The 72,089-nt window shown below is 41.7% G+C and overlaps 1 protein-coding gene and 1 pseudogene across 1 annotated transcript; one reads left to right on the top strand and one right to left on the bottom strand.

Annotated features, from left to right (window-relative positions):
- Positions 1-388: 388 nt before the first annotated feature.
- On the bottom strand, positions 389-37,504 carry LOC147821247 (adhesion G protein-coupled receptor V1-like). Its single transcript, XM_087201151.1, has 8 exons — positions 37,286-37,504; positions 34,369-34,401; positions 32,585-32,711; positions 32,313-32,498; positions 29,822-30,057; positions 23,877-24,011; positions 20,084-20,287; positions 389-2,060 (listed from the first exon to the last, which is right to left on the bottom strand). The coding sequence occupies exons 1-4, from the start codon at positions 37,315-37,317 to the stop codon at positions 32,466-32,468; spliced, it is 225 nt and encodes a 74-aa protein (XP_087057277.1). The 5' UTR covers positions 37,318-37,504; the 3' UTR covers positions 389-2,060; positions 20,084-20,287; positions 23,877-24,011; positions 29,822-30,057; positions 32,313-32,465.
- LOC147821248 (SERTA domain-containing protein 4 pseudogene) lies at positions 2,631-8,416 on the top strand (annotated as a pseudogene).
- Positions 37,505-72,089: the final 34,585 nt, after the last annotated feature.

Consider the following 72,089-nt stretch of genomic DNA (forward strand, 5'->3'; position numbering starts at 1 on the left):
TGTTAGTGGATGGAGGCGGATGACTCACCCTCAAGGAGATAATGGTCTATCTATATGAGAAAGCCCAAAAGGGTGGTACCAATAATCTCAAACTTCTGTTCATCCCTTAGGGAAGTATGCAATCTGGCCACGGTGACTTTTAATCTTCTTCAAATGAACCTCCAGCCACAGCTTCAGTGTGTTCTCATCCTCTGCACTGACTTCTAGGGCCCAGCCCTGTCTGACTGACTAGAATATTTCTACCTAACTAGGATATCTATATCAATCTAAATAAGCAAACTAATCCAAATAATATAAGGCAATATTATAACCCCCAACCTGCTAGATTTTTGAAACACCAAGTTCACATTCTCTAAAATTGAAGAATGAATTCCAGGAACAACAGAGGTTAAGAGCAGGAAAAATTTATTGAGAGAAAGATAGCTTCTGTCTAAGAGAGACAGAAGGGGGCCTGGAAAATGAGTTTCCCACTTACTCTGTTTCTCAAAGGCATTTTATTGAGCAAAGCCATGAGGTGAGACAGGTACAAGGTGGGACAAAACTATAGTCAACTAATATGATCCAATGGGAAATCACAAGATGGGCCCCTAAGGTGGGACAAAACCCAATCAACCAATAAGATTACAAGTACAGTCACCCAGATAATATTCATTAAATGGGGATCAAATGAGGAAACAAGCTATGTAGCAAGCATATATGGAATGAACAAGGAATTTCCAGAAAGAAAATGAGCTAGGGAGCTTCTGGTCCCCACTTAAGGGGATTGATATCTATTTGCAATATCAATCATTGCTAATCATCCCTAGGGGAAGTGAGTGTAGCACTTTTTCTGTTTTTATATAATGTTGAACTTCAGTGGATATGTCTCAATTGTCTTTCATATTGACTCCTCAAGAGCTGACCCTGTCTAATTGTGTACAAGATATCTAATTTACTTAGCTGTCTACAATATTTACCCCTCTGAAGAAGTATCCCTAACTGTGGTTAGGGGAGAAAAGGGTATAATTTCTATCTAACTGCTTCAAGCTGAGAAGGATTAATGTGAGGGAGACTGCAGTCAGAGGCCCTCTCCAGAGAGCTAATCTCATGGTAGAAGTCATGCTACAGTTTACCAGTTACGAACTTTCCATATAAGGTTGATCTGCTGGATCCCAGTAAAAGGAATCTAGCACATTTGTTGTTTGTTACTTCTGTGTGATCACCCAGAGTTTGGCAGCTTCTAGGCAGGAATAAACAAAAATTTCAAGAAATTAGAACATATATAATCTAAGCATGAGCACTAGAATGGAAAGGCAGGTTGGGGAAAAGGCCACATTTAGGAACTGAATTAGTGATTGTAACCCACTGGCTCTTAGACTCTTTTACTGATGGAGGTTATCTGTAAGTCTGATATTTTGTCTTAAGTCTCTCTCGTTTACACTGTAAGAAGATAGAGACAATTTGAAGGACAATTTTACCTAAGAAATTTAGAAACTCTTAATGAACTCATATACATTTTACCACGGTTTTCTTAATGACCCACAACAGTGCTCAGCTATCAGTGTAGCTAGAAACTGCCAGAAATGATTAGCACTTGGAGCCCCTTTTTATATCTAGCTGTATTATTATGGTCTTGATTTAATATCTTCACTTATACTTTTCTACTTGGGCATTTAAGACTAAGTTATAGTGAGACCTGTGTCAATCAAAATTAACCTCTTGCTATCTATCAAGGTCAATTAAGTCTCCTCAAGCATTACTTTGGATCATGTATAGAGCCTCTTAGCTCTTCTGTCAGTGTCAGGCATCAGGATGGGTCATGGTCTTGCTTGACCGTGTTGCTTTTGGTGAAAGCGTGGGAGACTTTCCCTCTTGATGATCCTCATTTGGCATACTATTCTTGATTCTGTCCTCGGGCACGAGACAATCTTCCTGCTTGGGAGGTTGGGTGACTCACCAAAGTTGTAAGATCCTGTAGAAAGGTTCCCTCTTGTCCTGGCTCCTCACTGATCTTGAAGGGCCAGGGCCAAAATATTGGCTGTCTTTTTAGCCCAGTTACTTTTCTAGTTCTGGTCTCTAAACTTCAGTTGTTGAACACCCAAAAGAGAAGATCAGTGAGAGCAGCATTTTAGTAGGAGCAGTGAGCTTAACTTATAATTTTACCTGAATATCAAGAACTTTGAAATATAAAATATAGTTAGAGAACTGTTATTTTTTATTAACTATGGTTGTTCTAGTAGTTGAATCCCTGCAGAATGTTAACAGACAGCAGTTATATAGTTTTATAGAGAAGACGAGATCAAGAGCCACACATAGTATTTTATCATGACAATCATGATGATATTATTGTTACACACTTAAATGTCTATGTTACCACAGAATAGTTTTTTTCGTCAAATACTTCCATCTGATCATAAGGCATTAAAGGACACAAAGAAGACTCTCACCTAATTTGTTATTCTTTAATAGGATACCATCTAAAGAGAATGTACATACCAGCCTATAAGTGTACCTTAAAAGTTTATCATGTCTAGCCTCTAATTTTAATGTGTGACTTTGTCTGGACAGTTTGGTGCCTGAGCATCCATCCCTAAGTGTGCTAACACGTATAAAAAACGCATCGCATATGTTCTTAAGAAAATTACTGACTGGTTATTTCATGTAAACTTGACATGTACCTCTTCTCACAAGTACCTGGGGTGCATGAGAAAGGCAGATACCTGAGTCAAAGAAAGGTTATTACCATAAACAATACTTTGAAAGCCTGTACACCCAGAAGGCATGAATACATTTACCACACCATGAAATTAGCAACAATGAGTACCACAGCTATATTAAACACTTTGTTCCTTTAATTTAGTTTTATACCAAGAGCATCTTTTAATAAAATCTTATTATTTGCTAACAGAAAACTTAGCCTTTTGATGATAACCAATGTGAACATATCACAATAACATGTTTAGCAATGTTTATTGGTGTATGTTTTGCCTGAGGCTATGGAAATTATTGGGGTCCCCTTTGTGAACAAAGGCTGGAGAATATTTCCAGGCAGTTGCTCCCTTATTCACCAAGGGGAGTCCTGTCTAGCGGGTTTTTGAGCCTAAGGGTCCCCATTTAATTATGCCAACAAATTTTTAGATGACCTATGAGAATCAAATTGTAACAATTAACATATTACTTTGACCAATGAAAGATTTCCAAGTTATTATACACCGAAAAAAATATATATTGCATTTATAAAACCAGCCTTGACATCATTTTGATCACCTGGCAACCTAAGGGGAAGCAGGTCTTTAACTCTAATGACATTTATGTATAAGTCAACTTAAGTTTTAGGCAATATTTTTAAAATCCGAAAAGGCTAAAAAAGAAAAACATTTTTTAGCTCAAATGAAACAGCTGTATATATTGTAAAAAATTTGACAGACAGACACACATAAGACGACTTGCTTATAAACCAGAGAACACTGAGATATATTTGGCCAAGTTGAATTATAATAACTTTTATAATTTTTAGGTTTGTGACTATAAATAAAACTAGTCAGAACTTTTGTAGGTCAATTAACAGAGATCTCTTGCAATAAGAATCAGAAGGAATAAAAATCCTTTACACCTGTGAAAGCAAAGACAGCTTTTTTGGTACTAGGACTTGAACTCAGGACCTTGTGCATGCCAGATAGCACAGCACCACTGAGCTACATCCTCTGCCCCAGCAAAGTCAGGTTTTTTCCCCCATTAATTTTATTGGTACATTTTAGGTATACAATACAGTTACATTCATCATTGGTATCTTGTACCATTACATGAGTCTCTTGGTTCTTCCCCCCCCCCTCCCTTACCCTCCCTTCACGCCCTCCACCCTTCCCTATTTGCAAAGACCTTGTTTCCATTGTTTTCCTCTTCTCATATTTTTTCCTTTTCCTTTTTTCCCTTCCCCTACCCCTCCCAATTCCCTGGGTCTTTTAGACCTTTTGTTCCTGTTACACAATATCAATTATACATTTTTAAAATTACAATATTAAGATCTAGGAGACATTACCACAGATTTTACAGAATTTAAAAGGATGTAGAAAGCATATTACAAAAGTCTTTTTTGAAATAAATTTGACAACTTCTAAGAAGTAACTTAGAGGACAAAATAATGACACTAACTCAGGAGGAAATATAAAATTTGAATAGCACTTATTAAAGAAAGTATATTCCTAGCTTGAAAACCTACCTATATGACAACAGCAGGCTCATAAACATTTTAACTGATAAATTATATCAAACAATTAAAGCAGAAAAAAGGAACACTTCTCCCCTCATTTTAGGAACTCAACATTGTGCTAATCCTAAAATTGGATAAAGATAATAAAAGAAAAAAGTATGAACATAGATAGAAAATTGTTTAACAAAACAAACTATTAGAAGTTTTTTGTTTTTGTTTTTCTTTTATTAGTACATGTTTGAAGTACTGCTTCAATGAATGATGATTCCATTTGTCTTGGAAGTGGGTATGTGTACTCATGGAGGTTATTAGGTTCCTGTACACGGTGTATCTTAATTCTACTTACTTTCCCCTTTTCTTCCTCCTCTCCCCTAGCCCTTGGTCTCCTGGACTCATTCCTATTTCCAAGAAGTCTTGCCCCTTGTTTCCTTCTACCTGTTCTTTACTACTCTCTTTATTTGTTCTTTGCTTTACTCAGATGAGAGATACCATATGGTATTGAAGCTTGTGTGTCTGATTTATTCACAAAACATTATATTATCCAGGTCCATCCATTTTTCTAAAAATGTCTTGAATGTATCCTTCCTTACAATGAAGTAGTATTCTACTATGGGTAGTACCACGTTTGCTTTATCCATTTATCAGTTGATCAGCACACAGACTGTGTCCAGTTTTTAGGTATAATGGATTGTGCTGCTATAAACATGGGTGTGGATGCACGTATCATTGTAATATGATGTCTTTAGCTCTTTGGGGAAGATATCTAGAAGGGGAATAGCTGGGTCATACAGAATTTTTAGTTTTAGTTCTTTGAGAAATCTCCATACTGATTTCCATACTGGAGTACTAATTTGCATTTCCACCAACACTGTAGGAGGGTTCCTTTCTTTTTGTTTTATTTATTATTATTATTATTATTGTTTACCACAGCCAAGCCAGCATTTGTTATTCTCTGACTTCTTGATGATAGCATTCTTTATGGTGGAAGGTGGAATCTTACTGTTGTTTTATTTGTATTTCTCTAGTGGTCAGAGATGTTGAACATTTTTTCATACATTTGTTGACCATTTGTGCTTCTTCTGAGATGTATCTATAAATTACACTTGCCTATTTCTTGGCTGGGTCTTTAAATTTCTTTTCTTTTGAGTTCTTTATACATTCTAGATATTAGTCCTCTGTCTGATGAATAGTTAGAAAAAGTATTTTCCCATTCTGTAGGTTGTTTCTTCAGTTTACTAATTGATTCCTATCATGTGCAGAAGTTTTTTTTAATTTGGTCAATCCTTGTTATTCTTTCTTGTGCAATTGGGGTTATATTCCGGAGAAGCAACAGTGAGGGGCAATGAGAGAGGATCAGGATGAAAGAAGAGTACAACAGCAAAAATAAGACAAAGGAAAAAGTCGTGTGGTGGCTCATGCTTGTAATCTTGGCATTCAGGAAGCTGAGGCAGGAGGATTGTAATGAGTTGGCGATCAGCCTGGGGTATATAGTAAGTTCATGTCCAGTCTGAACTACATTGCAAGACCTCATCTCAAAGAAAGAAAGTGAGGGAGGGAGGGAGAGAGAGAGAGAGAGAGAGAGAGAGAGGGAGAAAGAGAAAGAGTAAAATACATGAGGGTGAGATGGGGAGCTGGCTAAAGTCTGTCATCAGTGCAGCTCATTTCCCTACCGGAGATGTCTTCAGAGTCCACAGCACCTGTCTTGGAAGTGTTAAGAAGGGGGACACACAAGAAGAACAAGCGATGTATCTGCACTGTTTCTCCCAGCACTTCTCTCCTATTGGTCAAAATCAAACCCATGTTGGAGTTAATTCTAACAGTAACTTTCAGGCTACAACACAGAAGCCATCCAAGCAGCCACCTGGGAAATGAGCACCCTGTGGAAAAACTGCTGAGATATGGCTGTGTCTGCACTGAATAGATAAGTGCAAGGGCGTCTCTGCAAGGAGTGGCTGCAGCAGCAATGTGGTGAGCTTCATTTCCACAGGAATACCGGGGGACAGGATGAGCCTGGCTGCAGACAGGATATTAGGTGTATGTGTGCTGTGCATAAGAATAGGGTGATGAGTGTGGAAAAGGAAATCGGTGAGTGTGAACATTTAGTTCATGATAGTCATTCTCACTTACACAATCGCAGCCTTCTATATGAAATTGACCGATACATAATGAAAACTTTGCTCTTTCCAAGAAAGGCCTATTCTTCTTTCTCACTGTCTGCACTTTATATCTGTTTCTCTTATATAAGCCCAATAGACATCCAGTGAACTTTTTCATGGGAAGAATCTTGGATACACAAGGAAGTGCTATCAACTTCCATAAGTAACTGAACCTGATGAATGAACATGTTCCATTCAATGAGACTGACGACACCTTGATGTCAAAGTTATATAATCATACCAAAGGAGACAAAAATTTTAAAAAATCCCTCAGGAATACTGAAGCAAGTAAAATACTAGCAAGCAGAATCCATCGATGTGTACCAAAGACTTTGCACCATGACAGTGTAGCACAGCTTTTAAAATGATGGGTAACTTTATTTGTCTACCCACTGCAATCACGCATCCCGGTTTCTGAGATAAACTGGCTAGGAATAATGTCCATATAAGTAGAGAGACACCTAAGAACTTTCTCTCCTCTTTCTTGCTGTCCCTTCTCCCCTTTTTAAAACTGAGTACACACAAAAAAGCTCCGTGAACATGTACTGAGCAACAGCCACCAAGAGAAGCAGCCCTAGATGAGATCTACCATGCAAGCACACAGATCCTGGACTTATAACATCCAAAACTGTGAGAAATGTCTTTTTATTGTTTCTGTGACATTTTGTTATAAAAGCCTAAGCAGATTAATATGAGGACAGAAAAAAAGTCTCAATATGCCTAACTTGATCTATAAATTCATTGATGTTTGACATAACAAAGAGAAAAACCATTTGCCACAGCTTGGGTATGACTTCAGTGGGTAGCACCCAAAGTTCATGTGTTGAAATTTAATCTTGTGAGGTAGTAAGAAGATGGAACTGAGGGCGCCCCACGGAGCGGCGGGCGGGCTGGGGCGCCAGAGGCACGGCGCGTCAGGTTCCTGGGCCCAGGGTGTCCCGCGGAGCTGCCCCTCAAAGCCCATGGGGAGATGGCAAACGCGACTGGCGGGCTCCTCGCGCGCCGTCTGCAGCGCGGGGGACCGGACCTCGGCCCCGCGGGACAGCGCGCCCAGAGCGGAGCCGGGAGCCCAGAGCCCAGCTGCGGTGGCCGCCAGCCGACCAGATCTGAGGCTGTCAGAGATGACTCTGGTTTTATCCCTGAATAGGTTCTGCCAGCCCATTGTCTCGGAAGGGGCTGCTGAACTTGCTGGGTACCAAGCACCATGGGAGGCTGACAGCTAGCGAGGTCTGAGGCCCCGGGGCCGGAAAGGCTCCCCTGCAGGGAGACCCGGGAGCCGGGCACCCCTGGCAGGGTCCCATTACAGGAGGATTTCAAATGCTGTAACACCCAAGATCACATACTCTAAGAGAAAGTATGTGGAAGAAGAGGATTTTCACCCACCACTCAGCAGCTGTAGCCATAGAACCATCTCGATTTTTGAGGAACGATCCTGAAGTGCACCTCCGAAGATTCGTTCTTATAAACAATTTGATGAAGAGGACCCATGGCGAAATCATCATGCAGAGTAACTGGTGCTTCCCGGCGGCCTCCCCCGTTGGCAGCGCCTCCGCCCAAGAGTGGTTCATGGCTCAAGACTGTCCTTACCGAAAATGACCGCGCATGACCAAAGAGCAGCGTAAAAAGTTCTATGCCTGCTGTTTTTACCAGGAGCGTGGGGCCACTACCTGAATCTATCCCTTCCAGTCCATGCGAGTGTCGGAAGCGCCTGCACCGCCTCCTCCGCCTCCGCCGCCTCCTTCTCTCCCCCTCTGCCTTTGCCCAGTTGTTCCCACCAGTTGAACTTCGATGTAGGCAGTGCAGCTATTTACAAGAGTGATGGCCAGACATCGGCCAGTGAAATCTTTGATACGAATGCCAGGTCTCTTGGTGTCCAGGAAAAGGCCAAATGAAACGATGAGAAGGCAAATGACATTCACAGAGGTGGTGACCCCTCAACCAGGACCCTCTGGGAAGTGACCTTGAGGTTGAGTGCAAAGGCCAATTTTATGATTTTTTTCCCCATTAACCTTATTGGTACATTTTCGGTATAAAATACAGTTACATTCATCATTGGGATCTTGCACCTTTACATGAGTCTCTTGGTTCTTTTTTTTTTTCCCCCTTCCCCTGCCCTCCCTTCACCCCCTCCACCCTATCCTATTTGCAAAGACCTTGTTTCCATTGTTTTCCTCTTCTCATATTTTTTCCTTTCCCTTTTGTCCCTTCCCCTACCCCTCCCAATTCCCCTGCTCTTTTAGACCTTTTCTTCCTGTTACACAATATCAGTTATACATTCTTAAAATTACAATATCAAGATCTAGGAGACATTACCACAGATTTTACAGAATTTAAAAGGATATAGAAAGCATATTACAAAAATATTTTTTGAAATAAATTTGACACCTTCTAAGAGTAACTTAGAAGACAAATTAATGAAACTAACTCTGGAGGAAATATAAAATTTGAATAGCACTTATTAAAGAAAGTATATTCCTAGCTTGAAAACCTACCTATATGACAACAGCAGGCTCATAAACATTTTAACTGATAAATTATATCAAACAATTAAAGCAGGAAAAAAAGAAGGAACACTTTTCCCCTCATTTTAGGAAATCAACATTGTGCTAATCCTAAAACTGGATAAATAGAAGAAAAAATAAGAAAATAGATAGAAATTTGTTTAACAAAACAAACTATTAGAAGTCAGATCTGGCAGGATGTAGAAAGTGGTTTTGTTATAGGGATGGCAGTGTTGGTTCAGCCTTGGAAGATCCACCCCCAAAAGTCATCCTTTTAACAGAGGAAAGGAAAAAGCCATATGATCCTGTCACTAGCTGGAGAAAAAGTATTGGACTAAATTCTACAGCTGTTCATGGTGAAAGCTATCAGGAGACTAGAAGTAGAACAGAACCTTCTCAACAGATTAAAGACATCCACTCCATACTTCCAGTGAGAATGCCTGGTATGAATGGAGAAGATATAATGCTTTCTCCTTAAGGTGGGGAACAAGGGCAGATATGCTTACTCTTTATCTGTCCATTAAACTTTGAAACCTAGTCCCCACCAAAATAGTCTGGCAATAAAATGACACAACTAGGATAGGACTGGCATGGCAGAAGCAAAATCTTTATATGTAGATGAAATGATCATCTACAGAGAAAATAAGAAATCTCTAGGAGACCCTAGAACTTGTACTTGAATTTAGCAGGATTAGAAAACACAAGGTATATAAAAAATTCAGGTCTGTGTATACTTGCTATAAATGAAGAACTGGATATTGAAATTTAAAAGTTATGTAGGAGGACAAAGGACCCAGAAAAGCCAAAAACAGTGTTGGAAGACATTTAGCACCCAATTTTAAGACTTCTTCTAAAGCTACAGTAATCAAGGCAGTGTTGATGTAAGGAAAGACATATAGATCATTTGAATAAAACAGAGAATCTAGAAATAGAACCACAGATATATGGTCCATTGAGTTTTGAAAGATTACTTAACATTAGCATTTTATAGACTATAAACTCGATTCAAGAGCCAAGGAAGAGAGAGTGTCTTCAGCAAATGGCACTAGAACACCTGGTATCCATATATAAAGAATTAACCTCAACCCTTTTTTTCCATGCATGAAAATAACCTGAAGGGATCTATGAACCTAAATAAGAAAGCCTAAAAGTATAAAACTTTAAGAAGAAATTATAAGGGAAAATATTTATGAATTCAGAGTAGGCAAGAACTACCTAGGATACAAAAGCCATGATGCATAAAAGAAAAAATTGATAAATGAGATTCCGTCAAAATTTAGAACTTTAAATGACATCATTGAAATGAAAAGTAGTCCTTAAACAGACCATAATTACAATGCATATAACCTATGAGCAGAATACATAAAGAATTCTTAGAGCTCATTAATAGACAACCCAATTAAAATGTAGACATAAGATGATAAATAGCCAGTATAGCACAAGGAATGGTGTGCAACTCTAGAATCAGAAAAATACTAATCAGTACAATAATAAGATTGAATTATACACTCATTAGGGAGATGAAGTCAAAAGTTTTTAAAGCCTTGTCATGAGTTTTTCTTTTTGTTGGATTCTCCCCCTTTGCATTTAATTTGTCACACCCAATGGATTCATTCTGCTGGGTTTCCTGGGGTTGTGATCCTCATTGTCTTTTCCTAGGGTATTGTCTAAAATTTTTTGGAGTGCCGGTGTGGTATTCATGAAGTTCCTGAGGTGCTCTTTATCATGAAAGAATCTTATTTCTCCACCAATTTTGAAAGATAGTTTTGCAGGGTACATCATTCTGGGTTGGAGGCTGTTTTCCTTTAGGGCTTGAAATACATCACTCCAAGCTCTTGTTGCCTTGAGGGTTTGCATTGAGAAGTCTGCTGTGATTCTGATGGGCTTTCCTTTGTATATGATTTGTTTTTCTTCTCTCAACTGCTTGTAGAATTTTGTTCTTCTGTTGGATTTCTGGAATCCTAACTATTATATGCCTATGTGTACATTATTTTGATCAAGGCTAGCTGGAGTTCTATACGCCTCACTTATCTGTATGTCAAGTTCTTTTCCCCTCCTTGGGAAGTTTTCTGCCATCACTTCTGTGAACTGTTTTTTGATGTCATCTGCACTCTCTCCTGTTTCTTCATTGACTCCAATCAGTCTTATGTTATTCTTCTTTGCATCGTCTAGCAGCTGCTGGATTGATTCCTCATGTTCCCTTACAATTTTAAAGCAATTTTTCTTTTCCTGGTCACTCATTGCAATCTTATCTTCTATATCTGAAATTCTATCCTCACATTGCTTCATTCTGCTGCGCAGACTTTCCGTGGAGTTTGTAATCTCCTGGAAATCTGTTTGCATCTATATTATGGATTCCATTTGTTTCCTATGTTGGGGATTCCATCATGTTCCTTAGCTCCTCTATTTTTTATCTGTATCCTCTCTAGATTTATTAATCATGTCTTGCACTATGAGTACAATCTTTGCTGTTATCTGAGTAATTATTTCTGATTTCATTTTTCCCAGATCCTCTTTTGTTGCCAGTTCAGAGTCCAGGTGGTTCAGTATCACATTGTTCCATCTCGTTTCCCTTTGGGGTTTCTGTAGGTGATCTGGAAGTCTGTTTTTGAGGCTTGTTTGCATGTCTTCTTATTTCCACGGTGTGGGGGAGTTTCTTCTGGCGCCCACAGGGCTCACCTTCTCTGCTCTAGGATCATGGAATGGCAGCAGGGGAGCTTCCTTATGGGTGCTGGGACTCGCTCAGCTTCTCTCTTCCCCTATCCTTCTACCTACCTATCCATCCCTCCCCAACTCCTTCTAACTCCCTATTTATCCCTCCATTTACTCCAAAAGGTAAAGTTGCCATACTGAAGAGTTTATTCACTATAAACATATGTTGGGCTGGCCCTTGTCTTTGATTTAATTCACACAGTTAAAGGCGACAGATTAATAACTACCACAAATTGTCATTTTCTAAGAGGTACTCGATGCTATTGTGTTGCTGATTGTATCACTTGGGCTAAGGTATCGTGATTGATCTAATCAGTTGTCCTTCCTGGTACAATGAAAATGAGACAGCCTCAGCACCATTACAGATTCAAAATCTTAAGGCTAGCTATATCTGGAAGACACCTCTGAGAAGCAATCATTCCAGAAGGGTTCTAAATACATCAACAAAGATACTTACAATAAGCAACTTCAAAGTATTAACCCAGGAACTAAACCAAAGACAGTACCAAAAATAAAAATGAGAAGACATTTAAGTAAGGTGACTTCCACCTCACAAAAGTCAAATACTGGGGGAAATGAGGTGGAAAAGTCTGATAATCAACCACCTGGACACCATGAACTGATAGCACAGGAAGTAACAAAACAGATGCATGAGGCTCTAGAAAAATTCAAAACAGAAATAATCTCCAAGATAACTACAGAGATGGTGAGCAGAGTGAAAGACATGATTAGAGGCTCTAAAACAGAAACAGATAAAAATAGATGACCTCAAAAATATGCTGGAAGCCACAAATGCCCAGCATAAGAAAGAAATGGAAACCATGATTGTCAAACATAAGAAAGAAATGGAATCCATGAAACAGATTCAGACAAATATTCAGGAAATTAAAAACTCCACTGAAGGCATACAGAACAGATTAAAGGAATCTGAAGATAGAATATCAGATATAGAAGACAGGATTGCGGTGAAGAACCACAAAAACAGAGATTTCTTAAATATAGTAAGGGACCACAAGAAATCAAGCCAGCAGCTGCTAAACGATGCAAAGAAAAACAACATAAAACTGACAGGAGTCCACAAAAAGACAGGAGAAAGTATAATTGACATAAAAAAAAAAAACCTGTTCACAGAAGTAATAGTAGAAAACTTCCTGGACAGAGGTGGAGAATTGGACATACAGATAAGTGAGGCATATAGAACTCCAACTAGCCATTATCAAAAATATCTACACCTAGACATATAATAGGCAAGATCCCAGAAACCCAACAGAAGACCAAAATCCCACAGGCAGTTAGAGAAAAGAAACCAATCACCTATAAAGGAGAGCCCATTAGAATCACAGCAGACTTCTCAACACAAACCCTCAAATCAAGGAGAGCCTGGAGTGAAGTATTTCAAGCCCTAAAAGAAAGTAACTTCCAACCTAGACTGTTGTATCCTGCAAAATTACCTTTCAAAATCGATGGGGAAAGTAGATACTTCCATGACAAGGAAAACATGAGAAATTTCATGAACACCAAACCAGCAGTCCAAACAATTCTAAGCAACATCCTAGAAAAAGATAATGAAGGTCACAACTCCATGAGACCCAACAGAGGGAAGCCACCAGGCAAGGTAAGACACTAAAGGGGAAGGGGGAAAAATGAAATAAAAGAGCCAACAACAGCAAAACACCATGACAAGGATGAGTCAATATCTATCAATTTTAACTATCAATATTAATGGCCCCAATTCACCAAGCAAAAGAAATAGACTGGCAGAATGGATTTAGAAGCGAAATCCAGCAATATGCTGTATACAAGAAACACATCTAACTCAAAAGGAAATTTATAGACAAAGTACAAGGATGGAAAACAGTTCTCCAGGAGACAGGAACACAGAAAAAAATCAGGTGTAGCAATCTTATTTGCAGACAAAGTAGATTTCAAATCAAAACTAATTCAGAGAGGCAAAGATGGTCACCACATCCTTGTGAAAGGAACAATCCAAGAGGAAGAGATGACAATCCTAAACATATATGCACTAAATAGAAATTCACCCAACTATACAAAACAAATATTAATGGACATGAAAAACCAAATAACCACTAATACAATTATAGTGGGAGACCTCAATACCCCACTCTCACAAATAGACCATCTAGACAAAAAATTAAAAACAAAATTCTAGAACTGAACCGAACTATTGAACAAATGGACTTAATAGATGTTTACACAGTGTTCCACTCCACAGAATCAGAATACACATTCTTTTCAGCTGCACATGGGTCATTCTCCAAAACACACAAGCTAGTTCACAGGACATGTCTAACTAAACGTAAAAGAATTGACGTCATCCCCTGTATACTGTCAGATCATAGGGCAATAAAATTGGAGATCAATAACATAAGAATCTGCAAAACACCCACAAACACATGGAAATTGAATAACACCCTCCTGAACAACCCATGGGTCACAGAAGAAATTAAAGAAGAAATTAGACAGTTTCTACAAGTAAATGATAATGCCAGTACAACATGTAAGATTCTACGGGACACACTGAAAGCAGTTCTATGGGGGAAATTAATAGCAGTCAATGCCCATATTAGGAAAACAGAGAGAACTCAAGTTATATAACCTAATGCAGAACCTCAAGCTCCTAGAAAAAGAAGAGCATAACAAACTCAAAGCTCATACAAGAAAGGAAATTATAAAGATCTGAGCAGAAATCAATGCAATGGACACTAAGAGAATGGTACAAAACATTAATGAACCAAAGAGTTGGTTTTTTGGAAGAATAAATAAAATTGATAAACCTTTAGCCAACCTTATCAAAACAAATGGAAAGAAAAGGCTCAAATCCATGCAATTAAGAATGAAAAAGGTGAAGTCACGACAGACCCACCAGAAATCCAGAGGATCATCAATCCTACTTTGAGAACCTGTACTCTACTAAAATGGAAAACACAGAAGAAATGGACAGATTTCTAGATACATGCGAATTACCAAAGTTAAATGAAGAAGATATAGAAATTCTAACCAACCCAACTACAACGAGTGAAATTGAAAATGTAATAAAAAATTTACCAACAAAGAAAAGCCAATGTCCTGATGGCTTCACTGCTGAATTCTGCAAGACATTTAAAGAAGAACTATCACCATTACTCTTTAAACTCATCAAGGAAATTGAAAGGGAAGCAAGGCTTCCAAATTCATTCCTGAAAGCAAGTGTTACTTTGATCCCCAAACCAGGGAAAGACCCAACTCAAAAAGAGAACTACAGGCCAATCTCCCTAATGAACATAGATGCAAAACATCCTCAACAAGATACAGGTAAACAGAATACAGAGGGTAATCAAGAAGATCATACACCCTGACCAAGTTGGATTTATCCCAGGGATGCAAGGATGGTTCAACATTCATAAATCGATAAATGTAATACACTACATTACCAGAGTCAAGGACAAAAACCATATGATCATCTCAATAGATGCAGAAAAGGTATTTGACAAAATTTAACACCCATTCATGATAAAAACCCTACAGAAAATTGGAATACAAGGTCTTTATCTCAACCTGATTAAGGCTATTCATGAAAAAACAATAGCCAACATCATATTAAATGGTCAAAAACTGAAAACTTTCACATTAAAATCAGGAACAAGACCATGATCCTCACTATCACCACTCCTGTTCAATACAGTTCTGGAAACATTAGCCACAGCCATTAGAAAAGAGAAAGAAATAAAAGGAATAAAGACAGGAAAGGAAGACTTTAAATGGTCATTATCTGCTGATGATATGATACTTTACATAGAAGATCCAAAAATCTTGGTCAAAAGTCTTCTAGACCTAATTGACAGATTCAGTAGAGTAGATGGATATAAGGTCAAAACTCAAAAAAAACAATAGCCTTCTTATACACAAACAGCAGATTCACTGAGAGAGAAATTCAAGAAACAATTCCTTTTACAGTAACATCCAAAAAAAAAGAAATATCTAGGAATCAACCTGAAAAAGGAAGCAAGAAACTTCTACACTGAAAACTATAGCACTCTGAAAAAGGAGATCAAGGAGGATGTAAGAAAATGGAAAGACATCCCTTTCTCCTGGGTAGGAAGAACCAATATGGTGAAAATGGCCATACTTCCAAAACTACTATATAGATTTCATGCAATGCCAATTGAAATTCAAACAATATACTTCACAGAACTACAGAAAATCCAAAAATTCATTTGGAACCAGAAGAGACCTGAAAGAGCAAAAGCAATTCTAGGCAACAGAGACATGCCTGGGGGTATCACAATCCCCAACTTGAAACTATACTACAAAACTACTGTGATACAAACAGCATGGCACTGGCAAAGAAACAGACCTGAGGATCAGTGGAATACATAAGAAGATGCAGAAACAACTCCAGACACACTCAGCCACCTCATCTTTGATAAAGGAGGCAACCACCCTCACCAGAGGAAAGATAGCCTCTTTAATAAACGGTGTGGGAAAAACTGGATTTCAGCCTGCCACAGATTAAAACTAGACCCATACCTATCACCATGCACTAAACTAAGATGGAAGTAGATTAAAGATCGAAATATTAGGACAAAAACACTAAACTTGCTGGAAGATAAGTTAGGTAGAACTCTTGATGACATTGGCATAGGAAAAGACTTTATGAACAAATCTTCAGTAGCACGAGAGCTAGCACAAAGAATCAACACCTGGGATCTCATCATATCAAAAAGCTTCTGCACTGCAAGAGAAACTACCAACAGAGCTAAGAGACAACCTACAATGTGGGAAGAAATATTTAGCAGCTGTAGCTCAGACAAAGGTCTACTACCAAGCATATACAAAGAACTGGAAAAAAAAAAGACCTCCCAAATTCAAAGACCCAATTCAAAAATGGGCATCTGAAATGAACAGATATTTCTCAGACAATGAAGTAAAAGCACCAAATGAATATATGAAAAAATGTTCAACATCACTGGTCATTCAAGAGATGCAGATGAAAACAACACTGAGATTCCATCTCACCCCACAAAGAATGGCTGCTATCAAGAAATCAACCAATAACAAATGCTGGTGAGGGTGTGGAAAGGAACCCTTCTCCAATGTTGCTGGGAGGGCAGACTGGTGCAACCACTGTGGAAATCAGTATGGAGATACCTCAAAGAACTAGGGCTAGAGGTCCCATTTGACCCAGCTATTCCCCTGCTGGGGATCTTCCCCAAAGAATTAAAAGAATCATACCACAGCGATATATGTGCACCCATGTTTATCACGGCACAGTTTGTAATAGCTAAAACTTGGAAACAGCCCAAATGAACATCAACTGGAAACTGGATAAAGATGTGGTTGTTTTTATAAAATGGAGTACTACTCAGCCATGAAGAATGAGAAACTAGAGACATTTATAGCTAAATGGATGCATCTTGGGCCATACGCCTAAGTGAAATAAATAGGACACATATGTGTAAATATCAAATAATTTCTCTAGTGTGAGAAATTGAAAGTATAAACAAAGATTAAAATGAATAATTGATAACTTGAAATAGAAAAAGGTCCAAAGGTGTAGGGGTGGTGGGAGGGGAAGGGGAAAGGGAAGAAGGGAAAGGAAAAAGTATGAGAAAAGAAAAAAAATGGAAACAAAATTTATGTAAATACGGAAGGGTGGAGGGGATGAAGAGTGCACAGGCAATGGGGAAAAAATCAGAAGGAAGATACATCATATACGGGTACAAGCACCTGATGATAAATGTAAACATATTGGATACCTAAAATGCACCAATCAAAAAACAAAAAAAACACACCACTGTTCCTATGGAGGTTCTGTTTCTTTTCTTCAATTAATGTTCACTGGGTTGTTGTAAGCTTTGGGTTTATTTCTAGTTTTGAAAGTATTGATTTCGATAATTTTCCAAGTATCCTCTCCTCACTGTCATGCAGAAATGAATTATTTAACTATTCAAGAATTTCTGCCTCCTCCCAAGACTTTGTAACAGTATTTCCTCAGGTTGTCCCAAGTCATTTTAAAACCATCAACTTTAATCTTAAAAAATTCAAACATTATTCCCCTTCCCTAACAAAATCAATTCAAATTCAGTTAAAAATTGCAATGCTGAAATTCCCAGACAGGCATCTCCAAATCTATCCCCATATAACTTTTGACCCTGGGCGCCTTTCAAACACTTCTCAAAAGATATACTCATTTCATATTAGGATGGGCAAACCATAGTACACAGACCGTTATTTCACTGGCTGGAAACTAAAAAAGATCTCTACTGTTCTTAAAGATTGTGAAAATAAATTTTAAAAAGATGAAGAGCAAGCATGTGGCTTGCAAACTTAAACGGTTTACTCACTGGATCTTCAAAGAAAAACATATTTTATTTGTGGTGGTGCTGGGACCTCAGGGCTTGCTGCCTGCCAGGCAAGTGTTCTCAGCCCCAGGATGACACTTTCTATCTACTACACTTGGAACCACTCTGAAATTGAAGTTAAAACTTCACTGAACTCCAAAAAGATGTGTCTCTGCTAAGGCTTCATTAACCATAACAAATACAGTACCAGAAACTGTGTTGCTCAACCATGCTAGTACACAGTATTGTTTGAAAATTATATATACTGGCAAACTTCTTACATATGGTACTTAAATGGAAAAGATCAACATGCTAACAAATCCATCCAGCTTCTCAATGATCCTCAAAATTGTTCTGACTCTCACAACCACTCATGAGAGAGAGAGAGAGAGAGAGAGAGAGAGAGAGAGAGAGAGAGAGAGAGAGAGAGAGAAATTATGCTAATATTCCAAATGCATAAAGTAATTATCACAAGAACTTCTGTGCTGAAGCAACTGCTCTGGATTCCTTTTTCCCACTCTGAGCTCCACACTCTCCACCCTTTCCCCCATCTCAAGCTCCTCACCCTGAATCCCTGCTCCCACCTCCAGCTCCTCACCAGCTACCCTGCTCCCATTTCCAGCAGCTCACCAAAGAAGGTGAACCAGTTTCTTACCTTACTAAAACAAAACCAGTGAGAACAAGCTCTCTTAACTTCTTTTAGAGCTACTTTTACATTCCCCCTAACACTTCTCTATATAATTCTTGCTCTTGTATTCACCACCTCAGAAGAGAGAGCAGCTCTCCTCCTTCCACAGTTAGCTTCACAAGTTGTGCCCTTCATGTTCCCATGCCAAATATTCCAGACTTTGCTCCTTCAAGTCTTCCCTTTCTTGGAGCCTCCATCTCACTCCCTCCCCTGAACCTTTCCCTTCAGTCTTTCCTTCTCCTAGAAGCTAAAACTCTTCCCATGAGCCAACAGCCCTTCCCCCTCTTCCCATTCAGCGACAAGGTTCTTGGCCTACTTCCATTTTTTTATCCTTTTATTGGGACATTTTAGGCGTACAATATAATGACATTCATCATTGCAGATATGCACCTTTACATACTCTCTTGGTTCTTATTTTTTCCCCTTGCCTGCCCTCCCTTCAACCCCTCCATCCCTCCCTATTTACAAAGACTTTGTTTCTATTTGTTCATTTTCTCATATTAATTCCATTCCCTTCTTTCCTTTCCCCTACCCCTCCTACTTCCACCTACTTTTCTTATAAGCTTCCATAATTCTCTTACTTGACCAACGTTTCCATTATCAAAATCAATGGCCTCCCTCAATTTTTAAGCTTTTCTATCTTTTTGCAGTATTTGATCAGATATTTGTATTTTTCTAATCTTCTGTCATACCAACTCTCCTGGTTTTATTTTTCTAAATACTCACATATTACACCATTAACCTGATTTTTAATTCCTTTTATCTCTTCAAGTTTAAAAGTTTTCCCAAAGTACATTTACCTACGGCCCTTTTCTCTCCATGATGATATCCCTTGAAAATCTCACCACATCTTCAAGTTTCACTTCCACTTTTACAAAGATAATTTTCCAATCCATAATCTTTATTCCTGGATGACCTTTCTCTTCCTTTCTCTCCCCTTCCCATCTTTTGGATCTTGCCATCTATCTAGTCTTTGCAATCTTTCTCCATCAACTCTCACCTCTGTCCTCTCCTATCCATCCCTACCATTGCAACCCTCCTTTACACCACCGCAGCCCGGAGTCTAGTAGTGCTTTGACAACCATGCTTCTCCTTTCTCGGTCAATGTCCAATCCATCTAGGCACTGCTGTCGTGTTCACTGTGAACTACACTTCTGATCAAGTCGCTCTCCTACTTAAAAATCACTCAGTGTACTACATGCTACTGTACTTAAAGTGGCTCATATGATTTTTAAAAGAGAAGAACCAACTCGTGCCTTCCTACAGAATGAATGCCCTGCTGCCAACCATAATCAGGCTCTCCAGGACTGGTGCCAAACAATCTTCCAACCTGCTTCCCACTTCCTCCTCTTTCAGAAACTCTTTTCCAGCCAGACTGTTCTCTTGCTGAGGGACCCTGGTGACCACCACCCTGAAGTTCCGCCAGCCCCCAATATTTCCAGCACAGGCCGCACACATCCAAAGCTTAGCGCTATTTGTTACAGTTCTAATCCTACCTTTTCCTCAAAGTCTTTGCCGATCTCCTTTCCCATTTCCAACCTGAAGTACGATTTCCCTCTTCTGAGCTCCAGAAACACTGCCACGGTCAGTCATCACTGCAACTCTCATCAGGTGTCTTCTGGGGGACAGACCCCAGCGGGTTGGAGCTTGGATTTGGGGAAACGGTTTCCAAGTCCTGATGATTCTGGCTGTGGATGTGTCTGTGGTCATTTTAACACAGCTGTTAAAATCTCCATACCACGTTTCAGACAGGGTCTTACACCACATCCCCCAACCAGACAACAAAGGGTGGAAAGTAGTGGCAATAACTTGCACGGAGAGACATCCAACCACATCCCCGTTCCTATCAGGAGCCGCCTGAACAAGGGCTTCACTCACCGTTGGTGTCACTAAGACAACAGCATTTCAGTTTTCTGTCAAGCTACAGAAAACAAGGGCTATAAATGGAGAAGGAAAAACCTTCCAGTGCTTACATTTTTAAAAGCCTACAATTTTAGATATTAAAACTCTCCAGCAAGATGGAAGTAAACCGGTATCAATCCCCAGGAGCATACTGTCTGTTCTAAATGCAGGGCAACCTAACGTCAGTCCACGAGAGGCAGCCAGTCATTTTTACAAAGTCTGAAGCTGGCTGTTAGCACTAAGGTAACTTTTGCAGGCACAGGGCTGAGCGCTGAGCCCCGGATCCTGGACACAGCCTAAGCCCCTTCAGCGTGGGTCCCCATCTGCCCCATCTCCGTCCAGGCTGCAACCCCTGCAGGCCCCGCGCGCTCCCGTCTGCTCACTGGGTCCAGTCCACCCCATGTCTGTCCAGGCTGCAGTGCCCCCTGCAGGCCTGGCACCGTCCCGCCCCCTTGAGAGGCCCAGCATGGCACCCCGGTGGGTCCCAGGCTGCTGCAGGGTGCGCGCCTTCTCGGGGGGCCCCCGCCAGGACGCCGGGCGGGAGCCCCCCCCGGGAGGCCGGCCAGGTTCCCGGAGGCCTCGTCCACGCGCGCGCAGCTGCTTCTCTAGCTCGGGCTACCCAGGCGCGGAGGTCAAGAGCGGCTCCCGACTCCGCCTCTCTGCACTTCTTACTCCTGCCCTTTACCATGTCCTCCCAGACCCTGTTTGGAGGCTGTGGGTCACTTCCGGGCGCAGCCTCACACCTTGCCTGCCTGCTCATGGCCACTGTTATGGGCCACCGTTAGGGGGGAGGGGACCCCAATGGCAGAGTGCACCCCCTCCCACGCGCAAGTTCCCACCTCCTCCTTCCCTGGCACACGCCCCCTCTCTGGCCTGAGCTCCTCAACGCTGTCTCCCAAGTCCCTTGTCAGTTCAATTTCATCAAATTGAACTGCAGGTGACCCAAACAATCGGGCTGATTTTCTTTTCTTACTAGAAATAAATGTTTTTAATATATTCCCACTAGTCACTTACACATCTTTCCTTCCAAAGTATTCAAACAGTCCCACTTTTCTACCCATTCCTTATAACTATATAACAAACTGAAAGTTCTGCGTACAAATGTAACTATCACACACACACACACACACAAAATCTACAATGAAGTGACACAGTGCTCTCTACCCCTCAGATGCAATGAAAATGTTTATTGAAACTTTTCTTCGGGCTGGCAATTTAGCTCAGTGGTTCCGGCACCTGCCTCGCAAGCGCAAGGTCCCGAGTTCGACATCCGGTACCAAAAAAACACTTTTCTTCAAATAAGACATGAACTACTACTACAGCCAATATTTCAAGATAGGATAACTATATTTAAATCCACGGAGACGACCATGGTACTCTAGGGATACTACTACTTAGAAGACGATAAAGATAATATTTACTTCTCTCCCCTTTTGACATCAATCATCAACATTGTTTTCAACGAGTCAATTACTACAATTAATATGTACCTGACATATGCAAAAGAAGGGGAGCAGGGAAGAACCCGTGGAAAGACACTTCAAGATCATGAACTATATTTCCATCCACTATTCTATCCCGATATGAATAATGATTTATCTTAAAAGAGAAAAACGTTGTTGTTTTTGTTTGTTTTGGTTTGGTTTTGTTTTGTTTTTTGGTACCGGGGATCGAACTTGGGACCTTGCACTTGCAAAGCAGGCAGCAGAACCACGGAGCTAAATCCTTGCCCCAAGAGAAAAACTTTGAAAATAGTAGACTGGAAAAACACTATAATCTACCACACATCAAAGTAAATATTGAGCTTTAAAGTTCAAAATATTTATTTAAAATTGTCCCTAGAATGAAGAATAGTAGCTTAATGCTTCCAAACAATTCCTGCTTTTCCAACTTGATATCTAACTAAGCTTCTCTTTTCAAACTTGAATATATCAAATGTATAAAAAATGATGGAAAAATTCTGTAAGATTTTCCTTAAATGCATGACATAAATGAGATACAAACAGTAACAAATCCAAAGTATACCTTTTACTTTTATAAGGAAGATAAAATAAATTCTATTAGAAAATGTGATTTCTCTTTGAATGGGGGAATAAAATGTATACTCTTATTTTAGCATACCCAACGTTAGACATTAACTACAATAGCTCCCTTAACTGAGCTATCTCCATTTACCTGTCCTACCGTAGCCAATATAGTTTTAGCCCTTTACTAAATATAAATGTGGATACGGCATTCTAGCCACTCTCAACTAACTATTTTTGTTACAATTAAGAACTTTTAATTTTTTCAGTGCTGGGAACTGAACCCAGCACCTCAGCACTGAGCTACATTCCAAATCTTTTAAAAATTGTTTATTTTGAGATAAGGTCATGCCAAGTCATTCAGTTATTCAGGCTGGGTTTGAACCTAGAATCTTCCTGCCTCAGCCTCCCAAAAGGCTGGAATTACAGGCATAAGCCGCTCCATCCAGCCATAATCAAACACTCCTGATCCCAGTATAACTGAATTACATGCTAAACAAGTCAGTTGTTATTCCCAAACCTGTTTAGGCCAGTCCACTTTTTATTCTTACACAAATGAATTACATTAAGTCTATGGACTGCAGTCCAGAGTTGAATGTAAACTAAGTAGAATGACTCAAAAGTGAGTTATTCCTTTCAAAGGTGTTACACTAGGGCCAGGGATTTAGCTCAGTGGTTTCGCTGCCTGCTGCCCAAGCGGCAAGCACAAGGACCCGATTTTGATCCCCGGTACCAAAAAAAAAAAAAAAATGTTACATTAGATAAAGGTGACACAATTGCAAGATGTTAGGGAACATCACAGAAAGAGCCCAGAATCAGTTTTTCAAAAGTACCTTTCAACTCTCACTCCACTTTAGGGGAAGCAAAACTGGAAACTAGATTGGACATAATTACGGATACAGTTAACACAGTAACAATTCTCAGCATCACAAAAGATGACATTTGCTCAACATGAAAAACCTGGCAAATGAATATATATTCATATATTTTAAGCTGAAAATAAGATGTAAATTTTATATGATTTTCCTGATTTAACTCTTTCCATAATTTATGAAGTAAATGTCCCAATTTCACTGGATATGAAATATTACATACCTATACAAAACAACACTACATAGTGATAAGCACGCCAAAATAACTGATGAAAAAGTGTAAGAGGGCCGGGGATTTAGCTCAGCAGTCCCGGGGCCTGCCTCTCAAGCGCAAGGTCCTGAGTTTGATCCCCGGTACCAAAAAGAAAAAAAAAAGTATTAGAAAACATGCTCCACCAAAGCATGGATGTTCATTTTGTTCACAGATGTATATGGTTCCTGACTATAGGTGATGCTCAATGAATCCTTGTTGAAGAGAAATAGGAACTCACCATGATCACAGCCTTGCTAATGCGGATGGATCCCCTTCAGCCATACTCTGTCTCATCTTCAGATCTGTAGTAACTCAGAGTATTATTCTTCAAAACTACCCAACGATCCTGCCACCCATGAATGTAGTTTGCCCACTGGGGGTGGAAAAGGGAAGGCACAGGAGGAAAAAAAAATATCAAAGTCAGAAATCCAAACTTTTAAAACCAAAACATGAGTTCTAATTTAGTTATGAGCATAAGCAATAAAATGGTAACATGAAAAGTTGAGATTTTTGAGACTATATGATTTTTAGTCATTTTTACAATAGTTTAAATAGGCAGGAAATAAAATACAACACTTTCTTATCTCTAACATCTGAAGAATCAAGCCAAAGCAAGATTCTGATGCAAAGTTCTGCTTTGTTCTTTGCATGCTTTTATCCTCCCCCTCCTCAACCTTCATGACATTTAGAAATGGTTCTCGGCCCTGTCACAATGACCTCAGTCAACAGAAAAGTAAGTCCAGTTATAGTCTCTCTCTCATACCAGGTACTGTGCCAAGGCTTCTAAATCAACAGAAGTGTGGGGCCAAGAACTGCCAAAATTCTCCTTTTATTGTAAGTTAACCTCGTATGAAAACTGATGACAGTCATAACGACATCAAAGTAAAAATACTAGATGAGATCTTCAGTCCACATCAACTTTAATTCTTCCCCTATAGAACTCAATACTATGTATTTAAAATGCTCAGTTCATTTTCCAAGTTTCTCTAAGGATATATTTTCTAATTAATTGGTATCTGGGGTGGGGGGGGAACCGGAAATCAAACTTAGGACCTTGCACTTGGCAGGCAATCATGGCACCAAAGAGATAAATCCCTGGCCCTGGTTTATTTTCTAATAAATTGGTTTTTGAAAAAATACTTGGTATATTCTCCTTGGTATATTCTTATTCTGTACCTAAAGGTGATTTCTATGTCACTCAAATACTGATGCACAGAAATCACCATCAATAAAATGGCAAAGAAAAAAATGGAACTTCTATGAGAAAACTTAATTTTGCTTGTTTTTCTTTATGCTCTGGGGTTTTAAGTATAAACAATTCCAAAAAATATCTACTAGTTCCAAAAACTACTTCAAAATTGATTGTTTCCATGTAATGAACTGGCTCAGGTTCTTCACCTGTGGAGAAATCTTTCTTTTCCTATTCCCTAATTGAGCATGTTTGAGATAGGTTCAACTTTTAAATCTTTAAAGCCCATTTTTACAACCCTCTGTAAGAACTCACCTATACTAACAATCGCTAGGGGCTCCCTAGTCACTATTCCTTATTTGTAACTGCTTTCAATTTACCACGATTTAGATACCAACTTCAAGTAAATGACTGTTACAAACAAAACTGAACTCTCCTTCTTCTGCAAGGTGTTCTTCCCTCTGTTCCTATTTTCTTGGCTGTACACAATTCTGTAGTCAGGCAGACTCAAACCTCGTGTAGGCTTACAGTACATTACCTGAACAGAATAGCAGATACAAGATTAAATAGACTCAACTACTTCACTACTTCTTGTGAAAAGAGCTTTGAGGAGTGAATTTCTTGGAGCTTGTGTTTCTCTACTTATTGTTTGAATGGCTGAATAAAATAATGAAAATGCTTAGTCACAGAACATAATCTGTCCCTTCTCATTCCTTGTAGCTCATTGCCGAATTCTATTAATTTTTCCTTCACATTAAACCCTTAAGATATGCACGCATAGCCATATTTATAGTAGCACAATACATAATAGTTGAATCTTGGAAGCAGCCTAAATGTCTGTCAAAAGATGAATATATAAAGTATGGTATTTATATATAATGGGGTACTACTCAGCCATAAGGACGGATAAACTTGTAGGAAAACGGAGGCACCTTGAAACCATAATGTTAAGTGAAATAAATCAAACACAGAAGGTTAAATATTACATGGTTCCTCTTCTATGAGAAGCTCAAAATACAAATACTGTAAAGAGAAAATAAAAGACAGTAGAAGCGTTGGGAGCCACGCTACATAATTTCAGGGTAAAATCATTTGGTTAGCCTAGTTCTCTTGCCTACAGCCCACCTATGGAATTCTGAGACTTAACTCCATTTTGGCCTCTGGTCACAACTGAGACCTCAATGATCCCATGAGGCTGTGATTCTCCAGGACAAGAAACATCCTGGGAGCTGAAAACATCCTGGGAGGAACAAACATCTACTCCGTTCCTCATTGTTCTTGGACTGTTACATCTTGTTTAGGCAGGATGTGCTGAACTCCCTGCAAGTCTTTTGTTACATTTGTTTCTCCTGATGTACTGAGGTAAGCCGGGGGCTTTCCTCTTTGCCGCCCAGAGCAGCACTGATCAGACCCAAAGCTCAGCTTCTTCTCAAAGTTTCAGGTTTCTACCTTTCCTGTAATTAATTCCCCTCGTGCTGCCTTGGCTCGCAGGAGACTAGGACTTACTGCAGAGGTTCTAGTAATGTCCCCTTGCCCTGGTTCCCTACAAGGAAGTAGGGAGATGAGGGACTGAGATGTGTCATCTACAGGTACCAACTCCCCCCAAGAAATGTAACTATTACCTGCAGCAAACATGTACTAATTTAAAAAAGGGAAAAAATTCAATCCTTACATTAGCCTTGTCTTCCACATATTCAATTATTCAATAAAATTATCAAGTTTCTTGATTCCTGAGGCCTAATAACTTTGTCTAATATCTTCTGCTTCTTCATAAGTTACATAAACTTATTTACACAAAAGGCGTATTGCCCACACATGTACCTACATATTAATTTTATTGTGACTCCAGCTCCTCAATTTACATGGGCAGCTTCCCACTGCCTACTTTAACAGTGGATGGATTGGTATTTAAGACTCTCCATATATTTACCCTTCCTTGCTTCTCATCACTACCATTAAGATTAAACAATAAATTTAGTGTCTAGCACACAGTATTTGCACGCCTAGCTAATGAAACTGTCAATGTCTCTTGTTAGACCCCTTCCCAAAGGACCAGAGGGTCCCAAGCAATTACGTACCTATGATGTGTATTATTTCAGTATAGAGAAATCCACAAATTATAGAAGCTCCAGGACTCTACTCAGTAAATTCGAGCTGTTATTTGGGGTTTTTTTTTTAACCAGGGATTGAATTCGGGACCTTGCACCTGCAAGGGAGGTGCGGTGCCACTGAGCTAAACCCCCGGCCCTGAGCTGCTATTATTGTACCTGGAAGGCAAGTTTTCACCTTCGCTCTCAGGTTCATTCCCTTACTTCCCCATTTAACAATTCAGACAAGGCAATATTCTAGACATGACAAGAGAATCCAAACTCCTGTAGCCTACAGTCCAGCAAGCACAAATTTAAGAACAAAAAAAGATATATTTAGAATGAGAGTCAGAAGCAAATTGAAAAAAAAAACACTATGGGAAATCAAGGGAAGGCTGTCTTCAATGACCAGCAAAGAAAAAACTCTATGGAAAGGGCAGCACTGACAGGGACTCACAGAATTTTAGGCAACAGGTAGGGGCGAGGATTCAGAAAACCATGGGGGAGATTGAGATAAACTTTATTTTACCAGGCTAAGCTGCTTTCAAGTCCTACTAAGGTGTAAGTCTTTTCCCAACAATGTTTCACCTTCACATGTGTGATGAGCACCTAAAATCACAATCTATCCACTATTCTGGGAAACTTTCATAAGTATTTCAGATTATTATATAGAAGAAAAAAACTTTGGACTGGCATATTTTTAATACAAATTCAAACACTCTCCTGTTTCAGATCCATTCTATCCTAGGGGAGAAGAAATTAGTGTTGGGACTTATTGACATTACTCCATAGAAGGAAAAGAACAGAAGCTGAGTTGTAACTGTTGTTTCAGTATCAGGTACTGTATTCCTCACATGGTTCATAACTGTGAGGAGCCCAACTGCTTCCCCATATCTACAATATACACAACATTTGACCATGATGAAAAATGAAACCTTTGTTGTGTCAAGCACTATAGATAAGTAAATGATCAAGTAAAGAACTTGAAATATGTAACGTGTTCTTTAAACTTAAAAACAGGTACCGTCCCCAGTGTGTTCATTTAATATAAAGTACGCTTCCTACAGCTAGGGCTATGTAGCTCAGTTGTAGAACACTCAGCTAGCATTCGACAGACCCTAGGTTTGATACCCAGCACCTTCAAAAAACAAAACACCCTTAACTAAAATCTTCCAAAAAACAGATATAACCATAAATTTTTGAATTTCAGGGAAATGTCCTTCACAGGCATTAAGAATAATACCAAAGGGCTGGATTTAGCTCAGTGGTTCCACCACCTGCCTCACAGGTGCAAAGTCCAGAGTTCGATCCCCAGTACCAAAAAAAAAAAAAAAAAAAAAGAATAATACCAAAAGCTTTATTCATGTTGATTCTACATACAGAGCAACAGTCAAAATTGAACCTATTACCCTTGATAGTGGTCAAATACTGCATTTGTACACACTTAAATACCAAGGAGATAGTCTTCCCATTTTTTAATCTCTGGTATATCTACTATTCTACTCTGCATACAGTTAATACTGTACTCAGAGCAGGAGACCTTTATTCACCAGTTACACCCCTCCTCGGCACCTTCAAAAAAGTGATAACAGGTCAAAAGTACAGCATGTTTTATAAAACAATATTACAATGATACTAATATGACAATCTGCTTCTCATCTAATGAGAAAAGGGATGAAACTCTCAATAAATCATTGAAAACAACACACTTCACACTTCCCCATCTGAAAATGTTTATCTATTACACGGTATGGTCAATGCAGAGTTCTAAATTGTAAGATACATTTAATCGAAAGAAACCCTGGGGAGATTCTATCAACACACAACACAATTTGTCAGCTATATAACGAAAAGCCTTGAGTTTGACATACTCATGCCTTTCCTACACCGCTTCTCATACATAAAAGCCTAATATGAAACAATCCCACAAATGATGTCCAAATGACTCAAAGATGGAAGCAGAGTGATTTCTTAATAGCCAGTGGTTGCACATGACCTGGTATCTGATGACCAGCTTGTTGAGGGACTGGCCTCAGCTCCCCCTCTCCAAGTTAACAGCTGGCTCCAGCCATTTCTGAAAGTTTCACAGGAAGGGAGAGAAGTAGAAAACGCTATGAGTCTACTCTTAGCAAAAACTTTTTTAAAAAGCATTATCAAGAGATCACTCAATTTCAGTTCTGTACATGACTATTTACTTTGCTAAGATTTTGGAAAGGAGTTTTTAAAAACACAGAAAAAAAAAATAGAATGTTTTTGCCTTATTCTGTGCCCCTTACTACAAAAAGACATTTTATTAAATACTACTCTTCTTCCTGGACTAAAGGTTGGTCTCCAATCTGACAAGCTCCAAGTTACTATTAATAGTTTTGTACCCAAGGCACCACGTGTCAATTAAACAGTTCTTTTCTGAAACGGGGTAAGGAGTGACGGGGAAAGTACACAAGCGCTCCACACGGATACCTCACACTACACCGAAAATGACTACCGCCTCAGATTGCGGGTCCAAACCGAGTCAACTGGCTTGTCTATACAGCCTCGGCAGCAGAGTCCCCCGAACCTTTTCCGAGAAGCACCTCCAGACTCACCTAGTTAGAAAGGTCAGATTTGAACCGCCACCAGGACCACCACCCCACCCCTCCCGGCGGCCCAGTACTACTTGGGATGCCACCTTAGCCCAACGCAGATTCCCACGCCCGGGACAGCTGGGACTCGAGTGGCGGTGTGCAGCGCATCTCCTGAACTGGATCCCACTTCCCCGGTCCTCAGCGGCTCACAAGCCGCAGGGAAGGCGAGTAGGGCGAGTAGTTCCCCGCTTCCCCAGCCCACCCTGACCTAGGCGCTCCAGCGGCGCCGTCAGCCCCGCACCCCGGCACCTTCCGGACGGTCCGCGGGCCCGCGGAGGCTCACCTTGCTCAGGGCCGCCGCAGTGCTCCACAGGCGGCCCGGGCTCCGTCTCCGGGTCCTCCTCGGAGCCCGAAGAGTTCCAGCGCTGGTTATCCGACGTGGAGGCGCGACAGGCAAGCAGGAGACCGGCCCCCGCTCCGCGAGCTGCGCAGGCGGAGGCGCCCACCACTGAGCCTACATGAGGCCCTGTGCACAGTTTCTCTTTCACACCATCCACATGAAATAGTCCTCTTCCCATCCTAAAACCAAAGTGCCCGAACTGTGTCTTTTGAGGAACAGGCCTTCAAGGCTGATCTAAGTGCTGCCTCCTTGAGAAAGGCGTATTCTCCAGTTTCCAACTTGTTTCTCTCTACTGTCAGGAGATGAAACCCCACCTGGGATTGTGATCCCCACAGCCCAGAGTCCTGACTCTGAGCACGGTAAACGGCCTTTCTTCAAAGGGCTTAAGTACAAAGGCTACACCTCTCCCCCAACTCTGAGTCCCTGATATTTGACACACGAGTGTGTCACTAACCACTGTCAGTTCTAACAGTGAAACACACGCTCAGGGAGCCCAAAAAACATTGTCCTTTCACCTTGTAGTGAGACACTGTCATGTCTGAGTTCTTCATCACAGAGTCTATTACCATGTATTTAATTACTTAATTAAAAATAATAAGCAATAGGCCAGGGATTTAGCTCAGTGGTTTCGCCACCTGCTGCGTGGGCACAAGGACCTGAGTTCGATCCCTGGTACCAAAAAAAAAACAAAAAAAAAAACACTAAGCAACTATAATAAGAAAAATGGAGAGTGACAAGTACAACATTTACCTTATCTGGAAGGGAGTATATGGTGATACTTTTTGAAAATTCCTGATCGCCAAAGAAAATAGTCCCTTGCACAGGAAATACATCTTGTGTAAAGTCAGGACTAATCACCCATGATATGCTAACGTCACCAAAGTTGCCTCGATTTCTTATTACACCATAAACAGCTATGGAGTACAAACATAAATTATAATAAATATGAACACATATACCAAACTTTAAAACAAGTAAAGAAATTGCTCAAAATAAAAATGACACCTCTTTTCAATAAAAGCCAATTATTTGTTCAGCACATTCTCCAAGGTTCATATAAAAATATACTAGCCTAGTCATCCTTCAGCAGTTAAATGATTAATAAAAAAATAGACTTAATCTTTTCCATCACCATGTGGAATTTAAGAGTCATGTGGCACAGGGACAGAAGAGTGGTCAGTTTGGTGCAATTACAATGAGGTCCTATAGAGGACCCTAAATGCTGAAGGCCTTTACAGGAAGCTTCACTTGCCCACCCAGAGTGATTTTCTCACCATGAACTGCTTTAAAAGTAAAATATTTCTCATTTTCTGCCACTGAAATAGTTTACTAGCAGTGGCACTTACTTTGCATGTTTTTCCAACTTATTGGACTTGATTCATCCCTGGGTGTTCGAACTATATTACATATGATTAACTGAAATCATCAGTGTCCTTCCAACACTTTGTAAGAAACAGAAACAGCAATCCTAAGTATGATTTTTAAAAAGACCAATTTCTATACTACTTGTAATTGCTAAAGCATGATGGGCAAATGAAAAGAACTAACTGCTGAAGAAATGAATTAAAAACATGATTCATTTCCTATTCAGTAGATGGAAATAAAACATAAGAAACAATAAATTACCACTGTAGACATCGTCTCCTTTGCTTTCATTTATCATCACACTGAGACTGTCAGAAACAAACTCTGTAACTCCGTGAGGGTCGTCGTTTTTTAGAATCGTTATGTTAACAACTGTGGCACTTCCCAACTCACTTTCCCTTTCACCATGGCTGCTGAGGACCACCCAGTAGTACTCATCCAGCTAAGATGAACAGGCCAGATGAGAAAATGCAAAGACATTTTCACAAGTAAAATATGCAGGTATTTGACAATAGGAATATGCTCAGTTTTTCAGAAACACACAATGCCTAAAAAGGCAAAAGAGCTGATATTATTCCTAGAAATATTTTTAACATTCCCCTATCAATTAAAATATATCGGGATAAGAGTACATTATCCAAAAAGGAAAAAGATGAACATTGACACTTTTCTAAAATGGCAAGAAGTTAGGGTCATGTTGCTGACAATCTACAGTCAGCTGTGCATTGGTGTGTAAACATAATGGTACCATACGGTACCTGATTAAAACTTAAATCCACTGGCAAACTTAGTGCAAAGCCACACCATTAAAAATTTAGTCAATAAAGATCACATAAGGCTGATCATAAATAAAACTTAACTGATCACACACAGTCTCACTGGTGGGTTTAGTTATTTCTTTCTGGAGGATAAAAATACACCTTTCTGATTAGAGCATCTATCTAATTTTCCAAACATGGGTACTTGTCCCTTCTTATGTCTTCTTGCCAATGTTCAAAATATTTATTTCATGATATACCAGATACTACCAACCTTCCATAAAACACAAAGGAAAAATGCAATCCAGTACCTCAGGAATGCCATCCAGTCTTGAGAGCAACGTGATCACTATTTCCCTTTCCCCGGGTTTGAATTCCAGGACCCCCATGTTTCCATAGAATTCACTGCTATCTCTTGGCTCTACTTGGTAGTACAGAAACTGCTTTACAAGAGCTCCCTGGGATCAAATAATGTGGAGCTCTACAGATTCTCCTTCCTTAAAAAAAAAAAAATCACAAAAGTGCAAGTCCTTCTACATCATTCCTCTGAAGTGGTGAACACAGAATGAAGTTTAATACTTACATGTATAACATAGGGTCCTCTGGAACCAGGAGAAAATTCAAAAACTCCCCCAGGATCATCATTTTCCAAAATAATTAGGTCACAGCTAGTATACCCAGATTTCAGCACCTCATTTTCTACATTAGCCCTGGAAGTCAGAGGGCAGAAAGGCACTTGTTAGCAGTAGTCTTACTTCTGAAATCTGCAGGCACCTAAGGCAATTCACAAGCCTTTCAAGTAATTAAAAGAAAGGTGATTAGAAATTAAACTTTAAAGTGAATCACTTAAGACACACAGTTTTACTCATAACCTTGTGGAAAAACTAATTTTGGCTTCATTAAATCTTTTTTCATTTGAATGAAATAAACACTGCATATGTAAACCAATATAATACCCAAAAGCTGTAGATATTTATAGCATATCAAAATTTACAGATTTTATTCCAGTTTTAGAAATATTTAATCTGTAATATGTATTTAGAAAATATTTTAAAACCAAACTTTTACTTTTATATACATTGGAATTTCTTTTAAAATCTCATTACATAAGATTATATTGACTGACTGAAGTTATATACACATTAGGTAAAATAACTATACAAACTAAAGCAAGCCACAATAAAAAATAAACACAATCATAAGTAGGTTTTGAAGTATATTTTGTGGCTTTCAGATCCCTTCTTATGCCTCAATTTTTAACCTCATACATTTTTTCTTTTAATGTAAGACATACATGGAAGAAAGAAATAAAATGGGTTTGTGATGCATAACATGCTATAACAATTTATAAATGTATCTCAAAAGAACATACTAATTTTTTTTAAAGTTCTGGCTTTCATCCTCAGTGTAGAATTGGAATGATCAAAGAAACTATGTGGTTCTGAGGGTGTAAAGGCCAGCAAGCTCTTAAGAATTTTCAATCCTGCAACCAGATCTAAATCTTTCCAAATGTGACTTCCTATTGAACCACAAACTATTCATGATCAGACCTCAAAGTCACAATTAAAATGTAGGAACATGGAGAACGGTCAGCTCAGTTCCTACATAATAAATAACATAATTCCTTAGCTTTTGGAAATCTGACAACCAACCCTAGCATGCCAGTGATGACAGAAGAGATAATTCAAATAAAAGGACAATTATTTATATTGCTAATTCTGTCATACAATTTTCAAAGCAAATCTGCCTATATTTCACATATATCACTATCCTAATTAAAATTTCCTGTCCACATTTAGCTTATGTAGACATGAAAGCTGGATCAAAATGTAAAATATGAGCATTAAACAAATGAATTTATTTTAAAACTTTCTTGAAATATGCTACCGATATATAAAATGCAAATTCTGCAAAGTTCTATATATTTAACACTCTGATAAAAGCAAAATTGCTTAGCTACATTCATAAAAGCAATAGAAGAGTTTAAGTTCTTCATTGCTAATTCTTTGTTATACATAAAAGATTCCACAATAAAGCACAATGATTGTGCTCTAGGTTATGTGTAAGCTATACGGAGATTTACAGTTTTAAATTCCTCAAAATATTTGATAACTAATTCTCAAACATTTTATCAAGCATTTTAAATGTATTCATATTTTACAACTCTTAGGACCAAATAACCTAAAAACTTCATAAAAGTCCCTGTTAGCATTAGAAAATAAAGCTACACACAGGCATGCACAGGCAAGTGGACAAGAAAAATTTCTCAAGACGTGATCATGCAGAACAGCAGTCTGTCCAAAAACAATCACTAGCACAACAAAAATGTCAAATCACCAAAAACAAGCCATTACTTTGTGCACTTACCCAAAATGCATGACAAATCTTTCAGTCTCTACCCTGTCAATACAGAAAGAATTGTGGGAGGGGGCAAAGGAGGTGAAAGCACCATTTGCCAAAATCTCACGAATACTGCTAGAAACGTAGAGTGGCAGGGTAAAAATAAAGCTACAGAAAGCCTTTCTTTCTTTCTTTCCCGAGAGCCAGTAATCTTCATGTTATGGAAACTGGGCACGGGGCTCTTTGCTATTGACAACTGCTCACCGTCCCCACTTAGGGAAGATGGCCCTATGGCAGCCAGAGTGCCAAGACCCATTCACAGCATTCCTTTCCTGGCCTCCTCCGAGCACTGCCTGCCAAGCACCTTACAGGCTCTCAGACCACAGCAGCTGAGCAGATTTCATTCAGCCCTGCTTATAATCACTTAGTGGCTTTGATTAGGTTTTAAGAAATTCCATCCTCAGATCCAGAGCCAGTTGTCCCGAGTTAGTAAAATCAAATCTCTGTAAGCACAGAAATCTGTGCCTTTCATTGTTTACACATGAATGCATCCAAGAAGTTATAAAATACAACTTTTAATTAAAACTTTATCAGGAAATCTAAGTATGTTTTCAAATATCCAATTTATTTCATTTTCAAATAAGCCTTTGGAACCCCATGTCAAAATGTAAAGATTATGAGCTTAATTTTTACAGTCAGATATACCATTTAGAAATAATGGCTTATATACCAATTACATTTAATTAATTACATTTCTCTAAAATAATCTGGTATAATGAAATTGTTTCTGATTTGGAAAAAATTAAACAGAATCTTTTCAAGTGGTATAGTATTAGAAGTACCATAAATTGTTTAGTAGGAAGGCAACTTTTGGCTATACAGTACTTAGTTGGTGTATAAAGAATTTCACTTGACATTAAAAGAAGATTATGAACTGTATTGCAATAGTGTTATTATTTTTGTTGCAACATTGTATTGCTTCATTGTAATCACACAACCACTCATTGCTTCACTTTTGTTAAAATTTTGCAAAAATTAAAAAGTTTTGATATAATAGGCACTTCCAAATCAGACATTATTCTCACATTCATTTAAGTAAATCTTTGAACACTGAAGCATAATTTCTTTATTCTTCTTCATGCAATAGTTACAAACAGAATTAAGACACTTCAATATATTTTAATCAATTTCTTCTATTTAAAAAGAATCAATAATTTCTAAAATTTTCTACCTTAGAATTTGTACTCCTTGCATACCATTTTTAACTCCATAGGAGAGAAAGAGAAAAGAGTAAAAGCAAAAAAGGAGAGAAAAAAGAAAGAAGGAGGAAGGAAGGAAGGAAAGAAGGGAGGAAGGGAGGAAGGAAAAGAAAATAGAACTTTTAAATCATTTTCATTTTAATTTCAAATGTTTACATGATGTGATTAAAAATGACTACTTGAAAAAATATGAAAAGTCACTATGAATTTGCAAAAGCATGATTTAAATAATTAAACATTCAATTGAGAGCAAAAACTCTTGGCTGAAGGACCAAAGTTTTTATGTATTGCTTTTGGTTTATAATCACTCAATTTTTCTGTAATTTTCTTCAAGATTGTTCACTGACTTAGTAGGTATTCACACCTAATGTAAGGCAAAAATGACATACATAAAAAAATAATTTTCAGTTTACTTTACATTTCACTGATTTTTTCCTCATATAAAATACCTTTTCTTAAGATGACATCTAAAAAGTATACTAGGCAAAAAAAAAAAAAGGTACAAAGAAAATTTAGGCCAGGGATTTAGCTCAGTGGTTCTGCCACCTGCCTCACAAGCGCAAGGTCCCAAGTTCGATGCCTGGTACCAAAAAAAGATATAAAAAGTATACTAGGCCCATGTCATTTGAACTGTGTGTGCATGATATTTGGTTTTCATTTTTTGGTTTTTCTGTTGTTTTGTTTTTGTTTTACTTTTCATGGAAAGGAGAAAGTAAACATAATGTGGTTCTGAGAACAAAATAAATCGTGGTCATCCAATAGATTTGTTCTGTGCAGTCTATATTTTTCTTCACATAAAAATAAAAGAACAACTACTCATCAGGGTTTTAAAATGTGTTCAGACAAAACACCTTCATAGAAATAAAACCTAATAAAGACTGGTAATAGGATATAGAAAGGTCCAACAATTATATAAAGTAATTTTTAATCACTTAATACCGGAAGAATATAGTACAAAACAGCTCATTTACCTGTGAATTTTACTCTTTCTAAATACGAAGTCTGCAACATCTTCACCTCACAGTAACCTCCTCTAATCTGTATCAGTATCAATACAATGAGGTCCGCACAAGATGAGTTTGGTTTTGATTTTTAAAAATCATTAACGTCAATTAAACACAGTAGTTTTTTGTTTTAAAAAATGATTTTCTAAATTATTGGGGAAAAACTCTCTTCAGAGATTGTGATAGTAACATAAAGTACATTGTCTCCAATAAATTCTAAGTAACTTCTTGTATAACTGAAAAGTACCCTTCAAATTTATGTAATTTTTAGCTGTCTAAAAAATAGGCCTTAGTCTTTAAATTCAAAGCAAAAATAATGAAGATTAATGCTTTCTTTTTATCCAAGAAAGCTCTGATCCTCTCCTCTGTCAAAAATTAAACCATTTTGGATGTTTTCCTGCCTTTTTGAAATATTGAAGTGTACTGACCATGCTTCAAATATATCTAATACTCCCCATAAATTCTCTAATGCTCCTTCATGACAAATAGCAAGGTAAAAGTTTACTGAAAGATATAACATTCATAGACTAACCAGAAGCCATCAATAAATAACAAAAGCCAGCATAACACTATTTGAGTTTTTTAATTTCATATAGAGAAAACAATTAGAACAAAAAGAAAATTATTTAAGAGAACTCAAACATATAAAGGCTACTAAACAGTACCTAGGTGGATTATTACCTGTCTAGAGAAGGTGTTACAGTTTCATTCATTTCTGGTATGCCATCGCCTTTGACAGTAATGTTGATTGTTGTGTCACTTTGACCAGATAAAAATACAACAGAGCCGTTAAAGGGACTGATATCATCCTTGGTGACTGCTTGTGAGTTAAAGCCTGAGGGCTTCAAACTCCAGTAGACAGTAGCCTGGCCATCAGTTCCACCCTGATGCAGAGAAATGTATACCTTATAAAAACAAAGCAAAACAAACACACAGAACAATTTCTGCTAAAATATATGCTCAATGCATTCCATGCATCCAGTATCATCAGGTGGATATGTGGACTCCAGAGACGTAAACTATTAAATAACACCAAAAAGACAATTGAAGAGACCCTCTCTAACCATGAAGACAATTTAAGATACGTTTTTTAGTTTTGCTGATCAAATTTATTTATAAGGTCACTCCCACATAAAAACATGTGAGACTTGGAAAGCCACGGAATCATGAAAAACAGCAACCCTGCTTAAAGAATAATTTTCCATCAGAGATTCTCTGGAAAAGAAAGCAATAATATCAAAATGTAAACTGAAAAACTAACTTTTATAATTAAAACTAGAAAATTATGTTATATGAAATGCATCCTAAAGTGACAGGCGGTAAAATAAGAAAACATTTCTAATCAATACTATATACACAGCAAAAATAAAATCAGATATTGTAGCATGGCTCCTGGTTACCCTGGGCAAGATATTTAATATGATTTTGATTTTCTGGTGCGTACTGAAGCTAATGATTCCCAAGTTTGCAAGCTTAGTATGAGGTCAAGAGATAGTTTAAATAAAGCTTCTAGAATACTGTCTCTTCGCAGTATGAGCTACATAAATGGCTGCTAATTCTTAAATCCAACTTGGCAGTTTTGTTCAAATGTACTACACTTTAAATATATACAATTTAAAAGGCTCACTATCGATCGCAATGAAGTCTTTTCAATGAAACAAATAATGTTAGATATGCTATTTTATGCTCCTAAAAGAGCCGTCATTCTTTTTCTTCGCCTTTTGACACACTTCATCTTGGGACACGCACAAATATGTTCAACCCTGACCATTCTGCTACTCATGGTCAGAAACTGAGACCAGTGAGCCAAGTAAGATTCTCAGGGGAGACAAGAAGACTAACACGGGGCTGACCCTACCCCACCTGGGGAATGCATATAGTCAAGGAGAAAAAAGGGAAACTCCTAGTTTTAATGCTATTTCCTAAGAGAGGAAGAATACAGATCTAAGGAGCCCCAAACTTTTCCTAAAAGTTAACTTTTCTCAAAGGAAAAGGCTGAAAGGGTAAATGCATAGATTTATAAGATTAAAAACAACCAACCCACACTTTTAAGAACAAACAAATGCTAAAAATAAGAACTAAGACACACCATGTAAAGATACAAGATCCCAACGAGGAATGCAACTGTATTTTATACCTAAAATGTACCAATAAACATTAATGAAAATAAAAAAGAACAAACAAATGCTTTTTAGTTTTTGAAGAAAACAGTTTAAGAAATATGGAAAATCACAACTATTTTGAAAAATGGGTTTTTTCTTTTTTGTTTTGTGGTACCAGGGATCGAACTCAGGACCTTGAGCTGCCAGGCAGACACATGCCACTGAGCTAAATCCCGGGGCCAAAAATGGGTTTTTTCTGCCCATTTACAGAATCTAATATACAAACAAAGGAAACTGCATATTCAGATGTGAGGCTTTGATGACAAACTCTCCTTATTCCTAGTCTAAGTTGCAACCCAATTTAAATCAAATCTAAGTGTGCGGGGCTTAGAGAGGGTCTCAGACAGATTGTGGCCCATGGATTAGTAAGGCAGAAGGACACAGCTGTCCCTTGATAGGTGGAAGCTTGGGAAAAAGTTGAAACAGAGCCCGCTGCAGACAGGCAGGTCTGTGCACGCCCTACCAAGGTCCTGAGTCACGAGGAAGATGCCAAATCACCCCACTGCAGACAGGCAGGTCTGTGCACGCCCTATCAAGGTCCTGAGTCACGCAGAAGACGCCGAATCACCCCGGTGCAGACAGGCAGGTCTGCCCACACCCTGCCGAGGTCCCCAGTCATGCGGAACACACGCCGAATCACCCCACTGCAGACAGGCAGGTCTGCGCATGCCCTACCGAGGTCCTGAGTCCCGCGGAAGACGCCGAATCAGCCCGCTGCAGATAGGCAGGTCTGCCCACACCCTGCCGAGGTAACCAGTCAAGCAGAACACACGCCGAATCACCCCACTACAGACAGGCAGGTCTGCGCACGAACTACCGAGGTCCTGAGTCCCGCGGAAGACACCGGATCACCCCACTGCAGACAGGCAGCCACCTGATTCCACATTACCAAGGCACAGAGGACACCAGACCACCAGACCAAGGTACTGAGTCCCACTGTTCCTGGCCCAGAGGTAGGGGCTTCTGAGCCGTTGTCCCACTGCTCCTGGTCCAGAGGAAGGGGCTTCCCGGTCACTGTCCCTCCCGCTACTCCCAGCCCAGAGGAAAGGGCTTTTGGGCCACCTTCTGTCTCGCTGCTCCTGGCCCAGAGGAAGGGGCTTCCGGGCCACCATCCCTCCCACTGCTCCCAGCCCAGAGGGAGGGGCTTCTGAGCCACCATTCCACTGCTCCTGGTCCAGAGGAAGGGGTTTCCCTGCCACCAACCCTCCGGCTGCTCCCAGCCCACAGGAAAGGGCTTTTGGGTCACCATCCCTACCGCTGCTCCTGGCCCCTGTCCCACCTCTCCCAGCTCAGAGGAGGTAATCCGTGCAGGTGCTAACAGCCCCCTGCGCCCCAGTCGAAATGAGAAAACATAAATAAGTCTAAAAACCAGACTTCCAGATCACCTACAGCAACTCCAAAGGGAAATGAGATGGAACACTCTGATACTCAACCACCTGGACCCACTGAACTGCCAACAAAAGGGGATCTGGAAAAAATGAAATCAGAAATAATTTCTCAGATAACAGGAGAAATTGTGCCCCTAGTGCAAGACATGATTAATAAATCTAGAGAGGAGCTCAGGAATATGATGGAATCCCACCATAAGAAACAAATGGAATCCATAAAACAGATGCAAATAGATTTCCAGGACATGAAAAACTCCATTGAAAGTCTACACAGCAGAATGAGCCAGTGTGAGGACAGAATTTCAGATATAGAAGATAAGATTGCAATTAGTGACCAGGAAAAGAAAAATTGCTTCAAAATTATGAGGGAACATGAGAAATCAATCCAGCAGCTGCTAGATGATACAAAAAAGAATAATATAAGACTGATTGGGCTCAATGAAGAAACAGGAGAGAGTGCAGATGACATAAAAAATCTCTTCACAGAAATAATGGCAGAAAACTTCCCAAGCAGGGGAAAAGAGCTTGACATACAGATAAGGGAGGTATATAGGACTCCAAATAGCCTTGATCAAAAAAAATCTACACATAGGCATATAATTGTTAAGATTCCAGAAACTCAACAGAAGAACAAAGTTCTCCAAGCAGTCAGAGAAAAGAAACAAATCACATACAAAGAAAGCCCATCAGAATCACAGCAGACTTCTCAACACAAACCATCAAGGCAAGAAGAGCTTGGAGTGACATATTCCAACCTCTAAAAGAAAACAGCCTCCAACCCAGATTGATGTACCCTGCAAAACTATCTTTCAAAATGGATGGAGAAATAAGATACTTTCATGACAAAGAGCACCTTAGGAACTTCGTGAATACCAAACCAGCACTCCAAAGAATTTTACACAATAGCCTAGGAACAGACGTTGAGGATCACAACCCCAGGAAGCAAAGCAGAATGAACCCATCTGGCATGACAAGAAATTAAATGGAAAGGGGGAGAACCCAACAAAAAGAAAAAGTCATGGCAATGACAAGTCAATACATTTCAGTTGTAACCATCAACATTAATGGTCTCAATTCACCAATCAAAAGAAGTAGACTGGCAGAATGGGTCAAGAAGCAAAATCCAACAATATGCTGCATACAAGAAACACACTTAATTCAAAAGGAAACTCATAGACTGAAAGTTAAAGGGTGGAAAACAATACTCCATGTGACAGGAACCCGAAAAAAAGCAGGAGTAGCTATCCTCTTGGCAGATCAAGTAGATTTCAAACCAACACTAATTAAGAGAGATGAAGAAGGACACTACATCCTTGTAAATGGAAGAATCCAAGAGGAACAGATGACGATCATAAATATCTATGCACCAAACACTTGTGCACCCAACTATATAAAACAAATACTAATGGACATGAAAAGCCATATATGCACTAACACAATTGTAGTGGGGGACCTCAACACCCCACTGTCACAAATAGATAGATCAACTAGATTAAAAATAAGTACTGAAATACTAGAACTCAATTGAATTCTTGAACAAATGAACTTAACAGATGTTTACAGAGTCTTCCACCCCACAAAATCAGAATACACATTCTTCTCAGCTGCACGAGGGTCATTCTCCAAAATAGACCACATACTCACACATAGAACATGTTTAAGTAAGTGCAAAGGAATTGAAGTTATCTCCTGTATATTATCAGACCATAGTGCGATAAAATTGGAGATCCATAGCAAAAGAAACTCAAAAATTTCATAAGCATGTGGAAATTGAACAACACACTTCTGAATAACCAATGGGTCACAGAGGAAATTAAAGAAGAAATCAGACAGTTCCTTCAATTAAATGACAATGACAATACAACATATCGGAATCTATGGGACACAATGAAAGCAGTCTTACGAGGGAAATTCATAGCAGTGAATACACATGTTAGGAAAACAGAACGAGCCCAATTAAACAACCTGATGCTGAACCTCAAGCTTCTAGAAAAAGAAGAGCAGAACAACCCCAAAGCTCATACAAGGGAAGAAATTATAAAGATCAGAGGAGAAATCAATGCAATGGAGACTAAGAGAATGATACAAAAAATCAATGAAGCCAAGAGTTGGTTCTTTGAAAGAATCAACAAAATTGATAAACCTTTAGTCAACCTTGTCAGAAAAAGGAAAGAAAAGGCCCAAATCCATGCAATTAGGAATGAAAAGGGTGAAACTACAACAGACCCAGCAGAAATCCAGATGATCATCAATACCTACTTCCAGAACCTATATGCCAATAAGATGGACAACACAGAAGAAATGGACAGATTCCTAGATACATAGGAATTACCAAAGTTGAATGAAGAAGACCTAAAAATTCTGAACAACCCAATATCAACCGATGAAATTGAAAATGTAATTAAAAACTTATCACCTAAGAAAAGCCCAGGCCCTGATGGCTTCACTGCTGAATTCTACAAGACATTTAGAGAGGAACTGCTGCCACTACTGTTAAAACTCTTCAATGAAATTAAAAGGGAAGCAATACTCCCAAATTCATTCCTGGAAGCAAGCATCACCTTGATCCCCAAAGCAGAGAAAGACCCAACTGAAAAGGAGAACTATAGGCCAATCTCACTAATGAACATAGATGCAAAAATCCTTAATAAGATACTGGCAAACAGAATGCAGAAGATCATCAAGAAGATCATCCACCTTGATCAAGTGGGATTCATCCCAGGGATGCAGGGATGGTTCAATATATGAAAATCAATTAATGTAATGCACTATATCAATAGAGCCAAGGTCAAAAACCATATGATTATCTCCATAGATGCAGAAAAAGCATTTGACAAAATCCAACATGCATTTATGATAAAAACCCTACAAAAAATTGGAATAGATGGTATCTACCTCAAACTGATAGAAGCCATCTATGAAAAACCGACAGCCAATATCATACTAAATGGTCAAAAACTGAAAACTTTCACACTAAAATCAGGAACAAGACAAGGATGTCCACTATCACCACTCTTGTTCAATATAGTTCTGGAAACATTAGCCACCGCAATTACGCAAGAGAAAGAAATAAAAGGAATAAAGATAGGAAATGAAGAAGTCAAATTGTCATTATTTGCAGATGACATGATACTCTATATAGAAGACCCCAAGAACTCCACCAAAAGTCTTCTAGACTTAATAACCAAATTCAGTCAAGTAGCTGGTTACAAGGTCAACACACAAAAATCAATAGCTTTCCTCTACACCAATGACAGACTCACTGAGAGAGAAATAGGGCAAATAATTCCTTTCACAATAGCATCCAAAAGACTGAAATACCTAGGAATCATCCTAACAAAAGAATCAAAGACCTCTTCTCTGAAAACTATGGCACTCTGAAAAGAGAGATTGAAGATGATATCAGAAAATGGACAGACATCCCCTGCTCCTGGGTAGGAAGGAGTAATATAGTGAAAATGGCCATACTTCCAAAACTGCTCTATAGATTTAATGCAATTCCAATTGAGATCCCAGCAGCATACTTCATAGAGCTTGAGAAAACAATCCAAAAATTCATTTGGAATAAGAAGAGACCCAGAATAGCAAACGCAATTCTAGGTAACAGAGACATGGCAGGGGGTATCACAATCCCCAACCTGCAACTATAGTACAAGGCTACTGTGATAAAAACAGCATGGTACTGGCAAAGAAACAGACGTGAGGACCAGTGGAACAGATTAGAAGATGCAGAAACAATGCCAGACACACTCAGCCATCTCATCTTTGACAAAGTAGCCAAACACTCTCACTGGAGGAAAGATAGCCTCTTTAATAAATGGTGCTGGAAAAATTGGGTTTCAACTTGCCAAAGATTAAAACTAGACCTGTATCTCTCACCATGCACTAAGCTAAAATCAAAATGGATTAAAGATCTGAATATTGAAATAGAAACTCTGAACAAGTTGGAACAGAGGTTAGGTAGAACCCTTGAAGACATCGGTTTAGGAAAAGATTTTATGAACAAAACCTCAGTTGCCTGTGAACTAGCACAAACAATCAACAAATGGGATCTCTTTTTATTAAAAAGCTTCTGCACAGCAAGAGAAACCACCAGCGGTGTGAAGAGACAACCCACAATGTGGGAAAAAATCTTCACCTGCTCTTCCTCAGGCAAATCTACTATCTCGAATCTATAAAGAACTCAAAAAGATCAGACCTCCCAAATTTAATGACCCAATCCAAAAATGGGCATCTGAAATGAACAGACATTTCTCACACAAAGAAGTAGAAATAGCAAATAAATACATGAAAAAATGTTCAACGTCACTGGTCATTCGAGAGATGCAAATGAAAACAATGCTGAGATTCCACTTCACTCCAGAAAGAATGGCTGCTATCATGAAATCAACCAATAACAAATGCTGGTGGGGCTGTGGGGAAAGAGGAACCCTGCTCCACTGCTGGTGGGAGTGTAGACTGGTGCAAGCACTGTGGAAGTCAGTATGGAGATACCTGAAAGAACTAGGACTGGAAATCCCATTTGACCCCGCTATTCCACTGCTGGGGATCTTCCCCAAAGAATTAAAAGAATCATACCACAGTGATATGTGTGCACCCATGTTCATAGCAGCGCAGTTTGTAATAACTAAAACTTGGAAACAGCCCAAATACCCATCAACTGGAGACTGGATAAAATGTGGTTTTTTAATAAAATGGAGTACTACTCAGCCATCAAAAATGAGAAATTAGAGACATTTATAGCTAAGTGGATGCACATTGAGGCAATACTCTTAAGTGAAATAAATAGGACACAGATGTGTAAATACCGAATAGTTTCTCTGGTGTGAGAAACTGAAAGTGTAAATAAGGACTAAATGTATAATAGGTCATGTGAAATAGGAAGAGAAGGGGCAAAGGGGAAGGAAGTGGGAGGGCTAGGGGAAAGGATAGAAGGGAATGGGATTAATATGAGAAAATGGAAAAATAGGAACAAAATCTTTGTAAATAGGGAGGGGCTGGAGGGGTTGAAGGGAGGGCTGGGCAAAGGTGAAAAACAAGAACCAAGAGAGACTATGTAAAGGTGCAAATTTCCAATGATGAATGTCATTATATTGTATACCTAAAATGTACCAATGATTAGAATGAATAATCGATAATGTAAAATAGGAAGAAAAGGTCCAAAGGGGTAGGGGTAGTGGGAGGGGCAGGGGAAAGGAAAGAATGGAAAGGAAAAAATGATGAGAAATGGAAAAAATGGAAATAAAGTCTTTGTAAATAGGGAAGGGTGGAGGGCGTGAAGGGAGGGCTAGGAATGGGGAAAAAATAAGAACCAAGATGCATTATATAAAGGTACAATTCCCAATGAGAAATGTAAATGTATTGTATACCTACAATGTACCAAGAAGAGACGAAGGGCCTGGTGCAGAAAAAACATTTGAAGAAATAATAACCCAGATTTCCCAAATTTGGCAAAAGACTAAATTTCTAAGAAGCCACAATCTGGGTAAAACCAAAAAATCCATACTGAAAGCAATAAAGTAAAATACTAAAAGTTGATGACAAAAAACCTTGAAACTAGCAAAAAAATGTATAGAGAATGATTTAATTGAGCTACGATTCTGGTCACAGACCACGGAAGCTTAGGATGTGGCACACGAATTTGCTGGAAGTGAAAGATAGCCAATCCAGAATTCTATGCCCAGCAAAACATCTTCCAGGGACAAAGATGAGAGCCTCATGTCTTCAAGACACTCAAGAAGAAGGAGAATCAAGAAAGGTTGTCTTCAGCAGATTTATTCTCAAAATGTTGTTCTTCCTGGAACAGGAAATAAACAGGAAATAAAATCAGAGGGAAATTTACACCAGGACTGAAGGAAGAGCAACAGGCTAGTAAATGCCTGCTTGTTGTAGTTTTCAGAACAATAGCTAAATCAAAGAGAAAAACAAAACAATGTAGAGATATGTACTCAAAACACATCAGATAAATGACAAAAGAATATTAAAATTGTTGAAATATACCCAGAGGAGACTGGAAAGAGAAAATGAAGAAATTAAAAATAGGGTTAATAAACAGAAATCAAATGTAAAATGACAAATCTAAATGTAAACCTATCAATAATTACATTAAATGTAATCAGTCTAAACACACCCATTAAATGACAAAGATTGCTAGAATGGATAAGAAAGCACATGACTCAACCTTGTTTTTTATATCTCCAATAATAGTGATAGAGAAGTATTATAGGAAAGAGATGAGGTGTAGACCATAGAAACTATGCTGGGATGGCTCTCTTAATATCAAAGCACACCTCAGAGTAAAGAAAATCCAGGAACAGGGAGGCACATTACATAGTGATAGGAGTCGATTTACCAAGAAGATATTAGAATGTTAACTGTCTAAAAGCTAAAAACAGGACTTCAAAAACATCATGCACAGCTGTACAGGTATAGAACTGAAATATTAATAAGCAAATTCCCAGTCACAGTTGCAGAGTTCAAAACTCTGTCAATAATAGAACTAATATAAATTCAGCAAGGACCTGGAAGATCAGAATAGTACATTGACAAAATGGATTTAATGAGCATTCAAAAAAACTTCAACCCAGACACAGCAGAATTCACATATCAGGGGAGGTAGACACTGCTGCAAACTTGGCAAAAATGAAAACACAATGTACCCAGTCTGTGGAATATAGATAAAGGAAGGCTAAGGTGTTTTTTTTTTTTTAAGAATGAAATGCTTATATTGGAAAAGAAGAAAAATTTTGAATAAATAACCTAACCTTCCATTTTAAGATTTTAGGAAGAGTAAAATAATCCTAAAGCAAGCAGAAAGAAGAAAATGAAAAGGAAGAAAAGAAATCAATGAAATTTGCAATAAAAAAACGATAGAGAAAAATCAGTAAGATCAGAAACTTGTACTTTGAGAAAAGAAGCTTCTACAGCATTGTCAAAAGTCAGAGGAGAGAAGACACAAGTTTTCAACAGTGGGAGGGAAAGAGGGCCTTGCTACAGACTCTGTGGGCTCTAGGAGAACAAGACAGTGCTAGGAACCACATTATCCTCATAAATCTGATGACTTAAAAGAAATGGGCCAATTCCTTAAATATCATAAATTACAAAAACTCACTTAAAATTTGATAATCTCTATTTAAAAAGCTAACTTTGTAGTTAAAATCTGAAAAAGAATCGTCTAGGCTTAGACGGTTTCACTGGAAAATTCCAATAAGCATGTAGAGAAGAAACAACACCAACCCTACACCATGTCTTCAGAAGATGGAAGAGGAAAAACCCTTCCAAACTCATTGTATGAATGAACACTTGCTGCAACCTCCCCAAGTCCTTGGAGAGCGGGCCAGGGACCAGACATAATTGTATTTCTGTTCATTTTAGGCCTTTGGGGGAGGATTAGGTTCTCAATCACGTGCACATTCGAGTTATACTTGTGCCTAGAGGTGAGTGTTCTGGTTGCAGGCCTAAGGTCCCTGGCATGGTCAATCCATGTTGTGCCTTCCCACCCCCAGAGGAGTCTCCCAGGCCACTTCAGGGAAGGTGGTGTTACAACACTGTTGGTTTCTCCATGAAACCTGGGTCCACCAGAGCCTGGCCTGCAGTTTTTTCCACTATCAGCCTCAGGAGAGCCATCAATGAGATTGTCAGAAAGGAATGTGCAGGAGGAAAGCCCCACTCAGCAGTGCCTGTGTACTCCAGCTCTGTGGCTTTGTATTTGCCAAGCACCCAGTGTTTCAGGGATTTGTGGGGTCATGACATGGGATCGGGAAACTGCAGGGCTGGCGGGAAGTAACCCTGGGGACATCAGTCTCGTGTCAGAGAGGGGAGCATTGGGAAGATGTGGCAGCCTGGGGGATGGAGTTTCAGTTTTGTGGGCAAGAGATGACCTCTAGGCTCAGCACTATCTCCCAGGGGTTGGAGCCACACAGAAGGGATCTGGGGTATAAAGGCAGAGCACTTGTTGGCTAAAGCCTGGCCCTTGACAAGAACAAGCTGTTTGGAAAAGCTCTCAGAACTATTTGTTCTGCAAGATGTCCATGTAGACCTCAGCCTGACATCCCCAAGGCTTTGCAGAGAGAGGCCATAGACCTTTCCAGGGGCTCAGAGTCCTGTTTCCTGACAATCTCAAATGGGAAGGGCACTGGTGGGACATGGGGGTTCTTTGTGCTTCCACATCTGGGCCCTATTCTCCCATCAGGTCCTGGAGTGGACGGTGGGGTTTGGTCAGAGGCAGCTCAGGCTACACCCTGGGATCCAGCATAGCCACCGTGCCCAGCCTGTGAGGAGCAATCAGCTAAGAGATACAGCCCACTTGGGAGCTGCAGGGAGCCCCATCTCTTCTGCCTCAGCACTCAGAGGGCAGCAGAGGTACAGCTTGTCCCCTGAGGACCTTTCGCCATACCTGTAGCAGTCACCTTGAGAAGGCAGACAGCAGCCCGAGAACCAGCCACATCCTCCTCCTGGCAGTCACCTGGAGAGCAAAGCCAGAGGGGGCAGGGCAGACATGGCGGGGCACCCGGGCAGGACTCAGTGTGTCCTCTCCTGTGACCTTTGCAATGCCCCAAGGCACTAGGCTTCGATGACTGCCACATGCCAGGTGCCAGGGCTGAGGAGCTCAGCTCAAGCTGCTGGTAAAACTCCAAATCTGGGAAGGGCACATCCGGCTGAAACTCTTCTCTCCTTCCATGGAGCAGTGCCCTCTGGAACAGGACAAGCCCCTCATGGTGGACCATGGTCTCTTCACTGTTGCATGTCATTGCCATATCTTGACCACAAATTGTGGTGCTTTTTGGAGAAGGTTTTTTTCAAGCTGTGTGACTCTGGTGGCACTCAGGGTGTGGGTGAGCTGTGTCCCCAAAGGTGTTGAGCAACTTTGCTTCTCTCTGGACAGTGGGACTGAAATGCGTTCTCCTGCCTCCCACTGTGTCCCTTCTCAGAGGACTGGTGGGGATCAGGGAAGGCTTCAGTGGGATCTGGGCTCCCCGTTCTTGAGAGAGTACAGGGTGGAGGCAGAGGAGACCTGCACTCAGCTGATCACCGCAGAGCGGCTCAGGCCGAGTTCACTGTAGTATGTGCCCAGAGCTGAGGACCAAGGAGAAGGAACCAGTAGGCCCAGTGGCCAGGAGAGGGTTGGGGAGCCAGCTGACAGTGGGCGAGGTGGGGTCTGGGTTCAGCAGCCCCATTACACTCAGATCTGGCCCCCTAGGCCAGCTTCACATTCAGAGGTGGCCAGACATGGCCATGTGAGCAGAAACAATGCAATTCGCCCTCTATGTAAGGATCAGTGGCTTCCCCAAGCACGGTGCACCTCCCCACCTGAGTTCTCTCTTTCTCTTTTTCTACCCTCTCTCTCTGAATTCCCGCCTCCCCTCTCACCTCCAGTGCATAACTCTGGCTCCCCATTGGTCAGTGCTCCGTTCGCCTATTTTGTACCTACATATTTAGCCACATGTGTGGACAACATGACACACTCTGGCACATGTCATCTAACACAGGCTGGAGCCCAGGCTATACCCGCTCCAGGCTTTCCAGCCCAACCACCTGGCTTGCCATGCAGACTGGGGTGGGGTCTCGACCTGTCCTCCATGAAGAATGAAAAGTTACCTATATGCATATAATAATACATCTAATATCATAGATTACACGTGGCACTGTATCTGTATTGTGTGTGTATATAAATGGCATTTTACAGCAGCATATTTTTTTTTTACAAAGATGAGTGTTTCCAAGCTAACTTCATTATCATCACATGAGCTTTTCCTTCTGATGTTATAAGAAACTAAAGTTAAATTATCTTTTGTGGGACCCTAACTCTGTCATGGACCCTGTGGCCTAGTGTGTGATGGTGACCCTAACTTGCAGCCCTGGAACAGTGTTCTCTTGCTCTGACCCCAGCAACAGCGGCAGCACAAGTGTGAAGTGAAACCCTCAAAGACTGGGCAGGGGTCATGGTAGTGGTTTTCAGGCAATGTCAGTAGTGACAAATAATTTTTACATAAAATTTTAGGGGAAGTCCCTCTGTCACACAAAAGCAAGCATGCTTTGTACACCTACTGTAGATCAAGAGTACTGCAGTGAGTTTTTCATTACCCATCCCTTTCTTTTTCTTTTTTTTTTTTTCAGTACCAGAGATTGAACTCGGGTCCTTGCGCTTGCAAGGCAGGTGATGGAACTACTGGGCTAAATCCCCGGCCCAGCCATCCATTTCATATTTGAAATAGACTGCTGTCATTCCCCACTGACAGTTGGGGAAACTGAGGCCAGGAAAAGCCATCTGGCTGGCCCAACACAGAAAGGCAGCCTGTCGAAGCTGTGACACAGACATGGTCCTACCTGGCTGCACTGCGAGTCCTCACTGCCATGCTCTCCTCTGTCCCAGAAATGTGCCAAGCTCTCCAGAGAAGCAGGCAGCAGGAGGGACAGGGCCCACACAGGTCATTTCCCTATTTGTGCTCCTCAGTTTCCCGGGCTCCATACTGGACCCCATCATGAGCTGAAAACGCTGTGAGTTCGAAAGCACTTAAGTCGCCTGTTCTGCTGGACACCAGAATTTGGCCCCCATACACAGCTCACCACTGTGATGCAATCCTGGAGTGGACAAAGTGGGGATCCTGGAGCCCATTTTTCAGGCAGTGTTCAGCATCCCTGGGACCTCTGATCACTGTCTTGAAAGTGGGGATGCTTGCCCCAAATGCACACAGTGGGAGACATATGGGTGCCATTAGACATGATGGGAAGTGAAAGCAGAAAACAGAATATCCAAAAAACACCAGCAATGCTACCACACCTGGCACCATGGAGAATATCACAGGACACACTGCTGAGGCAGAAAAAGACAAAATTCAGGATTCAAAGTACGGGTTTTGCTGAGTGCACCATTGTGAAGCCAGCAAATCAGAAGCTGATGGTAACATGGGGGACCATCTGTGAGCATGGAGCTATCAGAGGAGGTGGCTCCCAGACTACGGAGGCTATGAGGTGCAGAGTACAGAGCGGTCTGAAGGAAGCTCAGGGGCTTGGAGGAAGTCCAAAGGCAGCTGTTAGAGGCATCCTGTCACCTGGGGAAGGGCGTGTCCTTTGTTGTGTTTGCCCATCAATTGATGGGTGAGGCCCACCCACATCTGGCTGTCAGTAAGCTGCATTCCTGGTTAGGCTTCTGTTTACAGGAATCTCACTGCCTGTCTGGAGCACAGCTGGACATGAAGGCAACTCCCGGAAGTGGGTTATTCCTTTTCCCTCAACTCACACCCGGTCTTTCTCAGACCATCCTTGCTTCTCACTTTCTAAAGTGTTTGCTCTTCTGTGTGGGTGGCTGCAGCCACTTAGATCCCCAGCCTCCATGCTCTCTGCTCTCTTGTCAATATAAATAAAAGTCATTTTGGAAAGGCATCCCTAATATGTCTAAATTTATAAAATCTATCCCTACATGGCACAAAGCATATATAAAATAGAAGATAACGAAGAATGAAACAGTCATTCTGATGTCTAACTCTGATGGCTTGATCTGAAGGCCAGCACACGCATGGCTAGAGGGTTGTTGCTCAGGATAGTGTATTTTACTCCTGTTTCAGATTGACTTCGTGGTGACTCTAAATGGATTGTGGCTAACTACACGTCACATGATTATATCTCCACAGCTCTGCTTCCTTGTGTGGCCAATAATGAGCTCTTCTGAGAAGTATCAGAAATGGCAGATTTGACATTTTCCCATTTGCTTAGCACTCTTACATCACACGCTCTTCATCCTTGTGTTAGTTCATTTAAAACCATATAATTGATCTGTAGTCAGGCTCATCAGGATTGATTGTGAAAGACTGCAAGGGACAAGGACAGGCAGCTGGTGTCCTGCCTAGCACAGTGTTTCATACTGTGGGACAACGCCACAGCTCCGTGTGTTGTCAAGGCCCCCCAAGGATGCACAGGGTCCTATTCTAGGGCAAGGCAAATGACTACATCCCACACAGTGCCATCGAAGCTGTGTGGGGACATTGTGTCAGCAGCTGTCCCCGATGGCCTGTCTTCGTGCTCCTCTGAGCCGACCCTGACATCTCACATTAAATCACATTTCCAATAAAATCTTTGCCATTATTTTATATGTGCATGAGACTAGTGAGCTTGTCCTTTTCAAAACTATCCTTCAACACTCTGAACCCACTGCACCCAAAGCCAGTCAACAACACACTGAGCTAAGGTCACAGGAGCCCATGGGGAAGCCTGTGGGGGGACAGGAGGCAGGGTCGCAGGTATCCTGTCACTGTGAACTCCTGCCACTGCCACTGCTCGCACAGGGTGAGTGACATGCCACTTCTGCCCCACGGGCTGGGAGTGGATGCTGTGTCAATCCGTCACCGGGCAGAAACCTTCCTTTCTTCCTTCATGGCACCCCGGGGATCCATCGTGTGGCATGGGCATTGGGGCATTGGTGTTTGCAGGGCCTTTCCTTCCCCTCAGAGCCACACAGTAAATATGCTTAGTGCTCCATCTTAGCCCAGTCGGCACCACTTGGCTCTGCCTGGTTTTCAGGACTCTGTGGCCAAGGCTGAGGTGGTGACACGCAGACACTGCCAAGGCAGGCATCAAGAGCAGACTCAGCCCGAGGGTGGCATGGGAGGTCTGCAGAGCCTCACTCTGGGCTGCAGTTGTGCTGTGCTGTGTGGTAACATCTGTGCCATAACAGATAAACACACTCTGGAAACTCCTGTGACAGTTATGACCAGTGACAGCACAGAGACTGGCAGAGAGGCTTCCACACTCAGAACACTGAGCCCTGCAGATCTCCCTGTGTCTCACCAGACAGTCATCACATGACTCCCAAAGGTCTAGAAACTCCAGCAAATTCCTCAACAACAAGAAAAGCCAGGGGTAAATGGAGGCAAGAGGTGGAAAAGACCATGATGAAACCCCCTAGAAAATTCACAGGATAAATGAAAACTGACTTCCTCTCTGGACAAGATGACAGATAGTTTTCCCTCCTGTTCCCCCTGTTAGGTACAACTATCAACACTGCCCCTGGCCCAGCGATGACACAGAGAACTCTGAAAGGCAGCAGGGAGGGAGTATGCTGTGATGGGGCCCCAGCCTGAAAGACCACGGTGTCCTGCCCCTGTCCCCTGACACAGGAAGAGCTTGCACCCCCATCACCCAACACAAGAAGTGCTTGTTCCTAGGGCCCACAAATGGCTCACTCCTCTCTGAACATCAGGAGTGACTGGATGACCGGGATGGGGGATACAGAGAAAGTTAGAACCAGCAGCCCTGCCTGCCTGCCAAACCGGAGCCTCTGCCCAGGAATGCAGAGGCTGCTTGGGGGGTGACTGCCCCAAGAGCCTGGCTGCCTAGAGGTCTGTGCAGGAAGGGCTCTGTCCCATGAGAAAAGACTCCTTCCCCACACAGAGACACCCAGGGAGAGATGGAACTGGGGAACGATATCCAGGAGCAGCAGGCACCTGGCTTGAAGATATTTTGTCCCTAAGGATCTGGGACTGTCACCTTCATATACCCAAAGACCAGAGAGAGCAGGTTTCAAAAACAGTTGGCCCAGGAGCCTCCTTTCCTGCAGGCCTGGTGCCATCTCCCTCCCTGTCAGAAGTAGCTGGGGTGACAGCAGGTTCTCACTCTACTTCTTCCCACCTAGGGGCCCCAGGCCTGGCCTGAGGACACCCTTCATAGCCTCACAGGTGGGAGCCAGCAGGGGACTGGAGCAGAAGATGAGTGAGCTGAGAGATGACACCCAGACTCTGGGAACTATGGTGCTGTGGGACCTGCAGCCCATGAGAACTCAAGCAGAGCAACTTCAGTAGGACTCTGAGGTTCCAACCATAGCAGACAAAATTCCACAATATTAGAAATCACCCGAAATACCAAGAGCCAAGAAAATCACAACTTGAAACAGAAAAGAATAAACATCTCCAAGACATCAAGAAGAACCAGATGCTGACAGGGCTTTTAAATCAGTGGTCATAGAAATACTTCAGTAACCGGTGACAAATATTAAATACCACACTATGGATTCTCAATAAAGAAATAGAAGTCACTGAAAAAATACATATGAAATTATAGGACTGACAAGAATAATAGTGGAGTTTTTTGTTTTTGTTTGGGTTTTTTTGGTACTGGGGATCGAACTTGGGACCTTGCGCTTGTAAGGCAGGCGTCGGAACCACTAAGCTAAATCTCCAGCCCCAGGAGTGGAGATTTTAAGATCCAGCTGATTGGCTGAGTGGTACAGAGGCCATGGCAGAATGCAGAGTCAATGAATGAGGATGGGACAGTAGCACTTACCCAGCCTGATGGAGAGAGAGCATGCTGGATGGAAAGGACCAGACCTCAGGGCCACGTAGGGCAGGAATGGGAGACTAGATGTTCATGGCATGGTGTGAAAGAAGGCCAGGGTGGGGCTGAAAGACTGGGAAAACAATGGCCAAAACTCAACAGAATTTGGGGAAAGACACCAAGACTCAGACCCAAGCTGTGCAAAATTGAAATGGGACAAACCAAAGGGAATCTAGGCCAAGACACATGGTAATTAAACTCCGAAAGCTAAACATAGAAGAAAAGCCTTGAAAGCAGCCAGCGAAACCAGCAACTTCAAACACAGGGAAACAGCAACTCAGCAGAGGTCAGAGGAGGTGCCAGCTATTTCCTGAGTTCTGAAAGAAAGAAAAGAAATAACAACCATACTGTCTGTACACAGAAACATTATCCTTCAGAAATACACAGGAAATAGAAGCATTCTGAGATGGAAGCAATCTAAAAGACTTTGTTGTTAGCAAACCCACCTGTAAAGACTGCCTGAAGGTCTTCAAACCTAAGGAAGATGGAACGGGTGGGCTCTGGCAGCACCATGGAGGAAGATGAATGACAGGGAAAGTAGAGACCTGGCACACACAGTGGCTGTCTTTCTGCTGGTGAGACTTGGATGCCATATTTGATTATTAAATTCAACAACTATCAGTCACCATCTGACAGCCGAGGCATGGTGGGAAGGCAGAAGACTCTAAGTGATGTGGAAGTTCCACATTCATCTGAGGTGGGGGATAGGGGTGAGCAGGGGAATGGGGCACAACAGGGCCACCAGTGGACAGCTGAGTGTCACATGTGTGTCTTGTGATTCCCAGAGAAACCACACAAACTTAGACTGAAAGTCACTGTGAACAAATAAAAAATGCAATCCTATCAAATGTCTCTGTAACCCACCAAAAGACAAGGAGAGGGAAACAGGAGTCAGAGGAGACAGATAGAAAACAAAAATAAAATGGTAGACTTAAGTGTTAATGTACCCATAATTATCTTAAATTTAAATGATTTCCATATACCAATCAAAAGACAGAGGGACTGAGGGGAACAAAAATCACCACCCAGCCATGTACTTTACTTAAAAGAAAGTCACTTAAACTCGGTACCATAGGTAGGCTGAAAAAAGGAATAAAAGAAATGTAACATATAAACACTATTTTGCAAAGAGAAGAGACTACATTAAAATTTGGCAAAATACTCTTAGAAGAAAAAGAAAAAATACTGGAGGACAAAGAGGGACATCATGTAATGATAAATGATTTGTTCACTCAAAAGACTGGATAAATCTAAGTGTGCATGTTCTGAAGAAAAAGACTTAAAACACATGAAACCATCCCTGATGGGGCTAAAGTAGCTGCGTGCTTTGACATCCCCATCCCCATCTACAGAAAATCCATCACACAGAGAAGAGCTGAGCTGCCCACGGATGGGCTCCAGGGTGACTCAGAGCCCCCACTCCATGGTAGCGATCACTGAAACAATCACCAACACATCCTGGAGCCACAGAATAAATCCCAAGAAATTTAAAAGAAAGAAAGCCATACTGAGAGTGAGTTATCCTGTGACAATGGCAACCAACTAGAAATAAGTAACAGAAAGATAACAGGAAAATCTCTAAATGTGGATATTAAACAACACATTCCCAATGGCCACATGGCTCAAAGAGGAAGTCTCCAATGAAATTAAAAAGACAAGCAAGTGAAGAAGAATGAGAACACAACAGAGTGAAGTATATGACACGCAGCCAGAGCAAGAAGAAGAATTTGTAACACCATGTGCCTCCATTAGCAATAAGGGGTATCTCACCCTGGGTTTCCAGCTCAAGAAATAAGAAAAAGAAGAGCAAAGTATATCCAAAGCAAGGAGAAGGAATCAGTGAAAATAAGGGCAAACACAAAAGAGGACATCAAAGAAGCAAAAGGTTCCTTCTTCAATCAATAAAGTAAAGAGGTCCCACAACTACTGACAAAAATACAGAGAGGACATGAATCATTAATATCAGAAAAAACATTGAGATCATCCCTGCACTCCTAGTCACTGAAAAGACAACAAGGTTACTAGTGCTTTTACACTCATAAATACCTCAACGTACAAGGGATGAACAAATTCTTCAAAGACTATGAACTACCAAAGCATGTAAAAAGTAAAAAGGGTCCCAAGCCATGGCCAAGTGGGATAGACCCAGGAATGTTTAACATTAAAGGAGTCAATCATCCTATCAGCAAGCTAAAGGAGGAAGTCATTTGACCATGTTGGTTGGGGCGTTGTAATAGCATCTGCCTCCCTAGATGCTTTTAAGAATGAAATATATTTATGAATATGTCTGGTACACAGTGGATGCTTAACAAATATGTTAGCTATTTTTATTTGCCCTCAAGTACAACTCTTACAGGAGCCTGATTCTGTTTTCCAGAAAGAGGAAGTGTGTAATTTTTTCTGTATGTTGCTGGATTTAGTTAGCCAGTATTTGTTAAGGATTTTTGTGACTATATTCATACGATATCTTAGCCCATAGTTTTATTTTCTTTTGATATCTTTGTCTGCTTCTAGCCTCATTATATTAGCCTCATAGAAGGAGCTAGAAAATCTGTGCTCCTCATTTTGGAAAGGTTTGTGAAGGACCGTTCTTAATTCTCCTGCAGATGTTTGGTAAAATTCCCCACTAAAGACATTTAGTTCTTGGCTTTTCTTTGGGAGAAGTTGATTAATCACTAATTCTGTCTCTTTATGCATTAAAGAGCTATTTAAATTTTCTATTTCTTCATGAGTCATTTTCCATAGTGCATGTCCTCCTGGGATTTTACTATGTCACCAAAATTATCTAATTTTTTGGCATAAAATCATCACATTATTCTTTGATAATCTTTTTTGTAAGGTTATTAGTCATAGTTTTTCATTCCTAATAGTAATCATTTGAGTCTTCCCTCTTTTAGCTTTGTCAGTGTAACTAAAGTTTTCTCAATTGTACTGATCTTTTGAAGAATCAGCTTTTGATTTAACTGACTTTCTCTAATGAGTTGTTAATCTGTTTCATGTATCTCTATTCTAATTGACAATATTCCCTCTCTTCTGCATTTTGGGTTTCATTTATTTGTCTTTCCTAATTTTTAAGGTGGAAGTTAGGTTATTGACTTGAGGTTTCTAATGTGGGCCTCAGCTCCGTCCGCTTAACTTTGATATGTTGTGCTTCTAGTCTTGTTCATCTCAGCATATTTTCCAGTTTCCCTGCAATTCCTTCTTTGATCTATTGGCTAAATAGGCCAGGGCCATTACTACATTTTTGTGAACTCCCGTAAATGTCCTTTTGTTGTAGTTTCATTTCACTGTGATTGCAGAATGTACTTGGTGTGATTTCACCCCTTAGCAATTACCGAAGGTTTTAATTGCTGACCTGTGCTCTCCTGGAGAATGTCCCGTGGCATTTGGCGTGGGTGAAGCTGCCTATGGATGAGGTTGGGTGGAGTTGGCCTGCAGTGTGTTTGATTCTTCTGTTTCTCTGTTGATCTATTGTTCTATCCATTATTTAGAGTGAGCTGTCAGTGCCTCTAACTTTTGCTGTTGTATTATTTATTTATTCTTTCAGTTCCTTTAGGTCTTGCTCCATGTATTTGGGGTTCTGTTATTAGGTGCACATAAGTTTATAATTTATATGTCTTCATGAGTTGACACCTTTCTAAATATAAATATAAACTATATAAATGTTCTTCTTAGTCACTAGTAACAATTTTTGTCTTAAAACCTACCTTGTCTGTTATTAGTGTAGCCACTGTGGCTCTCTTGTGGTTAGTTTGTATGATATAAATTTTCCTATAATTTTATTTCAAATTCTTTTTGATCTTTGAATGTAAAGCATGTCTCCTTAGTCAGGGTCTAGTTGGCTTATTGGCTTTTAAAAATCTATTTGTCATTCTCTACCTATTAATGAAATGGTTAAATTATTTATATTTATGTGGTTACAAGATTTATGTGCCCTTTTTTCCATTTGTATTTCAGACCTCTGCCTTATTTATTCCTATATACCTCCATTATTACCTTCTTTTGTGTTAAATATTTTTCTATTATGCCATTTCATTCTTTGTGAATTTTATTTTACTATATTTTTGTTACTTTTTTAGTGAGCATTTGGAGTTTAAAATCAATATGCTAACTTAAAACAATATCATTTGAGTTTGGAAAGATGACAAAGTTTGGGATGGTGAATGGATGGTGGACTGTGGTCATAGTTGTACAACACTATGAACTTACTCAGTCCCACCAAATGTCACTGGTTGGAATTAGTATGACACGATTACACTCTGTCTCCTGGTTTGCTGTGTTACTTGGTTGGTTTGTTTAGTGGCTTTTCTATAGTCTCTACTCCAAGTGAGCAGGCTGCAACCCTATTCCCTTATCTGGGTCAGCTGAAGGGGGCACGAAAGTTTCCTTAAATGTCGTGAATCAGTGAAGTGTTCAAGTGCTCAGAGCCGAGCACCATTGGTCTCCCTGAACCCTCACTGTCTGGTGCAGAGGACCCCAAGGTCAGCCAAGGGGAGAAGGGAAGTCCTCCACAGGTCTGTCCAGCACACGGCTCTCCCTGCCCGAACATGTGGCTTGCACATTCCCAGAAGCAGGGCAGAGCTTTTCAAAGCCACTTACAGACATCTCAGAGTTTATTTTGAAAGTTTTTGGCTAGCCTTTTGTTTGCCCCAACTATTGTTCCTATTTCAGACAGCCTGGATGTTAAACAATGGCAATCTTTTTTTTTTTTTTCAACAAATGCTCTGGGGACAGGATTTTATTCACTGAATAATCCCTGAATAGGGTCAAAGGTAAGCTCTGTGAGCAGGACTTCTCAGAGAACTGTAAGACAGGTCAATAGCAATGGTGCCACTCAAATGAGGCTTTCTAGAGGCTCACAACCCTTCTTCCCTACTGTCTGTTAAGCTGTCTTTCACATCTACCATTGCGGGTGTTTACTGGTTCTCAAGGCTGATAGACTTGAATACATGAGGTTGGGAATAGGGCAAATGAAAACACCCCAAACCTTGCTGTTTTCATTGAGATTCAGACAATTTTTTTCCTTGAATAAATGTTCCTTGGATAGTTTTGAGTCTTTGGTTCATTTCCAAAGGTCTGAAAAGGCTGATTTTAACATAGTTTGTCAGTATTCTAGTTGATTTTAGGAGGAGTAAATTTTAGGAGATCCTTTATCCACCATTCTGGAGAAGAAACTTCCCATGAGGTCTGTTTTATAATAATAAGATTGTCAAATTATCAGGAAAACATATACAATCATTAATATGAATTTCAAGACAGAGGAAACAAAACTGAAAGAGCAAAAAGAGTAATAGATAAATTCACAATAATATTTAAGGTTTTCTAAAACTGTACTCTCAGTAATTGACAATACAAGGAGACAAATATCATGAAGGATATTTTTGAATAACTTGGAAAATGAAAAATTTGTTTTATTTGATGGATTTTGTAGGATGCTACTTCCAGCGATTACAGACTACATGCTATTTAAAAGTCCACGTGGAGCATTCATCAAGAGAAACCATGTGCTGGGTCCAGGGTCAGTAAGTTTAGGATTAGAACAACGAAATATCTAACTACAGGTGGACTGAGTTATACGAAAAACATTTAGAAAACTTCCAAGTAGTTGACAATTAAAATAACTCATGGATTAAAGAAGAAATCATAAGGTAAAATAAATCATAAAATGTTCTAATTTTTGCCATGCCTGCCTGGCAAGCGCATGGTCTTGAGTTCAATTCCCAGTACCGCAAAAAAAAGTTTTAATTTTTTAGCAGTGAAAATGCAACATATGAGCACTGGAGGATGAACAAAATCAGTGACTAGAACAGAATTTATGGCTTTAAATGTTTATGTTAGAAAAGTAGAAAGATATAGAACAGTCTTTAACAAGCTGGAAAAAAGAAAAGTGTGAAAGAAAGCCAAAGTAGTAGAAAGAAGGAAAAAACAAAGAGCAGAAATCAGTGAAATAAAAAAGATAGGCACATAATGCCCAAAATTAACAAACCCAAGATTTGTGTTGAGATTAAGAAAACTGGTAAATTCCTGACAAGACTAGAAAAAAGAGAGGACTACACAAGTGACCAATACCATGAATAACAAAGCAACTATAGCTATAAATCCTAAAAGGATAATAAGAGAATTTAATGAGTAATATTATGCCATTAAATTTGACAGCTTGATGAAGTAGACAAATTCTATGAAAAAATACAACTTGCCAAAACCAACAAGAGATAAAATAGGAAATATTAATGCTCCCATGTATATTTAAAAATTTGAATTCATCGTCAAAAAATTCCCATAAGGAGCTCTCTGAACCTGGATAGATTTGCAGACATAGTCTGTCCAACACTCAAGAAAAAAATACCAATCTTACACAAACTCTTTTAGAAACTGAAAGCGGGAACATCTCCAAGAGGCTGAGGCCAATGTAACCTTGATACCAAAACCGAACAAAGAGGTTACAAGAAAAGGAAACTGCAGGTCCCTAAAGACATAGGCACAAAATTTCTAATAAGGTTGAACAAAATGAGTCTTGACACCTGGGGACTTCAGACATTGGTCCTCAGGTGACACTGTACACCATGAGTGAAGGATGACAGAAGCCAAGGACCCACACTGGCAGCCATGGCAGTGAGTGAGGAGGAGACCAGTCCTTGGGGACCAGAGACTAAGGAGGTGCAGTGTGGAGGCCCCCAAGAAGGAGGCACAGCCTCCTGGGACGTAGGAAATAGGCTGTATCAGTCGGATTTCTGTCGCTGCAATGAAATAACTAAGGTAAGTGAAATAAAGATTTACTTTAAGATTCCAGCCCACAATCAAGTTGACCCTTTGTGCTAGGGTTCTGGAGAGGGTAGCAGGTCATGGCAGGAGCAGAAGCCAGGAAGAGGATGGGGCTGGTGCCCCATGCTCTCTCTCGAGGGCCTGACACCATGAGCCTCTCTTCCTCTCCTGGGTCCCCTCCTGAAGGGCTCACTCAGGCCCAAGACACAATGGTGAGGGCTGAGTCTTTAGTGCAGGGGCCTTTGGGGACACTAAGCCAAGCATAGGCTTTGAGGGGCAGCCACTTTAGAAACATAAGGATGTGGCCCTGAGGTTAGGAGGAACATTATGGCTTGGAGGAAGGGCACACTCAGCCTGGCAGGAGGAAGGAGGTGGTCACTGCAGGAGGGAAGCAGTAGGCAGTGGTGGGACATGAGGGAGGTCACCATGTGTCCTTAAAGTCAAGGAGCGTTTACACAGGGCAAGGACAGGGTGACATTCACATTCCACAGGCCCCCGGGTGTGGGGTGGAAGTTGGATGGGTGGATGAGGACAGGAGCAGGGCAGGGCCAGGAGACAGCACCACAGTCCAAGTGGAAGATGGATGCTGAGGGTCAGAACACAGTCCACACCCTTGGGAGAGCACTGTGAGGACAAAGAACCAGCCCTGGGGGGCCATGGGGCACAGGCCACGTGGGCTGCTGATGCTTACAGGCACAGGGTCACTGTCTCTACCACCCCAACCCTCACTGATTCATAGTCTTTCCCACTACTGTGAGCTATCTTGGAAGGCAGTTGAGGGTGAGCTTGAGGTCTTCCCAAGGGTTAGGGTGATGCAGGTGGCAGGGAGCACTGAGGCTGAGCCTGGAGGAGGGAAGGGCTGTTTCTCATGTGGATAGGTGGCTGGGTGTGATGGCAGCAGGCAGTTGTGCAGATGAACAAAGAGGACTGAGGTCGACCCTTCTGTTTCCCTGACAGCCACTCAGGGCCATGACCTCAGTGGTGCTGTCACAGCCTCCCCAGTCCAGGCACTAGCACTGCCTCTGTGGGGGAGCCAGGAATCCATGCTGAGGTCAAAGATCAGGAAGCACCAGTCCCATGGCTGATATCCCCAAGTCCTCTACCTCTAGCCACAGACATACTGTGATTCCTCCTAGAGAGGCCACAAAAGTTGCAGCAGCCATGGGCTTAGCCCAGCAGCTGTGTGGAAGTGTGGGAGCTGTCCATAAAGCAGTCACTTCCTCAGGTTCCCCTCAGCTTCTGTCCTGGACTTCCTAGGACACTCTGGAGACAGTAGCCCGGCTGCAGGGCTTGGCCCACCCCAATGCCTTCCAGAAGTCTTCTAGCAGGTCCAAAATATAGGTGGTGTGCTTGGGGATGCTCCTGCTCTCTGCAAGTAGGGCCCTCTTGGCCGCAAGGTCAGAGGAGCAGGGACCCTCTGGTGCATACCAGTGTTGAGTGAGGCCCTAAGAACAGCCAGTGGGTGGAGCGGGCCAAGCTGGATGCAGGAGCATGGCTCAGAAACACTTCGGCTACCAACCCTGAAGAGTTCTCACAGGTGCAAAGGCCAGGCCTGAAGCTGCCACCACTGAGGGGACAGCTGAAGTCACGGCCCAAAGCCTGAGGCTGTCTGTGAAGCAGAGTTGGTAGTGGGGCCCTGAGGGGCAATCAGGGCTCCAGAAATCCGGGGTAGGGATTATGAGTAGAGCTGATAGGGGAGGCTTGAAGCCACTGGGGTGGTGACACCAAGGACTGCAACACCAGGAGCTGTGGCACCTAGGGGTGGGAGCCACTGGCACACAAAGCCCGGGGCCACTGAGCTCAGGGAGCAGCACTTGCTGATGGGAGGTTCTGTGAAATGACCAGAAGGACCCCAGCGACTGGTAACAGCAGGTTACGGGGAGACAATGTTCACAACCATGGTGACTTCCTGACATCTGAGAGTGACAGGCAGGGGTAACGGGCTCTGACACACTCCGCCATCTCCCATTGGGTGCTGCAGACATGGGTTCTCAGACTGGAACACAAGGGAAAACGGTTCTCTGCCTGCGGCCCAATGTGTGGTGAAGTTGGACATCACGGGCCATTGCCACCTGTGGGGTTCTTCCTGCTTGAGTCCAGGGAGCTACGTGGCCAAGGCACACATGGGCATTACCACAACTATGTGCAGGTGAGGGAAGGACACAGACAAGTTCCTGGGTCAAAGTCCCGAGTGGGTTCTGAAAACAAGGATTTGGGTCCTGCTGGAGACCCAGCCTGAGCCAGTACCCTCCCTGTGGTGTGGGCCTGGCCCTCTCTGGACCCCACTTCCTCAGGGAAGATGGAGGTGGCTGGGGCACTCACACGGGGTCAGGCCCTGCTCCCCATGCCCACCCTGTGTGGTCTCCAAGATCCATTATACTTCCCACTGCCTCGGCCTCCCCATCTGTGACATGGGGACTGATGACTTCGCTGCCTGCCCTGGGGACCAATGGCTCAGCCAGTGGCACACATGGGTTCCAGGGGAGACGTACGCACTGTGTGGAGCAGAGTTTACACTTTTCCCCTCCACCCCTGCCAGAGACTTAAACCACAGGAATTTTTCCAGAATTTATTGCATAACATTTAATGATTGCAAACTAATTTAAGCTAAAAGGCTTCTTCAGTTAATAATGTCGGTAGTTCTCAGGAGCCCGGCCTGGCTTTGGCACGGGGGCATTTGTCAGGAGCAGCCTTAGTTTCTCACTCCCTGAGCCAAGTGGATCAGGCACAAGGTGACAGAGCAGGGCGGCAGTGAGCCACATGCCTGGGGCCCTGAGGCTCTTGTTTCTCAAGAGAGCATGAGAATGGTTAGACAATTCCAACCGACTACAGCCTGTGTGGCTCTGCCAAACAGCAGCACCACTCGGGTTTGTGTGTTTCTCTTCAAATGAAAACTGAGAGTTAAGCATGGGGCAGTGTTGTCAATCCTTACAGATACAGCAAACCTTTCTGTAAGTGCCCTTCGGTTGGGGACTTGGCTTTCTGTGTGGAGGGGGCCTGCAGTGTCTGCCAGGTGGCTCAGAGCAGGGAGAGGTATGCACAGCCCTGGGGGACTAGACCAGAAGCCCCGCCCCAGGCACCAGGAGACCAAAAGCCAAGGGTGCTCAGTCCTTTATGTAATAAGGTGTGGTGCTGCCCAGGAGCTACATACATCCTCCCATATGTTGTTGATTACTCTAGTTCTTATAGAGAATATCAAGGCCCCGAGGTGTGAGCAGTGTTGTGGTCTTACATGTGCAGTACAGATGCAGTTTTTAAAAGTATTTCTGATGAGGTTGCACACAGATGCAGAAGTGGCAGGTACAAAGGGCTGATATCACAGACCCTGTTAACACAAGGCGGTGACAGGGACACAGATGACTTGGGCTCATGTGGGAATTCTTCCAAGTGCTTACCCTGCTTCTGTGAGCCTGTGTGTGCCACAGGTGGAAGGATCGGTGAGCACAGGTGTGTGCTCACCCAAATGCTACTGTGTTGGGGTGCGAGGGGCCGACCAGGCTGTCCATCCAGAGATGACAGATGTTATCTTAGCCCAGCTGGCCACCCGAAGCTTACAAATGCTTCCAAGGCTGCAGAAGTGGCTTTTTACTTGAAGCCTCATGGTAATCGATGGCCAAACCTCTTTCCATCAGCAGTGTCCACCTAGATGGGCTGAGGATAGCAGTCTCTGGCTGTCCCACCTGCCACCAACTCAGGAGGAATGTCACACAGCACCTGGGGAAGTGTGCAGCTCAGCTGTGGCTGTCCTGGACAGCACAGCAACCCATTGTGATGAGAGCAGCTCCGGGGTTGATTCAGAGCATGAGCCTCACCTGGACACAGAGTGAAGGGAGTGAGGGTGCCACATGCAAAGCGCACACCTCCAGGCAGCCTGCCAGGCATCCACTGCTCCACATCCACTCTGACAAGTCTTCCCAATACCAAAACCTGCAATGTACTATGGGAACTCCCAATCTGTTAGGGTTAAGGACTTTGACTTTAACAAAGAGAGGGGAAATTAGAGGCATGTTAGAAGCTGGGTTTTACGTATTTCACTGCTATTATCTTCTTTGTGAGGGAGGATGGAGAAGCACAGTGTCTGTCACCACTCAGAACCAGAACAAGGATGGATTCCCCAAGATATCCCCTGAGTGACCCACTGTGCTGACCCTGGGGGCTGCAGTCCTGTTGGGGATGAGGGTGAGCTGAGCTCATTCTGATCTCCTTAAGGACCACATCTCTTGCCCCCAAGAAGCTGTGGGTGAGAGAGTGCCCAGGAAGATTCACAGTGTGAGAGCTGACTCTGAGCGGGCAAAATGGAACAACGTTCCTTTTCAAGAACTATAAGCTGATTTTCCAGCTTTAGGTATATTCCTCTGTGATTTAGGGCTCTCACTATAAATGCTGTGACTGAAAGCAGACATTGACAGAGGCCCCTGAGAAGCCAGGACAACTCACCAGGAAAACACATCCTGTGCTGCAGAACAGCGAGCAGGGACCCCGAAGGCAGAGCCGGCGTGTGGCCTCACCCGGCAGTTCTCCTGGAGCTGAGATGCGCTGCACCGGCTCTGGGCAGCTCCTTATGCTGCATGTATTCACATGTCCTCTCCTTTCATTTTCAGCAGCCATGATCATTCTGCTACAATAATCCAAGATATCTACATGCATTTTCTGAACACTATTGGCACTATTGTGGAGAGGCAACAGCGGGGTTAATTACAAGCAGAGGCTTCACTGCAAGTCCAGCCTTTGCTGAAATCCCAGGCCTTCCATCAGGACAAGTTACACATTCTTATGTTTACTGTTACTTGAGCGAAAGAAAAAACAAAAAGTGTATTTCAAGGCCTTTGGAGGATGTGTGTGGGGACAGAAATGCAAAGATATTTACTTATTAGGGTGTCCTTAACATGCTTTTGATAGCAAATGCTTGACCTTTGGGAAAAGTTCTTACTCAGTGGGACATGAGCATTCTGTGGTTTCACTTTCTCTCATCAGAGTCTCAGGTTTCTGTCCCTGTGAGCTACCACCATGAAGACTTAACCACCAGCAGAAGCCCCTCAGGACGGAGGGCTCTTCTGCCCTCCCATTAATGAAATATTCTCCAGAAAAGCAGTGTCAGAACACAAACAAACAGTGCTGCCCACACACTTACCCACCACTAATCTCCTGTGATCTCTGGCTTCTGTTCAGTAATTGCATTTATTTTGACTTGATTGTAAAAATGTGAGAGATGGAATTTCACTTGGTCTCAAGTTTGAAGGTTTACAGCCCAGAGGCAGCAGAGAGCGAGGTCGTGGTGCTCCTGTAACTGGGGTTAGGAGCCCAATCTGCATAGGAGGTTTTCGGGCCAAAGGAATAAGAGTTGACCCTCATATTTTCTTAGCAATTCACCAACAGTTCAGAACATTCTTCACAATTATTTTGCACTCCCTGTGTAGTTAATTGCGATCACTCTTGTTTCTAGGTCTCCAGTCTCCTCATTTTCCCAGACTTTGAGAAATTGAAGATGAACTCCTTCAGGGGGCCTGCAAATGGAAGCAGCAATGTCTCTCATGGGAAGTGCCCACAAGCTCAGAGTCCCCACCTTTGCTGGATCCACAAACACAAAGGTGCCTTAGGTCCCAGGGGTGCTGCTGTGAGGGACCCATCAGGGAGGAAGGAGGAATAGGCCGCCTACAGTTTCACTGCACATAGGAGCGCACCAGTCCAGTTTGGAAATTAGAGCGCAGGAAGCTCTATTACAAGACACAGCTCAAAATGCCTCTCGGGTGGTTAGAACCTCATCACCAGGGGTCCACCACCATGTGGGCAGCAGGCCTGACAGAACTCCACCAAGTGATGGAGTCATATAGTAGCCTAGCAGTATGACATCCAAAAACTCATTAAATGACAAAACCACGTGAAATATCTACCAAACTGCCACAGAGAAATGAAAGCATTAAGGCACAGAAAGTGGCATCTGGACTAAGTTAGGATGACTATGTATGAGCTGGGTGCTGGGCAGGTGTGACCAATGGGTCTGGATGGTGGTGGAACCTTGGATGGAGAGGGACTTGGGGTGACCATGCTCAAATGGACTGGAGGAGTACAGGGACCAACGTGGGCTGCAAACAGGGCTTTTGGGGCAAGAGCATGGTGTCCCCAGAGCTGGTGTCCAGGGAAAGAAGTGGGCTTTGTGGATGTGTGCTTTAAACATCTCCACACCTCATCTGCCAGTGGAACGCCAGGCTTAGGGGGGCCCCGACCCCAGAGGCCATGTGGAGAGCTCTGCTGGTGGTCCTGGGGCTTCTAGGTGGCAGGACTTTGAGGTCACAGAAGCACTATGTGTTGTCCAGGGTGGCTGTATCGCTGACATCCTTGGTGGAGATTGCTCAGTGTTGATGCTACCATCACTGTCATGCTCTTCTTGAATGTGTTCCCCTTTTCATCACAAGTTGGAAGCAGAGGGCTTCATGGCTGACCTCAGGGATTTTCCTCTGCTCACTCCTTTTAGTACTTCCGGGTGTGGCTGTGGATTTTCAGGGTGGATGTGTGTGACTCTTTTCCATTCCCTCTGCTTACACTCATCAGATGAGGATGATAAAAATCGTGTCCTTCATCGTCCTGATTGAAAAGCAAATTTGCTCATATCAGCCATGTTATTAGCACCAAATTCTGGCTTCACATTAATGTGTCCATGTTAGAATGATGCTTTCTTCGAAATTCATGATTGTGTGAGATATGAACAGTGACATAATAGTCATTTGTGACGATTGTCACTATCCTCACCCCAGGAAGCTTCTGGAAGCTGAACTCACTGAGCCCACCCAGTCAGGGACACCCTGGTGCCATCTCCTATTCAGGCTGATACTTCTGTCACCCTCTCTGCCGTAGAAGAATTTCAACAACAACTCAGGTGAATGTGACAGCTGGGATTTCAGGGAAAACCTTGACCACAATTATATGAATGTGCTTAGCTAGTATAAAAGAAGACAGAGAGGAGAGAGAGAGAGAGGGAGGATATAAAACATAATGCTAGGGAATAACAAACCATTTAAAATACAGACCTCAAATTTTATAAGAAAACATTAAGGATAAATCCACATTACCATGTTTAAAAATATCTGTGAAATAAACTATTTCACAGGAAAAGAAAAATTCCAAAATTAACTAATGAATCATGACACATGAATGTAATGATGTCCATCGAGATAGAGGTTTCCAGAACATGGGAAGGGTGTCTCTCTGGTGGCCTTATCGGTAAGTTTTAAATGCTAGCAATGTTTAGATGATCTTTACGTTATATAATCTGTTCCAGAGAATTAAAAAATATGAAAATTTCCCAACTTCTTTTTCATGTTAGCAGAGCTGTGGCATCTAAACCTGAAATAAAAAAAAAAATGTTCGGTTTTCCTTAGCGGTGACTGGCAGGGCACACACAGGACTAGCAGCTGGTTTGAAGACTGTACTCCCATCATGTGATCTGCAGGGGTGATGCTAGCAGGTGAAAAATAAAGCCATCAGCAGAACCGCCTAACCAAACTGGTCAAAGGTGAGATGATACAAGTTCATCTCAAAACCTGTCAAGAAATTTCAGCACAGATTCTTATGAAAATTGGAGGTAACTCAGCAGCACGAGTGATGAGTGTCTAACAAAACCTAAAAAGCAGGGGATACATGACGGCAAAAATCCTGAGGAGTACTTTAAAATCAGTCGCAGGGAGGGTGTCTGGTGTGACTTGTGTCTCTGTGGAAACCTTGTCCACCACACTGAGGTGTGGAGACAGAATAAGTACCGTCCCTGGGGAGGACCTCAACTCACGCTGCCAATGGGGTCTTTTAGACTTGTCACAGAAAATCATTTTAGGATGCGAAGTAAGAGCAGTTGCCTGGACTAGCAGGCAGCTTTAAGGAAGAACACACTCTGAGATTGTGCAGGCCTTGGGGGCTGGACCTGGGGTGCCTCAGGTCATCTAGGATGTGTGTCCCTCAGGCATTCCTCTGGTGGGTGGGACTGTAGATGACATGGGTGGGGGGCCAGAGGAAGAAGGTGCAGCTCCATGTGCCAGGAAGCACAGGCCCAGTTCACAGGCTTATTGCATCTTTAAGACTCAGGAATTGTTTTTGTAGTGAGTTTCCTAGTAGACAACAAAGCATTGTGACCTTGGATAACTTGGTGTCCTCAAGCTGCAGCTTTTCTTAACAGTACAAATTTGAAGGTAAGATGTCTCTTCTCTCATTTATGGTCTTCTTTATTTTCCTACTCCACCCTAAGAACTGTAGCTGTAACTAAGCAGGTGGAGGCCAGGTTGTTGGCCAGGCAGCATGTAGATAACAGTGGCCTCATGGTGGTCACAGGCAAGGAAAGCTAGTGGATCACACTCCTTTTGAAACTTTGGGGCTGAGTTTTGCTCCCCAAATGGATATGTGAAGTCCTAATGCTCAGGACTTCAGAATACATCTGGACTTGGAGTTGAGGTCTTTAAAGAGATAACGCAGGTGAGATGGCTCATGACACTGACTCATATCCTGTAAGAAGAGGAGATCTGACACAGCATGCAGAGGGCGACCTTATAAAGACACAAGGGAAGATGCTGTCTGCAAGCCAGGAGAGAGGGCTCAGGAGCAGCCAGGCCTGCCACACCGGGTCGGAGGGTTCTTCCCTTTAGGAGCATAGCCAACAAGCTGGCCCAACCATCAAATGTTACAGAATTGTGAAATGGGGTTGTGCACCTTGGCTGAGCCCACAACAGCCACTCTGATGACAGACAGGGAGAACTCAGCTGTAACCTCTGAGTTTGCAGAATCTCTCTCCTCCCTCCTCCCCTCCTCTCCTCTCCCCTTCCCTCCCCTCCCTTCCTCTTCCCTCTTCTCTCTCTGTGCCTCTCTTTTTCTGCCTCTCTCTCCTCTCTGTCTCTCTCTCTTTCTCCCCCCACCCTCTCTCTCTCTCTCCTTCTCTGTCTCTGCCTCTTTCTGTCTTTGTCTTTCTCTCTACCCCCTTTCTCTCTCTCTCTCTCTCTCTCTCTACATCTCTGTCTCTCTATCCTCTCTCTCTCCCTCTTCTGGTAACTCAGGAGTGGAGAGAGCGACTGCTGCCTGCCCTGCAGCTGCTTCTTCTTCCCAAGTCAGTGAGGTCACCGTTGGAAGCGGCATCTGTCTCCCGCTCAGGTCTTTCCACCTCTCCAGGGCCCAAACCTCCAGCCCACTGGACCCGCTCTGGGGTCCAAAAGAAGTATTTCTTAGTCACTCTGACCAAGGCGCTGAGACTGCGTGGCTCTAATGAGGAGCAGATGAGGGTGCACATGCCATATCCAAAAATCTGGGGAAGTTGAGAAAGAGGAAAACACCAATATTGCCAATTCCCCCGGAGCTGCAAGTTCACACACACCTCACTGAGCCATGGCCTGCGTGCTGGTAATGCAGTGACAGTGGCCCTGCCCTACTGGAGTTAGACCATGTTGGGCTGAAGAAGAAACCAGCTCCATGGAGCAATAGCAGCTGCCCCTCTGGGACAGGGTGACAAGGCTGTCTCACTGTCTGGGAGCTGAAGATCAGCCCTCCATGAGCACCGCCATCATCCAGTACAAAGCTGTGACTCACTCCCTGTGGGAGCTGAGTAGGATGGCAAGGCAGCAAGAGGCTGTCAGAGTGTGATGTGTCTGTTCAAACCCTGTCACACACAATTGCTCTGACTTGAAGGCTGGGGCTGGGACACACGCCAGACACAGGCAGCGAGCTCTGTGCAAGTGCTGTGGAAACCGAGGACCCCAGCTGGAAGCAACAGAAGCTGCAGAGCTTCTGCCCCCTCTTCCTGTGCAGGGGACAGGGCAGCCCCTGGTCACCACCCACGGTGCACACTGGACCCCAGGCTACTGCCCTGTCTCTGTCCTATGAGGAGGAGACAGGCCATAGGAGACCCAGGTCTGCCTTATCCCAGACTCCACTGGGCCCCTTCTCTGCTTCACCAAGACCCAACTCAGTCCCCTGGCCTGAGCTCTGGAATGCCCCCCAAAGCCGTGAACAGTGGCTTAACAGAAATTGAAAATGTTATTTAAAGAAAATACTCCCAGCATCTCTGAAGCCTCCAAATCCTTTTTTTTTATATTTAGTCTTTTTATTGTTATAAAAGGAAATCGATTTATTAAGGAAATTAGAAAAATACAGAAAAGCAAAACAGTAACAATAAAACCCTCCTCCAGTCTACTCCCACAATGAAAACCAAATTAGTCAAATTGTTTTGTCCCACAAAACCTTTGACTGAGCTATGTCTCTTGTTCTAGTGTCTTGTTGCTGCATGTCCTACAGTGCAGGGAAAGCACACTGAAATGTGGGCTCACATTCAGATATTAGGACCAGGTTCTGGAGAACCCGCTTAGGGACTGTTCTGATGTGAAGTATGCACTCAGTCTTCCTTCAGGCATGCAGTGCCCGAAATCCTTGTAATCTTTAAGAGAATGGTGATGAGGCCAGTAGCCTGGGTGGCTTAGAATGGGGCTGGGACATCTGGGGCCCGTGACTGCACCTGCAGGGGTGAGGTTTATATTGGGGACAGAGCCCGCAGCCTGTGGCATCTGATGCCATCGCTGGGTGGACAGGGTCAGAGTGGAATTGAATTATAGAACACACAGCTGGTGTCCAGGCTGAGATGTGTAGGAAAGCCAGAGATCTGAGGTCACAGAGGTGTCATGTGGTCTTAGTACTAAGTTTGTTCCTGCATTTTTAGAGAGGGAGTGAGATCAAGGTTTCCGAAGCCGCCCACCAAGGTTGCTTTCCAAACTGCTGGGTAGGTAGACCTTTGATTTTGATCCAGAAGTTGTTTGAACCTAATTGCCACATTTTCTCACTTGAATGTGAGCCAGTTTATGCTGGGCCAATCTGCCTGAGACCACT

This window comes from Heterocephalus glaber, unplaced genomic scaffold, assembly GCF_053883595.1.
Source record: "Heterocephalus glaber isolate CG9 unplaced genomic scaffold, H.glaber_assembly_v1.0 deba00001755, whole genome shotgun sequence".
Classification (NCBI taxonomy): Eukaryota; Metazoa; Chordata; class Mammalia; order Rodentia; family Bathyergidae; genus Heterocephalus; species Heterocephalus glaber.

What these genes read in the sequence shown, in the direction of transcription:
- LOC147821247 (XM_087201151.1), bottom strand. Translation starts at nt 37,317, where the DNA reads ATGAATGAAACTGTAACACCTTCTCTAGACAG. An exon ending in GTAACACCTTCTCTAGACAG is followed by an intron (nt 34,402 to 37,285) that starts GTAATAATCCAC and finishes CTGTATTGACAG; the next exon opens with GGTAGAGACTGAAAGATTTG. An exon ending in GAGGACCCTATGTTATACAT is followed by an intron (nt 32,499 to 32,584) that starts GTAAGTATTAAA and finishes TTTTTTTTTAAG; the next exon opens with GAAGGAGAATCTGTAGAGCT.